The 60,625-nt window shown below is 60.3% G+C and overlaps 5 protein-coding genes and 1 non-coding gene across 6 annotated transcripts; 3 read left to right on the forward strand and 3 right to left on the reverse strand.

The window, feature by feature from the left end:
- Positions 1 to 288: 288 nt before the first annotated feature.
- Positions 289 to 20,258, forward strand: BESB_045150 (uncharacterized protein; the record flags this gene model as incomplete). Its single annotated transcript, XM_029362966.1, has 15 exons — positions 289 to 412; positions 1,038 to 1,105; positions 1,940 to 5,855; positions 6,122 to 13,887; positions 14,262 to 14,316; positions 14,844 to 14,985; positions 15,481 to 15,590; positions 16,006 to 16,211; positions 16,424 to 16,600; positions 16,938 to 17,284; positions 17,689 to 17,811; positions 18,216 to 18,418; positions 18,867 to 19,028; positions 19,311 to 19,406; positions 19,858 to 20,258. The coding sequence occupies 15 exons, from the start codon at positions 289 to 291 to the stop codon at positions 20,256 to 20,258; spliced, it is 13,896 nt and encodes a 4,631-aa protein (XP_029220332.1).
- A 2,216-nt stretch (positions 20,259 to 22,474) lies between these two features.
- BESB_045160 (uncharacterized protein) lies at positions 22,475 to 34,231 on the reverse strand (the record flags this gene model as incomplete). Its single annotated transcript, XM_029362967.1, has 8 exons — positions 22,475 to 22,637; positions 23,256 to 26,990; positions 27,059 to 28,488; positions 28,902 to 30,141; positions 30,731 to 30,978; positions 31,472 to 31,586; positions 32,121 to 32,257; positions 32,825 to 34,231. The coding sequence occupies 8 exons, from the start codon at positions 34,229 to 34,231 to the stop codon at positions 22,475 to 22,477; spliced, it is 8,475 nt and encodes a 2,824-aa protein (XP_029220333.1).
- Positions 34,232 to 38,973: 4,742 nt separating this feature from the next.
- Positions 38,974 to 40,047, forward strand: BESB_045170 (uncharacterized protein; the record flags this gene model as incomplete). Its single annotated transcript, XM_029362968.1, has 1 exon — positions 38,974 to 40,047. The coding sequence occupies one exon, from the start codon at positions 38,974 to 38,976 to the stop codon at positions 40,045 to 40,047; it is 1,074 nt and encodes a 357-aa protein (XP_029220334.1).
- A 2,228-nt stretch (positions 40,048 to 42,275) lies between these two features.
- Positions 42,276 to 51,877, reverse strand: BESB_045180 (uncharacterized protein; the record flags this gene model as incomplete). Its single annotated transcript, XM_029362969.1, has 7 exons — positions 42,276 to 43,989; positions 44,483 to 45,556; positions 46,044 to 46,134; positions 46,444 to 46,528; positions 46,799 to 48,964; positions 49,176 to 49,262; positions 49,427 to 51,877. 7 exons carry the CDS (start codon positions 51,875 to 51,877, stop codon positions 42,276 to 42,278), a joined length of 7,668 nt encoding a protein of 2,555 aa, XP_029220335.1.
- A 1,729-nt stretch (positions 51,878 to 53,606) lies between these two features.
- BESB_050730 lies at positions 53,607 to 53,678 on the forward strand. Its single transcript has one exon. It is a non-coding gene; the product is annotated as a tRNA-Gln (tRNA).
- Positions 53,679 to 54,937: 1,259 nt separating this feature from the next.
- BESB_045190 (glyoxalase family protein) lies at positions 54,938 to 60,146 on the reverse strand (the record flags this gene model as incomplete). Its single annotated transcript, XM_029362970.1, has 6 exons — positions 54,938 to 55,384; positions 55,763 to 56,098; positions 56,324 to 56,389; positions 56,720 to 57,343; positions 57,830 to 58,203; positions 58,634 to 60,146. The coding sequence occupies 6 exons, from the start codon at positions 60,144 to 60,146 to the stop codon at positions 54,938 to 54,940; spliced, it is 3,360 nt and encodes a 1,119-aa protein (XP_029220336.1).
- Positions 60,147 to 60,625: the final 479 nt, after the last annotated feature.

Raw genomic sequence — 60,625 nt, forward strand, 5'->3', positions numbered from 1 at the left:
CTCCCCTCAGTCCTAGTCGCGCAGCCATCGAGGCGTCTCGTTCTGCGTCCTCCACGTCATCTCCGTCTCTCGTTCTCCGCCAATTTCCTGTCGAATCGGCATGTATGTCTGGCTTTTCGCTGTTCTGTGCTTCGTCTCCTCTCCGTCAAGCTTGGGTTGCTGGGGGATGCTTATAGTGGCGGTGGCGGGAGTCGCGCGCGAGAACTGTCGTCTAGCAGAAGGCCGAGGGGGGGAATGGAGCGGGGCTGATAAGGCACTCTTCTAAAGCCCCTGAAGCAGCTCGCCAAGATGGCGCCAGGAACAGACGACAACACACAAAACGGGCGGCCAGCGATAGCCGTCATGGAGCGGGGCGAAGACGAGGAGCGAAACGCAGGCGATGCAGCGGAGAGTCCGGACGCAGTCTCTGAAGGTACGCCAGTTCTGAAAACGCGCCACAGAAACTGTGGGATGCGTGTCTTCTGAAGATGCTGGCGAAGGCACGGTGGCCACAGACGAGAAACGTAAACACACTACGGGGGATAGGCGCGGGACGACGAAATGGGCTTCACGCGTATAAACAAGAGCGGAAAAAGTCTGAAGGGGCCTTTCGCGGTTCATCTGTGTGCGCTGACAGTCTGTGCAAATAGCAGTTCAGCGGAGTCCATTGGGATTGATACGAGGCCTGACGCTAGTGCGGGCTATCCTTCCGCACACACAGCCATCATGCGGGCGGTTCGACCGGGCGAGCGTTGGGGAAGTCAGTATTCATTTGCGGATGTGCTGCGGGTGTGCCTGCTGAACTCGCTGCTGGGGTGGTTTTCTCACGACGTGTGGATTTCACCGCCAGCACGCAGAGGGGGAATCGGCTCTGTCAAAGCGAACTTGGAGCGAATCAGGGTGTTTGTTAGCTGCCTCGGATTGCGTGCATCTGTGGAGCAGTGGGAATGGGTGCACATCTGTGCTGTAGGTTCGACAGGGGGGGGGGGGGGGCGGTCCTGCATGGCAGACACTTCTGTGCCTCGTCGCCTCCTTGTCTGCGTGTGTTGCCCACGCAGATATGCTGCGCAGTGGAGGAACTGCAGCGCAACCTGAGACCAGAGAGACGCCTGAGCCTTTTGTCGTGGTAAGTCCCCTCATCCGGTGGCCTTCCCCTTGATGGCGGATAACTCTTTCGGTTACTGTGTCCGCATATCGCGCAATGTGCATGCCACAGTCGCCGAAGCCGGCGCACAGCCCCACAGTACGCGGGCCCCTGCATACTTCAGTCTGTCTTCCAGGAGCCTGTAGAGCGGCCATTTCAGTGGGACCCGCTTTCCCACTACTAGTATTACGCCTATTCGTGCTCTTGGAGTGAGACCGTTTACCCGCTAAAATGAACGATCCCTGGGACGGATGTGCGAGTTGTGACCTGTGGCGGCATTCGCACTCCGGAATCGAGCGAGGGATTTGAGAGTTTTTGACGAATCGTGTTACAGAGTCACCAGATGGGCAATTTTTGGCGCTTTGACGAGGCGTGGGTTGTGCAGCGTACAGTTGTGCGTAGGTGGAGTAACGTAATCATGCGGATGCATCCGTGATGGCTACACGTTCATGTATGCTTACAGCCTGTACCATTGCTTTCAGGAGCGTGCCGTTGATTTCGATGACCTTACGTGTTCACTCAAACTGAATAAACGCCTTCGTGATGTAAGCCTGTTCAGAATAATTAGGACTACTTCTTTTCATAATGACAGTGCATCTGCTAATGGGCGTTTCATCTTGACCGGTATACATTTCAGCCACATATTGCTGGAACCTCTAGTCGCCTGAGGATTTTCACTTGTGCCGGTGATATCGCTGGCGCTAGGGGGGCTCTACCTGACTCGGCTGCGCCGTGTGCTGCGGAGTGTCTGTATCGCGAAACAGAGAGAGCATCGCGCGTATGTGTGCGCTTCGCGCATACGTCGTTTGTCTTCAGGTCACCTCTTATCCTCGCAGTTCAGGGCCGAAGAGCGCTGCTTTGTCAATCGTCGAAGGAGGACCTCAGTCCTGCCAGCCGTTTTTTGCTTCCGCCGCTTCTCTGTCGTTTTCATTTCCGTCTTGGTCTCCTTCGCTAGCGCGGAGCGCGTCTCTCGGAGCCGACAGCAGGCGCGATACCCACGAAGACCGCGCAGTCCAAGCAGGCCCTCGATCCGTGTCCTCTCCCGACGGAAATGCGTGGGAGCCTCAAGCCGAGTATACGCCGGCGCGAACGAGCCGAGCGCGCCGCGCAGCGAGTCAAGAAGACGATCTGGAGGGCGTTCCTCCTTCCCCTGAGCGGCCTGTCTGCGCGGCCGCCGAGGCGCAGGCGCCTGGGCGGGGGTTTGCGCTGCCCCGGCGCCACGCTCCGGCTGCGCTTCCCTTCCACCGCCAAACACAGAATGACCTTCGCCTTTTCCCCCCGACTCCGCCTCTCTCCGTGGCGTCGCTCCCTCTGCCTCCCTCGATCCCCGTGGCTGCAGATCTAACGGACAGCGACGAGGAGGACGGCGCCCCACCGCCTGAGGCGCTAGGCGACGGTGTGCGGGACGCGGGAGACGAGGGCAGCGAGATGGCCAGCAACGGTGCGGTGTGTGTTGTCTCTGCTGCCTCTGAGGCCGGCGCCGCCTCGGCGTCGTGCGCCTCTAGTAGCCGAGGCGAGTGCGCTGCTGAAGAGGAGGAGATGCGCAGAGCTGAGGCAGACGCCCCACGGGTACGCGTGGAACACTCGGGCCGTGCAGAGGCCCCCGAAACGCACGCGAGGCGGCAGGGCAGCGAGAGAGAGGAGTATGGCGAGCCGCAAGACAGCGACGCAGACCAGAGTCGAGACGCGGGCGGCGACGCCGGCGTGTCACATTCTCCATCTTCAGAGGGCGTGCCTGAGGCCAGTCGCGAAGGCGGATGTGACGCAGCCAGAGGGACGGCGGCGGGTGCCGCGATTGCTTCAGAGGGCGAGAGTGAAATAGAGAGTAGAGAACTAGACGCCCAGGTTCAGAGCGATGGCGGGCTCCTGGGGGAGGACTGGCGGGATGCCGCGTTTGTCAGAACTATGGCACGCGACGGACAGGGCAAATGTAGTCTACGGGTACCGAGCGAGGAGGGAAGAGACAACGTGGAGAGAGCGCAATCAGCGCAATCGACAGAAGATGCAGATAGTGCAGACCGACAAGCCTCAAGTTGCGATACCAAGAAAGGAACCCTGAACTTCACTCTTTTTCGCAAGAGGCTGAGTTTGTCTGTAGAATGGAGAGGTGTCCCTGAGAAAGGAGAGGACGTAAGGGCAAGGAGCGAGCCCCATGATGCCGCCCGGTGTGCGTCGCCTCCCCATTCGTCTTCAGCCTCTTCCATTTTTTCGTTTTTCCCCTCTTCGCCGTTCAGGGGCAGGAGGCAACCCCCCGAAGGCAGTCCTTCGTCGCCTGCACTCCCCAGTGTAGCATCCTCCTCATTTTTTCCGCCTCTGTCGGTCTTGCCACACAAAAACTTTGGACGCGGCGAAAGCGACTCGTTGCCTGTTTCCCCGTCGCCTCCTCCGTCGTCTTCAGCTTCGTCCAGTTCGTCGTATTCGCTTTTCCCTCGTTTCTCTGCGTCGCACTTTCGATTCCTGAGTGGAGAAAGCGACGTCAGGTCTTCGCCGTTCGCTGCGTCGTCTGCGTTGTTTTCGCGCATCCCTTCGCCAAGCAAATGGAGAAAGGGCAGTGAGTCCAGTCCGTCTTCTCGTCAGGCAGCGGCGTTGGTTTCGCCGGCCGATTCTGCGCTGTCTTCGTCAATTTTCTCGTTTTCCGGCGAATTTAAAGGCAGGAAGCCTGGCGGGCAATACGGCAGCCCAGCAACTCCATCGCCTTCTTTGTTTTATACGTTCTTCACGGAGCCCGATTCGTGTGCGCTGCCTCGCAGAAAGCGCGGCAGAAAGCGGGTGGGGAGCGCGCCGCTGCCCGCCTCAGGATTCAAACTTCAAGTCAGTTCCCGCCGGCGGGCTTTGTCTTGCCCGTCGTTTTCCTCCTCCGCGTTTCAGCGGAAGACGAGAGAGCCAGAGGGCGGAGCATGCAGGCGGTGTCCGACTCGTCACACGGATGAGGCAGCACCGTACGGAGCTCAGGAACCCAGCATAGATCGCCTGACCGAAGAGCCGAGGAGCGTCGAAGCAGACTCAGGGGTAGCTGCGCAAGGCGGCTTTCAGGGGGCTGCTCCCGTGGAAAGGAGACCCTGTCGAAGTGCGTCCACGCCGTCACAGTTTTCTTCGCCTGGGCGCGGAGCAGAGAAGAGGAATCTGTCCATTTACGCCGGTGCAAAGATAGGTATGCGCGGCGCGCCTTCGTTCGGCCCCGTTGTCGCTACATCTCACCGCGGACCGGCCGTCGGCGCGTGGTGCACAGGTTCCGCGGAGAAGGCAAAGCTCGCTTCGCCGCAGAACGACGCCGACGGGCGTGCGAGGCCGGACGCGAGCATGTCTCGAGTCTGCCTGTCTGGCTGCGCGGCGGAGAAGGAACGCGAGCTCTGGAAGCTCGTGGAGGCCGTCAGCGTCCGCGAGAAAACGCGAGAGTACGAGAGGCTGAGCTCGCGCGCCCTCGCATCCAAGCAGGATAAGGCAGGCGCGCTGGCAGCGAAAGACGCCCAACGAGGAAAGAAGATCTCGGCGATCGTCGTCAAAAAGGCCGGCTCCTTGCCGCCGACCACCAAAGTCCTCTTCCCGATCCGAGCCAAACAGCAGGAACTCGCACACGCTAGAGGAGAGGCAGAGAGAAGAGGCGGACAGCACCGGGAAGGCGAGGCGCGGTCAACCGGCGGCAAGAAACCGGCTGTCGGAAGGCTCGAGAAAACCCTGGTGAAGAAAGCAGCAGCGAAAGAGCGGCGGCCGCTGCCGTTGCCGCCACTCAAGCTCTTCGCCCTGTACGCGAGGCAGGAGCTCTCAGCGTCGCCTAGTCGGCAGCCTGTGAGGCAGCTGGCTGCACACGGAGAGGGCGCGCAGACGACGGGCGAATGCGCTGGCCATCTGCGAGGCGAACACAAACGTGAAACCGAGGGCAGTGACGTCAGAGAGGAGCGAACGCTTCGGGCACACCCTGAGGACACCCGCACGCCGCGGCAAGCGCCCGAGAGCCGCGCCGTCCGCACCCTCGAAGCTCTCCAGCGGGGAGAGTGCGAGGCGAAAGCGGAAGCAGCAGCCTGCGCAGCTGCTGCGCAAGAGAGCGGACCGCGAGGCGAAGACAGACACGAGTCCCGCCCAGAGAGACGAGTCGCAGAATCGGAGGAGAGTTGCCAGGAGGACGAGCGAGAGCCCCGCCGGCCGGCGGAGGGACATGTGCCGGAGACCTCTGAGGAGCCAGCGCCGATGATGGACGGAGGAGGCCAGCAGGAGGTGGAAATGGAGACGAACGCAGGCGAGTTCGAGTTCGAAAATGGAACAAACAGGGAGGAAGAGCAGGTGTGCGGAGAAGCCGGAGCCTCAGAGTGCAGCAGCGACCAGCAGCACCAGGCGGAGGTGGAGGGGGATCCAGAGGTCGCGCGTGAGGCACTCGAAGGCTGTCTCAGCAACGGTGACCGCGCTGCGTTGACCGGGGAAGGGCTGACACAGCAGGAGGAAGACGGAGAAGCGAACAACGGGGACGCGACGATTCCTCGCGCGCCAACGCTGGACGAGGACTCAGGCCGAGATGAAGCCGGAGGCGATGCCGTCGATGAGGCGACGCCTTTGCTCACGGGGGTTGCGCCGACGCCTGCGGCAGAGCCTTTCCAGGAATCCAATGGAGAGGCCGAGGTCTCCTTAGGCGTGCGAGAATGTGACCCAACGAAGGAAGGCCCCGGATGCGAGCACGTCATGGGGGCGAAGCTGGGCGAGACTAGGGATGCGATGTTCCCCGGCACCAGCCAGCGAAAAGGTGAGGCATCGAAGAACGCCGCGAATGGACGAGGCTCAGTGCCGCGATAATGCAGACAGGAAGCGCTCAGCTGCAAGCGTACGGGACACAGTCGAGGCGTCTCTGGTTCTGAACGTGCCGGCGTTCTAGCGCTGCGAATGCCTAGTGAGCCTTACAATTATTCTCGCACATCATCTACTCAATACGCGCCTTCGCCGCGCACTCTTCACTCGTTCACCCATCTTCCGTGTGTTTGCTTTCCTTTTGTCTTTCCTGTCTGTCTCCAGACTCCCTGCCTCGTTTGGCTTCGCCCGCAACTGGCTCTGCGTCTTTCTCCGCGCCCGCTGCACTGTCCTTCGCCGCCGATTCGTCTTCCCCCTCTGTCGTTTCACCCGCGTCGTGGTCGTTGCTGTGTTTCGACGGCGACGTTGAGAGCGGGCACGAGGGGCGTGCAAGTCTGTGTTCGCCGTCGACCTCTCCGCTGCTCTCGCCTCTTTCCCTCGCGTCTTCCGCTGTCCGCTATCCCCCCAGCCGCGGCAGAGTCTGCCGTCGCGGGGCTGCGTCTTCGCGGCGCCGCAGAAAGACGGATGCGCGGAAGGGAGAGAAAGCGAGGACTTCCAGATCCGAGAAAACGAGGCCATCCGGCAATCCCCGGCGCTCTCGAGCCTCCAGCGACCCTGAGAGGGCCCAAGAGGGTGGAGACGAGAAGCCGCATGTGGGCGTCTCCGTTGAACACGTGAACGAGGCAGTCACAGAAGGCGCCCACCATGCCACGCCTTCTCTCCACGCCGCGGCCTGTCTCTCTTCGTGCCCTCTCTCCTTGTCTGGCCAGAGTTCCCCGTTGGCCTGTTCATTTTCCTCTTCCGCATCTGCTTCTTCGTCGGCGTCTGGGGCGTCTGCGCTCGCTGGCGCATCTTCGTCTGCCTGCCCCGCTGCCTTCGCTCCCGCGTCGCCTTCCTACGGTTCGATTTCTTCCGCGACACCGGCGGCTGCTTGTTCTTCCGCGTCGGCTTGGCCTCGCAGAGAGGCAGACGCGCTCGCGGTCTGCGGGCGTTCGCCGCGCTTCGTGCGCGTGGCTTCTTCGGCGGCGCCGATGCTGTCTGTGGAGCCTCTCGCGCCTGCCTCGCAGGACGGGAAGAGCGCTCCGGCGGCGGAGGAGGCGACGATTGACGATGCGGCGGAGGCTTGCGATGCAACTGGCAAGCAGCCAGCCGCGCGAGGAGAGGCAGAAGAAGCGAGCCGGCCTCCGTCGCCACAGATTGTCGTTGACGTCTCAGAAGACGAACGCGCGGACAGCGGGTCGCCGGGCTCTGGGGTCCTCTCTCCACCGCCTTCGCCTTTCGCGACGCAGGTCGTGGCTGTTCCGAGCGAAGAGTCGGAGGACGAGCGCGTAAGCTCGGTCCGCCTGGAGTGTGCATTTGCGTCGATTTCCTCAGGAGGGAGCGATGGAACGCCACAGCCAACCGCGTCGCCTTGCTCGCTTCCGGCACTCGACATAGAGGAGGGGGAAGGGGACGCAGAAAGCGGCGACAGGCTGTCCACGAATATCAACGTGGTCTCTTCGTCCGAGCGCGAGAGTGCAGACGAACGCTGGACGGGGCGCTGGGCCTCTACGATGCCCGATGCCGACGACCAGGAAGATGGGGAGACCGACGACGTCGAAGTCAGTCTCGAGTCTCTGCGGTCAGGCGCGGAGGAAGCCGGAGAGCGAAATGAGCCCTTCTCGGCGTCGCCCGGCGGGACGCCTGGACGCGGCCCGTCGCCCGCGGGCGACGGCGGGTCGGACGATGACGACGAAGTAATTCTGCTAACGGAAGATGCTTGCGAAGAGGAGGAACTAGAACTCCAAGAGCTGCTAGTGCCAGTGCAGACGTTCCGGGCGCGGACGCTCCTGGGTGAAGAGGAGGACTTATCCCTCCGAGCGAGCTTTGCGCTGTCGAAACTCGGCGACGACGGCCTCCATTTGCTGGTTCGGGATCTGCCTTCTTCCGCGGCCCTGCGGGCGCCGCTTCACAGCCCGCCGGCGGCAGCTGCTGCTACGCCGAGGAGATTCGCGCCCATGTCGAGGCGCCAGGAGGCGGGCAGCGCGAGCCAGCCGCAGGGCGCGGCGCAGAGCGGAGACCTCGCGAGAAGGCTTGCCGCTGTCGAAGACGGCGGCAGACAGGAAGCCGACGACGCAGAGGAGGTGGGGGAGGAGAACGAAGGAACTGACGAAGAGCGAGGAAGCGAAGTCGGCCTGGCGTTTCAAGTCGAAAGAGATCGCGGCCGCGAAGCAGCCTCGCAGGAGGACGAAGAAACGCTGGATCTCAGCGGTCGTGAGAATACAGAGGCCGAAGGGATGGAATATCGCAGGAACGCGTTCTTGCCGGAAGATCTCACTGGGGCGGAGAGGGGCTTGCGCCTGCGAGCAAACGACTTTGGCGTGGAGCGTGCGTCCAGCGACCGCGAAATGGATGCCCTGACTGAAGGCAATATTTCCGATGAAGAGGCAGGCTCTCACGATATGGACGAAGAGGAGGCCGTCCCAGCCTGGGGCAGCCTCCCGCCTCTTCCTCGCGCTTGCCCTTCCGCCGCGCGTCACTCCCTCGACTCCCTCCCGCGCACGCCCTCGTCGTCGGCTCCATCTTCTCGCGTGCGGCGTCGGCCCTCGTTGGCGCTGCCGCTTCCCGAGGCAGAGGGCGACGGAGACAGTTCCATGTTCATCACGCGGCAGGCGGAGACAGCTGAGGAGAGCTGGAAGCGACCAGCTGGCGGCACGGAGGCGCATGACGGCCTTCTCTCCTTCAGGGCTGTAGAGGACGCGTTGCGCGAGCCCACGTCTTCGGCAGCGATCCGTCCCGCTCCTGTCGCGCTGACGCCCCCGCCTGTGACCGCCTTGTCACAGGCCGCAGCGGTGAGTGCAGACTCGCCCCTCAGCTACGACTCAGGCCAGTCGAGGGGAGAGGACGAGGGCGGACACGTCCGCGAACTTACGCGTGAAACGGCGAGACGCGAGCGTCGAGAGAGCGCGAGAGAGCCGGGAGCAGCCAGACAGTGGAGGGACGAGGCAGGGATTTCATCGTTGGAAGGCGGGCAGATGGGAGGCGCTCGCCTCCGAGATCGAGAGAGGCAGTACGCGGACGCGCAGAGGGCGACGAGGGGGCTCTCGAGCCCGTTGCGGAGTCGCCACGCGCCGAGCAAGAAGACGATTTCGGGCGGGGTCTCTGGCGCGGAGGGGAGGGGCACCAGAAAGCGGGGAAAAGCCGAAGCAACGCGACGCAACTCGATTTCTCAGCGGGTGCCGCCGCAGTCGGTCTCGTCCGAGCTGAGAGATCGCGGCATGGAAGGGAGGGAGAGAGAAACAGAAAGAGATGAGCGCGGGCAGCGGTCTGCACGGCTGCTGCCCAGCTCGAGGCTGCGAAGCCTGGGCGGCGGACCAGGCGACGCAGAGGCGCTGCCGCCGCCGCGGCTCCGGTCGACGCTGACGATAACGGAGGAGACTGACGACGAGTTCCAGCGACGCGTGGGGATGGAGAGCGCCAGAAAAGCGTGGACTAATACACACGCGGATGGCGACGACCCCTTCTCGCTGCGGCGTCTGCTTCGCGGATCCCGCCTGCGAATTGAGACGGACGAAGACCGGTCCGACAGAGAGGCATCGAGTGCGTCCTCCCCTCCCGTCTTCGTCACTCCGACGGCGCACGGCTTCCATCCCTCATCTTCTTCTGGCTCTTCGCGCGCGTCCTCGTCAGCCTCCTCGTCTGGCAGGCCTCGTGCTTCCTTGGCGGAAGCCGGGAGCGAGCGGCGGTCTCCGCGCAGGACCAGAGTGGAGAAGCGAGAGGGCGCCTACGGCTTCTCGACCCGCCTCACAGTCGAAGTCAGCTCGGACGGGAGTGTGGCGGAGGACTTGCGCATTCTGCGGAAATTCGATCGCTGCGAAGCGAACAAACCGCGTTGGGCGCGAAGACAAACGTGCGGAGAGGCCGCGGCCGCGGCGGAACTGCCAAAAGGAGAGGAGTTCTGGTGCGCACGCGAAAAGACCGCCGAGGCAGACCGGAAGCGTACACTGAGTTTCTTGACGATTGCCACTGACGAAGACGAGGGCGAGGCAGCGCGAGGCCAGAAGAGCGCACAGAAGTCGCTGGGTCATATCACCGATGCAAGGCACTTCAGAGAAAGCGCGAACAGTCTCTCGGCAGCGCCTGGCCACGAGCTGCGAGGCGAAAAGGTAGCGAACAAACCCGGGGGGCCGCGCGGAAAATCCGCGACTGGAGGCACGAAGCGGCGTTTTGACGACGGACTAGCGTCGTCGCGGCCCGGATCGCGAAACCCCGAGACAGGCGCAGCGCACGAGCAGGAAGCACAGGAAAATGCGTTTTTGGAGGATCTCAAGATGCATTTGCCGGGCGGGGAAACGGAGACGGGAAACGGGCTGTGGACGCCGGGGCTCTCCACGCTGCCCACAGAGGAAGGCGACCAGGAGGGGGATTCTTTCGGTGACAAGAAGTTCGAAGAAATCGTGCACTGCGAGCGAGTTCAGGCAGCGGTGAGCCGCAGCGACAATGCCAGGCCGGGGCTGCGGACTCTGGCCTCTGGGACGGCGACGAAGGGCGCGGCTGGACAAGATGAACGCGCGCGCCGCAAGTTCAAACAGGCGCTGGTGGCGAAGACAAAGAGAGACGAACCCGGCCGGCGACGTCGCGAACGCGCGGATAGCGACGCAGACAGCGACGCGCTCAGCGACATCATCGCGGGCCTGAAGGCAGAGTTGACTCGGCGATCGACTTACTGGTGGAGAAGCGCCATGGATGCGTTCTTCCGCTCTGCTCTCCTAAGCAGCTACGAGCTCCTCGGCACGCAGGGCGCCGCCGGCGTCCTGAGGGGCGAGCTACCCGGCCCCAACGCCGTGTCTCTGTTGAGCAGCAACTGGCACGACCGGCTCCAGTGGAGCTTTCGGCAGGTTGTCGCGGAAGCGCGCAGCGCCGCGCCTGAAAGCCAGGAGCAGCTGGCGGACAAGGAGCTGCTTCTCTGCAAAGAGCTCGGCTACTTCACTGCGGCCGCGCGCGCGGCGGCCGTCGTGCTGTCTTACGCGTATCCGGCTGGCGACTTCAATTCTGCGTCGAATCAAGAGTACTTCGTGAGCGACGCTCCGGAGAGCCGACCGACGCGCAAACAGAAACTGAAGCAGGCCGCGCGGGAGGCAGAGAGCGACGACGACTGGGAACGCGACACGCGCGAGGTCCGACGCAGGCAAGAAGCCCAGCGCCGCAAACTTGGCGTCGCGGGATGCTTCGTGCAAGTCACGCCCCAGAACCTGCCTGCAGTGTGGAGAGTCTATAGACCCAAGTTCGACGACGACAAGGTCTTTGTGTTTGACAGCCTGGTGCTGACAGTGGTTCACGGCTCTCGCCGGCAGGGTGTCTCGACGCGCTCGGCTCGCAAGATCTACGCGAACGACTACAAGGGCCGGCAGGCGGCGGCGTCAGTGATTTACGAGATGAACACCACGGCAGATCTCTCGGCAGACGGCGGCACCGAGGAGTTCCTCATGTCCGACGTGCATCGGCGGCAGCTGCAGTTCGCGCGAGGCGCGGAAGACCCCGACTTCCAGCGAACGGACTACGCACTGCCCGTCTGCGCGCTCGTGGACTACTGCGGGCAGCGCATCATGGTTGAGCCGCTGATGCCGATCGCGCCGGAGCCGACAAACGTCGAGGAGGAGTTGGTGGAGTGCCTGCGGAAGGAGCTGCCGTTCTACGTGCAGCAGTGCAAAGTGCGAGGCTCGGAGTTCCTCGCGCTGGACGCGATCGACAAGATCGACCGCATGGTCAACCAGAAGTTCCGCTTCATCTCCAAGTCGCTGAACCTCCTGGGCTGCCCGTTCGCCTTTGGGCACTCGGACTTTGCGCAGTCGTGCCGTATGCCGCGCGCGCAGCTCTGGCGCTCACGCGTCGACCAGCTCTGCGTGCTGCGGAATCTGCACGAGTTTCTCCCGCCGACTGTCTCCAAGGGCGCTGTGCATCCGACGTGGAGACTGCGGGAGCGGTTCGTCCGCCAAATCTTTGACGCGCCGCTGCCCAGCACCGCCTCCGCGCCTTGGAGTGGCGCCGCGACCGAGGAGAAGGAGTTCTCAAAGTTCACGCGAATCGCCAAGCCCGGCAGCGGCATGGAGCTACTGGAGACTGCCCACGAGGCCCTGGAGGAGTGTGTGCAGGACGACTTGGTGCCTTCGATCGAAGCGCTATGCGTGAACTTTCTCGACAGCGCAGACGTCTCGCACGCGCTCCACGAGCAAGGCATCAACATGCGCTCGCTGGGCCTTGTTTACAACCAGTGCTCAGGCAGCGTGTTTCGCGACGCCGCCCTCCGCGAAATGCTGGCGAGGGCCGCCAAGCACCTCTTCTTGAAGCAGGTGGAGGTCCTCGTGGGCAAGAAAGTTTACAGGAAGGTGCTGTGGGGGGAGTTGCTTCAGAGCGCCGTCGTCGCATTGTTCAACGTTGTGCTGGGCACCACCGAGGAGACGCGGAGCTTCTGGCAGGAGCAACTCCTGCCGGAGGTGGCGGAGGTCTTCGGGGTCGACCTCGTCGGGAGTGTGAGCCCCAGAAACGTCTGCCTCCTCTCGCTCTTCAAGGCCATGGAGTTCCGCATGGGCGTCAAGTTCGAGGCCTCGGTGCTTCGAAAGACGCAGTCAGGCAAGGGCGAAGCGCTGGTGCTGCAGCTGCCGTTCACGACTGCCGATCTCTGCCCGTTCACCTCGTGTCGCGATTTGGCTCTCTTTCCACACGTCGATTTCATTCGCAGTCTCGTGACGCAGAGCGCAGACGCCTTCGCGAGCGCTGCAGAGTGCCGGCCAGAAGACTTGAGGGCGAAGGGGTCGCCCTCCTCGCTGGGGGCGGGCGTGGGCGGCCGCGAGGGCGCCGAGGACGCTGGGTCAGATGTCTATCCGCCGAGCTTCCTTGATCTGGAGAAGAAGAAAGAAAGGACCAAGGCGGTTCTCGCGGGCGTCTCTGGGCTCCGGGAGACCTTCTCGTCGTCCACTTTGTCGAGCGACGATGAGTCCGTCTGCCCGAAAGCCGAGGGAAGGGGCGACAAGCTCGCGAAAGACGAGCAAGAGGACGAAGAAGACCGGCAAATGATGAACCGGGAGAAGGAACTTGCGGCGCTCACGAAGCGGATGGCGGACTCTTCCGGCCGAGAAAGGCAGCTAAACACGCACGCGCAGACCCTCGCGGGGCTGCGGGCCGTCCGCGGCTTCTTCCCGCAGGTCCAAACAGTTCTTCCAGGCTCCCTGGGCATCATTCGCACCGCCCTTGGGCAGGCTGAGCGCTTCCCCTCGAACGCCGACGTGTCCATTGAGACGAAAATCCATCAAATGAAGGCAGGCTTGACCGTGGCGAATCGACTTCCGATGGTCTACGGGACTGCGGGCATGGCGTCGTACGGGCTTGACGGGGCTATCCGGGCCTCCATTCTGGGCGTCGCCTACCCGTGTCACCCGCACTGCATGAAGTCCTTTCCGGACGCCCCCACGATGCCGCCGCTTCTGGCGCAGGTGCGCGAGCGCGTGGAAACCAACACGGCGAAAAAGGATCGTCGCAGCGTGCTTGGGCATCGCGAAGAGAGGCATAAGAAGCAGAGCCAGGGTGGGAAATGCCTCGTCTTTGAGGGGTTCCGCGTCAGCCTCGCGCTCTACTTGACTGTCCACGCCATGGTGGCAAGCGACATCGTGACGATCGGAAAGATCGCCACGCAGCTGGCTTACGTTCTCCTGCAGCACGGCGAGACGAAGCAAGCCCTCGCTGCGGCGGACTACATCCAGTCCAAGTTGCCAGACATTGGCTTTCTCGACGGAGATGCGAGGCTCATTCAGCTCCAGTGTCAAGTCAAGAGCAGGAAGCTCCACAGCATGGTGCAGACCTACAAGGAGCTCGTCCCGGATTTCCTCTCCCTGGAAGGCCCGCTGTCCCTGCGCCTAATGCTCATGGAGCTCCTCCTCGCCGCAGTCGCGTTTCAACAGAAGCAGTACACCGCGGTGATTCCTTCAGGATTGAAGGTCTACCATGCCTCCGCTCTGGTACGTCTTCAAACGCTGCGTGTGTGTATCCGTCCTCGTGTCTCGCCCTCCTACAGTTTTTGCTGGTTGCCTTCGTCCTCCCTGTGTCTGCGTCCGCTGATCTGTCGACCCGTCTCCACAGAATTTCTGTGCTGGATCTCCCGGTTGTCACCATATACACGGTGGTATCTGATAAGGGACTCATGTGCCAAGGAGCATGTGCCGCATGCACTGCGTCTGAATCGTACAACTCGCTGATGCTGCAGCGTCGTAGGGGACTCTGCGCTAGGTATGTCAGTCCAGTCTCCTCGGCGAATCGCCCTGTTTCCCGCATGTCAGACTGCCGCCCTCTATTCGGATATCTGTTGCCGCTTCGCTCTCTGCCGCCTCTTCAGACCGTGAATCCCAACGGCTGCCACTGGACAGGCGTAGCGGCGCTTCGTCTCATCGGTAGGCGTGTTGTCCCAGCTCCCCTCGCTGGATGAATTTAAAGACTTGGGAGGTGTGCGGCGTTGAGGAGCATCAACACGTGACCCGAAGAGTAAAAGGCAAATGAAGAGTTTATAGAGTCAAGTGGTAGACGAGCGGAGAGGTTCTCGAAGAGCAGATGATTGTGCTGGGAGAAGGCAGACCAAGGCTGAGGCGCGACAGCAAGGCAGAAATGTTAAACCTGGCCGTAGAATGGGAGATAAATGAGTAGGAAGCCTGTATGTGGTCTAATATGGTGCTTGTATAAACAAATGTCTCTCAGGATGAATGACAGCCATCTCTACTCAGCACATGTCCTGTTGCTCCCCCTTCAGGGATTGCTCGGCTGTCTATTTGTATGTGGTAGCGGCGGCATTCAGTGTGCTCCCACTTCGGTTGCAACCATATGGGATGCCTCATAGCCAGTTTTTGTCTCTCCGCATACATGTGTATGTCTGGATGTCCGCCTGAATACTGGTTTTCGATTCGTTTTTGTGCATTTTTTTCAGGCAAAAGTCTGATGGAGCTCCAGTGTTACTCGGAGGCCATCACCGTTCTGGAGGACGCCGTCCGCGGAGGCCAGAGAGACGCTTCGCTCCCGTCCTTCGTCACTTGCATGAATCGCTACTGGCTGGCGGTCGCTCTCTCCAAGTAGGCTGCCTGGAGATAAAACTGATGAGAGAGAAGAGCGTTGTGATGCAGCATTGCCTGTACCCGCGATCGTGTTGGAACTGTGGATATTGTTGTGCGCATGCGGTGGTTTTGCTACGGTGGACAGCGTCCGCTCGCGCGCGGTGGAAGGCGTGTGTGGGCGCTCTGAGCCCCGGCGCAGGCTGCTGGGCCCTGGTCGACAGTGGTCTAGGCTTTACGGTTTAGTTTAGTATATATATTTAGGGTTTAGGGTTTGAGTGTAGTCTAGTATATACGTTTAGATTTAGATTTTAGGGCTTACTGTAGTATAATATACACGTTTGGGGGATAGATGGTTTAGTTTAGGGTAGTGTATACGCGGTAGACGAAGCGAGAAATGAGAGGCAGCGCGAAGAGAGGGAGAGAGGTGCAAGACAGGAGCTGAAAGCCAGCAAGGCTGTTGGTGTCGCATGCAACGATCTGCGAGAGTGAAGTGCGCCCGTTTTCGTTTTTCAGGGTCGGACGCTTCCAGGATGCCAAGGAGAAGGCGTCTGAAGCCTTGCACCAACTCGAAGACCAACTTGGCACAAACCATCCGGCTACGCTTTCAAGTCTCTTCCTCGTTGGTAAGCGTGCGGAAACCGCATGCAGCTTTTTGATCGATATCCGAAATAATACAGTGGGAAGGAACTCTTACGCGGTGTCTATGTGTTTGTCGTTTATATGGGCAGCTTCATATGTGTATCTGTGTTTTTTCCGTGTTTTGCGCTCCACTTGTGGTCGCCTCTGCGCTCGCGTGCGTCAGCGGCACCTGTCAGACCCAGCCTGCGGGCGGCTCCTTGGTCTGCGTGTGTTGGCCCTGGCGTCACGCGTAAGCCCTGGACGGGCGCATGGAAGAGGCGTCGTTTGCCGCCCCCTAAGCAGCAGCGTGACGTCGCCCAGTTTCCTCGGCTCGCGGGAGCTGTCTCTGTTCTTTGCGTAGCACAGAAGGGTAGCGGCGCGTTTCACTTCGTTTCGCTTGCTTGCGTCTTTCTCTCTTAGCCGAGTTAGATCAAACGCTCGGGTGCGAGGAGCTGGTCGCCCCGCCTCTGAGCATCATAGACGGCGAAGAAACGCTGATGAAGGAATTCGGCCGCGCGGCCTGCGAAGACGTCGGCGAGCTCATGCGATACCGTCCCATCGGCCCGCAGGACCTCGAAACAATCGAGAAGGTCGCTCACGATCGCGTGCGAGCTAAGTGCAGACAGGTAAAAAAGGCAGGCTGCACATGTATTCACGTGTATGTATGTACGTGTGTATGTATGTTTCCATATGTATATATATATATATATATGTAAATGTAGGTCGATGGGTATATATTGCGCATATGCAGATGGATGCCGCCGTGTTGAGGTCGGTAAACCTTAAACCCTGAACTCCACTGTCGCGTGTGCTGTTGTCGTGTGCCGTCTGCCCGCAGAACGCCGTCAAGCTCTTCACGTCTCTCTTTGGGCGGCTGTTCACCGGAGACCAGTATCTATACGTGACGGAGGAGCAGTACAGGGACAGCAAAATTCAACGGAAACAACGACTTCTCGCCGCCGTCAAACACACCCTCATGGTCAAAATGTGTGATCTCCCGCTGCCAACTCAAAGGGTACAGTGCTTGCGTATCAGTGTCTCTCTGCGCAGCGTAGATCTCGTGTCGCTCGTACTGGTTTAGAGAGTAGCGGGTGACGCGCACGAAGCGCAGAACACTGCTGCCTACGTGGAGCGAAACGGAGGTCTCTGCGAACTTGCACGGCCTCTCTTGAACGCATGCAGAGGTGCGGCCCTCACGCCGCCCGCACCCCTTCGCCTTGTGGGTGTCGTGGCTTATACGCGTCCGTGTGGGAACGCGAACGACCACAGAGAGAGTGAGAGAGTGGGCGCGTTGATGAGAGGTGGCGTCGCCGCCTGCACGCGGTGGCTGGGCATGCTGTGTGTGTGCTCAGATCCTGGCCTATCGTCTGTACGTCCTCTGCGTGAGTCAGAGCGGCTCCTCCTTTTTGAAGCGCCTCGTGGCGATGGATCGCGAGGGGCTGTTCCCGCGCGACGACCAAGAGGCCGAGAACGGGCCTCTGGGAAGTCCCTCAAGCAAAGCGCTCCGCGGCGCCGCGGCCCAAGACGGCGAGGGAGGCCAGCGGAGCCGGGAGTTTCGAGACAGGGACGACGCACTCCTCGACTTGGACGACTTCTTCATGTTCCACCGCGCGACCTCCACCTACGGCACGAACGTCGTGTCGCAACGCAACGTTCTCGCGGCCACAGTGAAAATCGACCCCAGCGAACTGCCGATCCGGTACGCAAGCCAGCACGCACGCGATTCTACAGCGGGCTCCGGAGACCCTGAGGCGTGACGATTTGGTGGCTGCGAAAGCGCGCGCCTAAACTCTACTACTGTGCACGTGTGTGCATGTGTGTGTTTTGACGTGCATGAAACATTGCGCGAGGAACGTGTTTTCAAGGCTCGCTGCACATGCCTGTAGATGTGTGTGTCGAGAGGGGGCACGTTCGCTGAGCGTATGCAGGTATATCAGTATGCTGATATATGCTGTGTTTCCTGTAGCTTGATAGAATTGGGTTCATGCATGTGTGTGCGTCTGCTCACTGCCAGATATCATGTATCGCCGTAGGTTTTCATACAAAGTGTGAGCCTGCAGACCTCGATGTGTGGAGTTGTTTTTTCTGATCTTCTGTTCGCAGCGAACACGGCATCCTGATGATGACGCTGCTGGTGTTTGCTCGGCCGTCGCCTGACATCTCGGAAGTTTTGGAGCAGTGCGTCGCCGACTGTCGGATGGAGTCGGGGCTTGTCCCTGCCGCCTGGTGAGACCTCTGTCTTCATTTTGTGCCTGCATTTCTCTTTTCTGTCTTCAGCAAACTCGTATATCTACTCACACATGCGGCAAAAATGTCGGCCCTACTTGTCAGTGCGCATGTCTATGAATATATACGTATATATATATATATATATATATATATATATATATATATATATATATATATTGCAATTAATAATGTATCCGCATGTTCGCACATCATTACGTGGGAGTACACATGCGACGCGGGTGACAGACTCTGGGGCCAAAAAAGCTTCTTGAAAGTCTAGATTGTCCGGGGGCTGTGGCTGTGTAGCTGGAAAAACAGAAAGTCGGCCTCTTTTAGGAAGTCGTAGACAAGGGACATTGCAGACATTCCATTCTTCTCGCCTGCCGTTCTTCGCGCGTCAGGTTCGATCGGTTGCTGGCGCGCATCATCGAGGAGAACGGGACGCCCGACGACTTGGTCTTTTTCGTCTCGATGCTTCGCACTTTCTACGCGCCCATCCAGAAACGCATTTTCCTGTTTTTCCTGCACGAAGAGTGTGGGAGGGCGGATGTCAATCCGGGGCTCCTCCACTCGCAGGCTGCCAAGCGCGAGCTCTACATCGACAGTAAGAAAGAAGCTGCGGCGTCGACCTGCTTCTCTAGGGGAACGCGCGCCGCTGGCGTAGCCAGGCACGAAGAGGCAGGCAGCTGCAGTTTCTGTTCGGTCTCTCCTTTGTATGGTTGCAAGGCGGAGGCAGTGTCTAGCTGTCAAAGATAGATAGACTGATAGGCCGGCACCTACGCATCGATATATATATATATATATATATGTATTAGTGTGTTCGTGCGTCTGGCTGCAGTCAGCGAGGCGTGCGGCACAGCATGCTAGGGTTCAGGGTTTTTGCCTGCGCCTCGGGCAGATTTTCGAAGCGCAGTATACCGGCATAAGGTGGCTGCTTGACACTGAAACGAGATTTTCGTTCTGCATGTATTCCAAACTCGATCGCGCCACTTCTCGCGCCACGGCTCTGTGTGACGCTACCGAAGCGAGTGTCTTTCGAATTTTTTTCGCAGCCGTCAAGAAACTGATTCAAGTTCGCATGAACAATGCACGCTTCCGCGAATACACCAAGCTGAAGAAGATCCGCGAGAAAAACAAGAGAGACAAGAAAATGCTAAAGAAGCGCGAGCTCGAGGATACCGCCCTGATCGACGGCACCGACGGAACTGATATCCGTGAGCAAGGCGAACGCGTCGATTCCGGAGATATAGATCTGCGTCTGCTGCATGCAAATGAAGAAACATGAGATCCAAATACACATCCTGACAGTTTGTCCTCTGCCGCGAGGGGCGAAATCGTGCATCCACACACAGTCACGATTGGGCGGGGGGTGACTCTTAACCCAGCAGGCCTGAGAGGATTGAGCTAAACGCTCACCTAGATATGCGTAAGCGTGCGCAATCTGGCAGGACAGAACAAACCATTCTCGCCCGACTGTCCGGTCTCTTTGTTCACAGGATTTCTCGAGTACACCATCGAGTCACCGGACGCTTCTGACAGCGAAGAGTTCTTGGATGACACCACAGGCCTCGTCAACAGCTGCGTATGGAATGGTAGGTGCCGCGCAATTTCCTTGACTAGCATATATATATATATATATATATATATTGCGTGTATTTATTTATGCATGCACGATGCTGGGCGCTCTGGCCGCTATGGCTGTTGCTGTGGTGTTCAACGGGGAAGGCGAGCCGTCTGCCGCAAGAGTGAGGGAGTGTTTGTTGTATACCGTCCATTCTGGAACTCGATTCACAGCAATTTTTCGCGTTCGCTTCTACATAGCTGAAAAGGTTTTACGTTATGAAGAGTCGAATTGGCGGCACGACGCGAGTGGCCCAAACTGTCTGCTTTCTTCGCGGTTTCGTTCCCCTCTGTCTTCTCTCTCGCTGCCAGGCGGGGGAGAGGGGGGGGGAGGGGGTGGGAGGGAGGGGAGGGTTTCGAAGGAGTTCCGGCGTGATGACGTGTGGCCCGTTTGCTCTTTGTGTGTGTGTGTGTGGCTTTCAGGGGTGTCTCTGCAGAATTTGAACGCGCGTTTGACGGAGCAGCTGCTTCACCAGGAGTTCCTCGAGAAGGAGCATGTGAGGGACATCGGCGCGCTAACGAGGGCTGCGCGGGCGGGCGCGAAGGACGAAGATTTGCGAGTGAACGTGGAGCGGCTCTCCGCAGCCGACCGCAGTCTCCTGGGCAGGGGTCTCATCTCTGGGCGGACGGCCGTCAGGCCCATGGGCCGCGCAGCCGAAATTTCGATTCAGAAATTCGGCACGGAGGGCGGCCTCGTGGTGAACTCCCTCCCTTCTGCCTCCCTCGCGTACAACTTGGACAAAATCGAACGCATTCCTGTGCAGGAACGAGAAGAAAACCAAGTCCTGCGCGGCGTCCACGTCGAAGGCGGGTTCGTCCCGTAAAACGAAAACGCACCCTGAAGCCGAAAGACGCGAGACCTCACAGAGTCTGTACCGACCCCTTCGCATTTCACGTTCTATCTACACTTTCACGTGTCTGCTCCACGCAACCCCGTTGCTCCCTCGTCCTTTGCCTTGTCGTCATGGAAGACCCACGCCGGTCCCGCGTGTGACGTGAAAAAAACATGCATATATATATATATATATGTTGTTGCTCAATGTTCTCCAGTTTCTTCGCTCCTGGCGGTGCTGCGGGTTGGCCAAGTATGTGCCCGTATTCCTCGTCGCTTTGGAGTGTGATTATCTCTTTTTCTCTTGACGTCGCAAGACGATCCAGTGAAAGTAGCCCGTATGCAGCTGTCCCATCGCATATAAACTCTGATGTGCCTGTATGGAACCAGTGGACGCAGCTTCACTGTGGAGGCAGCAAGCCTGTGAAACTACTGCTACAGATGACGCGAACTCCTTCTTCGTCTTTTGGCGCAGGCCGCGGAGGGGACAGTTGCAGCCGAAGCATGTCCGTTGCTGGCCTCAGACCCGGGCTTTAGAAGCGCCGGAAATGAAGCTCTCACGAAGAGTTATAGGTCACACTTAGAACTGAACGGCTGGGCGCATCAGCATATTTCTTTGCATTCACACGTCCTTGTCGTGCTGATATTTGCGCCTTGAAGCAATTAGTTGCGCATGCAGTGAAAATGAAGCTTCGCTGCCTCCCGCGTCTTGGGGCGAACCCACAAAGCAACGCGTCAGGCTGGATGCAGACAGCCCCGCCACGTGTGAACGGCTCGCCTGTCGGCCTACGCATGAGCACAACTACGTAGGTACATGTGTACCTGCTCCCTACGCATGCGTAATCGATCACCCATGCATATACAAATATATATATATATATATATATATATATATATATATATGCATTATCTATCTATACATCAATTCTGTATCTGCTATACGAGATAATATAAATATATTATATGCCGCCAGAAGGCACTGTGGCGGACAGTGGCGCCAAGGACTAACAAGCGAATTCCTGAGGCCTGTCTCAATCTAGATCGTACGCGGCGGCCTAAGGTCTGCATCAGGGCGTGTCCCTCCAAACTGGAGATTCCGTTTTCGTTGCCAGCCCAAAGATTTGCAGTTTCGCGAAGGCCAGGGCGACCCACTCGCCGCGCCTGCGCGTCTGGCTCACTGGAAAGAAGCGAAGTCGCTGTTAAGCAACACTCAGAGAGAGAGAGACGACACGCGACACTCGGGCGGCGAAAAGCGAGGCGCAGAGTTGCGCCGACTTCAGGGCGAGGAGAACTCGCCGCGGAGTCGAAGCGCAGAAAAGACGAGAGACCCCCCGGCCCGGTGGCTGGCGCACCGTAGGCGCGGCAGCTCTTCAGAGTCCGCGAATGCAGCACACGAAATCCTGAAGGCAGCGGTCGCAGAGCACAGCAGGAGCCTGACGGGCCAAGAGAGGAAGGAATGAAACGCCTGCTGGCGCTGCATCGAGACAAAGAGGAGAAGGACTGGAAGAGAGAGGGGAAACTCCAGGCACGAGAAGGACAGGTCGACAATCTCGAGGAACTACCGGCAACGTGCGCTCTCTGGTCTTTCGAGTTCCCTTCAGCGAGCGTTGTCGCTTGCTCTAGTCTGCGCCGCGCGGCTTTCCGCTTGTTTAACACAAGACGCAGCGTCTCGGCTCCCTGTGTTTCCCCTTGCTTTCCTCGGTCTCTCTTCCGTGCCCCCTCTCTCGTCCTCTGCGCAGCGCGGTCCTCTTCCCTTCGCGTCCTCACCTCGAAGGAAAACTCGCCGTCTCCATCGACGTCGCCCGCGCGGAGCAGCTCGGCGACCTGCTCGGCGCCTTCGCAGAAAGAAGACAGAGAAAGAGACACGCTGGCTGCCCGGACGTCCGCCCTCGCTTAGAGTACACGCCTGCGCGGCTGCTCGCGAAAACCACTCAGCCGCGCCTGCCGACCCGCCCCGCGAGGCAAGCAGGCCAACAAATCCGTATGCTTCAGCGAGAAAGACAGACACAGAGAGACGCAGCAGACACCGGGCGAGATGCGACCCATACCACTGCGCATACGAGCACAGCCAGTGGAGGGCGGTCCTCGCGGAGTAGCTGAAACTCTGGAGCTGCAGACAGAGAGCTACGGGAAGCCCACGTTTGTGTGCTTCACTGCTTGTCGCCGCTCAAAAGAGAGCGTGCGACATCACCCTATGCTTCTCGAGTTCTAGCCGAGGCTGGTCGGCTCGCCTTCCTCATCGTGGGCCTTACACTCAGGAGGGCAGTGCGGCGAAGAGGCGTCTTCGGTCTCACTCCATCCCAGCGCTTGCTGAACCTCGCTCACACTCAGGCGGCCGTCGCCGTTGCGATCCAGTTTGTGGAAGGCCGCTCTACGAAGAGACACTCAAGGAAGAAAACGCGGAAAAGCTAGAGTCAACCGAAGGCGAGAAAAAACAGCCAGAAACAGCCGAGCAGTTTCTAGTACCATTAGTGAACTCTTTTGGTCTGATCCTAAGTACGCAGTGAGCTAACTAGATACAAGGAACTTGACGGATCGCAGGGGGCGAAGCCGGCAAGACGCAACGAAGCATGAAGATGCGAATTGAAAAATTCGCTCAGACGGAGCCAAAGGTGCGCACAGGAGTGTCGTGCCAAGCCAAATACTGAAGTCAGAGACGAGCCCGATGGGACGCCGACCAGAGGCAAGGCATCACACTGCTGCGATGCGCAGCGGCGCGCGACAGACTCGTTCGGAGTCTCGCTCTCTCTCCCCGGCGGACGAAGGTCACTTCCTTCGCGGGCGAATCCGCTCCTGTCTCTGTTAGAAGCGGGGATGCCCCACCCGTCATAACGAAGCATCCTGGCAGAAAGCAGGCGAAACGGCCGTGCGTGAGTGTGCTGCAGTAACACCGCATCCCAGAATCCTCTCTTGCGTCTGTGGAGGACTCGGCGGCCCGTAGGGTGTGGGGTCGTGCCTCCAACAACTCCGAGGGCTGCGAGGCTCTCACTTGAGCACGTCCTGCCGGGCGAAGATCCGTTCATCTGCAGAGGCGGTGAGAAACTCGGAGAGATCCAGCACGCCGTCGTCGTTCGTGTCGCAGTCCCGTATGCACGCCTCCACGAAGGCCTTCGCGTCTCCTTCGTCGCGCCACACCGCCAGGAGAAGGCGGCGTCGCTGTCGCCTCCGCAGCTGCAGCGGCGAGGCGTCCACGAGGCCTTCGAGGCCCTCTGCCGAGCTGTCGGGCTGCTCAGAGTTTCTCTTCTGTGAGGGCCTCGGTCCACAGACTCTGTCCTGTTCTTCGCCCTCCCTCGCGTGCGCCTTCTGCACGCCTCCCGAGCCGCCGAGGCCTTCAGCGTCTCCGTCAGCGTCTCGGCCCGCCGCGCCTCCACTGCCGCTGCTACCGCCGCCCGCGGCTTGCGTCGTGGGGCATCGCGGCAAGGACGAAGTGGAAGAAGGGCCTGCCCTCTCTTCTGATTCCTCGGTTTTCCGCAAACACCGAGGCCCTCGCTGCCTCGAGTTGTTGTGTCGAAGCTGCGGCGCGGCGCGACTCTGCCCTTCGCATTCCTGGCTCGCGCCCAGAATCGAGACGCGCGTCTTGTGTGGAGCCTGGGCGCCGCCCGGCGGCGCGCTGCGGCAGACTACGAGGAACTCCCGCTGGCGCCGAATCACCGCCTCGGCCGCGCGAACATCGCGCGCCTCTTCTTCCAGGCGTTTGTCGCGGAGCTTCGTAAAATTTGTCGCCTCGCGCTTGCGCGCCCCGTCTATCCTCCACTTGAGACGCAGCAGAAGGGCCAGATGGCGCAGGCCCTGGAAGAGCTCTTCAGGCGTCAGCTGGCCGTCGCCGTCGCGGTCGAGAAGCATGAAGAGGCCCTCGAGTCTCTGCAGCTGCTCCAGTGCGCAGTCGCTCCTCTCGATCTCTTCGGCAGAGCATACCGACGCGCCGGGGCTGGCTCGCGACTTGATGGGGACTCTCCCTCCTGCTTCCCTGCCTGCCGTCTGGGGGCGAAGCGACTCTGCGGCCGCCGCCTCCGACGCGCCAGCGAGGGCGCCGGCAACCCCTGACGGGCTCGCGGGTCCGGCGCCTTGCGCTCCGCCAGCCAGGGAGCTGTGCGGAGCGGGTGGAGCCCTGCGGGCGCCGAGGCGCACGCCGGAGGCCGCAAGGGCGAGAGCCACTGGGCGCGAGGAGAGCGAAGAGGAGGCGGAGAGATGAAGCGCATTGTAGACGTTGGCGAACTCGCCCCGCGCGATTTGAATCACCGTGGAGGAGAACTTCTTCTGCAGCACAGTTTTTCGCGCGTAGGTCAGCCAGCGCTCCAGCAGAATCGGCGCGAGGGGGCAGAATGGGAAAAGCCGCACGTCGTATGGAGTCAGGAAGCAGATTTGGCCGCACTGGGGGGAGCTCGCGGACGATGGGGAGAGCACAGCAGCCGATGCAGAAAGGCGCGAAGACGACGCAAGTGGCGGAAGCCGGGCTGGCGAACACGAGGCGCGCGCGACAGCGGAGGAGGGGCCCAGTGCGGGGAAAGAGGCGTTGGAATGGGCAGCGCGAGAAGAAAGGAAATCAGAGGCGAGGACGCGCGGTGTGTGCTCGCGCGACTCGTGACCTGCGCCTTCAAGGCCCTCCGGCGCAGGGCGTCGGGTTGCGGCACACGCAAGATGGGGAGACGAAGGCGACGAGGGCGGAAGGTGGATATGGGGTATAGGCGAGCAGAGGAGGAAGTTCAGTTCGCGCTCCTCCTGTCGTCGCCTGAGGCGCTCTTCATCAATCCGTCGCGTCTCTGCCTCGCAGAGCGACCATCTCCGGTCTCCCTCCCGCCTCTCGGCTTCGCCCCTGACGATCGCGTCCCCTGCCCCGTCGGTCCCCGCCCGCGGAGACAGCGGCCCACACGTGGCGCAGTCTTGGGGCCGAGAGGAGACAGTAAAGCCGCGAGCGGAGAGCACAGACGCAAACGGATGCTCAGGTAAGCTTTCGCGTGTGGCCGTGGAAGCCATCGCGTCACGTTGAGACCCCTGCGTCTCTCGCCCCCCCCTCCCCGAAGCAGTCGGCGAAGACCCTGTCCCGGCGTCGGCTGGTTGCCAGCTGCTCTGATCCAGATACACGCCTCCGCCGAGGGCCATCAGGGTCGCCGCCGCGGCTTGGGCTCCAAGTCGCGCCGCGGGCGGATGGGGTCCCACGCACCCGCGGGCGCCCAGGGCTCCGTACGCCGGGCTGCAGGGGCCTTCCACGAACGTCACGTCTGGCTTTCTCCTCTCAGCTTCGCTCTCCGCGCCGGTCTCACCGGCGCCTTGGGCGCCTGTGGCCAAGTCCCCCGCCACGGCGACCGCGGCTGTCAGCAGGGGTCTTCGAGCCCCACCGGCCCGCGGGCCAGGCGCAGCCCCTCCGCGTTCGGCTCCAGGTCGGCCGTGGGGGGTGTCTCGCAGGCCTTCCCCTCGCACGCCTGCAGCGCCTCCTCCGATTGCATCCGGCGCGACGAAGGCTTGTTTCCCTGCAGCTTTCTGCGCAGCGATTGCAGCTGCTGTGCGCGTGCGCGGACTGTAGACCAGCGCCGTGTTGTGATGGCTGCTGGCGTCTTGGAGCGCCGGTGGCGCGTCGTGGGGGAGGAAAGAGGGCGGCGCCTGCATCTCGCCGAGAGGATAAAACGGTGCGGTCGGCTGAAGAAATGGAGCAGTTGTGACAGTCGGCAGGGGGGCTGTCGTGGCGCTCGAGGTGCTGCTGCAGCTGCTGGCGCTGTCGAAGCGAGCCCGTCTGTTCCCAGACGCCTTGGCGCCTTTTTCCTCCCTTATTGCGCTCGGAGACGGATTTGCGTCGCTGGTGCCGGCGGGCGCCAGCCTCTCCTCGCCGCCCCACGACGAGGCTGTCGAACACGCGGAGACAGAGGAGGCGTTGGAGGTCGTCGGGTGAAACACAGGCGGCACGGAGACAGCGGGAAAGGAGAAGACGGGGGACAGCGGCAGCGGCTGGCAAGAATCCCTGGCTTCTTCCTCGCCGTCGTCGCCGCCGTCTGAAGATGTCTTTGTCGCATCGCCTCCGTTCTCTTGTCCAGAGTCCGAACTGCTGTCGGAGCTGTCGCCGTCGTTCTCCTTTTCCAGCGTCTCATCACCGTCGTCGGCCGCGTTCTCGCTTAATCGGCGAAATCGGTTTTCCACTTCTTTCCTAGCTGCCTCCGCATCCGTGCGCTTCGTTTCAACGTCGGTTTCCTCCTCCCGGTGTGTTTTGAGTTCTTTCCTTCCCTCCTCTTCTTTGTGTGCCTCCCCCACTTCCCCGTCCCCCCTGTCTCTCTGTGCCGCCGCTGCTTCACCCCCGGCCGCCGCCTTCTCTTCGCGTTTGCGTCCAGCCTCCACCCCGCGATGGTCCTCTGACAGCTTCTCGCCGCTCGGCAGCTGCCGATGAAGCAACGCCCACTGCCGCTGCGCGGGTCCCCGACACCAGCAGACGTAGGCAGTCGTGAGGGCGACGCTGTCGCCACCGTCGCCCAGCTCGTTGGCGAGATCTTCCAGGACGAGTTGCCATTGGTGCTGAGCTAGATTGGCTTCCGCGACCTCGCGCACGCCGCCCACAAGCACGTGGCGCCCTCCGGCTACCCCCCGCGGCCGCCTCTGCACACGCTCCGCGGCGGACAGCGCGAGCGCAGGCGCCGAGGCGGCAGACGACCCCGGTAGGGGGGGCTGCGCCCGCAAGGCGACAGCTGAGGGAATGGAGGCTGAGAGCGGTCCTGCGGCGGAGACACGCAAGCCGATGAGGCTGCGGACGACGAGAAAAATAGAGGCAAGGTGCCTGCGGTGGAGGCGACGGACGCCTCGAGAGACAACCCCCTGGACGAAGACTGAAGCCGCCCCAAGCGCTCAAGGAGAGCTACAGCTTGCGTCGGGTTGATGTTGAGCTCCGCTCTCTTTTTCGACTTGCGCTTGGTCTTCCCGTGTCTGGCCTTGCCGCCGTTCTGAGTCTCTTGGGCTGCCGAAGAGCGGCGGGGCTCGCCTCTTTCTGCTTCTTTCTCTTGCGCTGAAGCGATCGAGTCCAGAAGATGCGCTGCTGACGCGCAGGGCGGAAGCGCCTGTCGATGTGCGTTGAAGGCCGCGACGGACGCAGATATGGGTTTTTTGTCGCCGTTTTCCTCAGAGTCCAGCCCAAGGCTCGCGTCGTCGCTGTCTCCTGGTCGGTGAGCCACGGCTGGCCTCGCCCTTCCTGCGTCGCCGAAGAACGAGCGATCTTCCCTCAGGCTCTCCTCCCCGCCCTGCCTCGACGCGCCGCCGCCGCGAACGCCTGTGGCGGAAGGCGAGGTCAGAGGCGACGCCGAGGGAAAGGACGAGGATTTGCTCTCCTGCGCCGGGACTTCGTCTTGATTCGATGGCGGGGGAGCCTCACGGAAGCAAGAGAAGTTTGAGGCGCAGAGCGCAGAGAGAGAGAGACTCCCCTCCAGCGGGGGCTGCAGAGCCCCTCCAGGGGTATAGGCGCCCGCAAGGCCCAGAGGCGAAGAGGCCGCAGCGCCTGTTTCCGGCGGGCTAACGGGCGCGAGCGACGAGGAGGCGGCGGCGCTGCCCTCTTTTCGGGAGAGGATCGCTGCGCCACGTGAGTCGCCGCAATAAGCGCCTCGGCTAGCCGCGCGAATCCACGTCGCTCTGCGGCTGCGTCGCGCGGCGCTGCAGTCCGCGCAAGAGGCGCGTACGTCTGTCTCAGACCGGCACCGCCGAAGCCACGCAGGGAACGCAGAGGACACAGACGCCGCACGCAGCGGAGGCTGCGCGAGGCCGCTGGCGACCGCGTCTGGCGCGGCCTCTGCAGGCCCAGGGCCGCATGCTGTCCGCGACGGCGAGCCGACCGCAGACGCGCCGCAGCCAGAGGAGCAGTCCGAGCCTGGCGTTTTGTCCGCTTGCACGCCAGAGTCGCCCCTGTCTCTGCCTGGGCGCTCGTCGGGCGCCAGGGACGGGAGCCCGCCGCCCCGCGGCAAGGCGAGAGTTCGCCAGGACGCCGAGCGGAGGAGGGGTGCAGAGGCCCACGAAGGCGCAGGCTCGAGGAAGAACGACGGCCGTCGCAGGTCCTGCCCCAGCAGGCTAGGGAACGCGTGGAGAGGCAGCGGAATCGTGTGGGGAAGGAAGACGTGAAAGAAGGGGTGTCGCAGCGCCTCCCCGGGAAGCAGCCGGCTCGTCGGAGGAACCGTGAGCAGGCGGCAGATCAAGTCCTTCGCGACCGACGAGATGGGTTTCCAAACGTTGCCTGCGAAGGACGGCGAGGAGTGAAGCATCTGCGCACGCGACAGGCGACACGCGGCACGCATGAGAGCAAACACCCCGCGCCCAGAGGACCAGAAACCCAGCGGAGTCGAAAAACCAAACAAAAAAAGAAACACGGGGACAGGACACGCAAGGCTAACCCAACAACGCATCGTAGGGGGCGCGCACAGAGACGGCGCTGCTGCGCCACGGATGCGTAGTTTGAGACGAGACAGAGCGCGACTCTGGGATGGATGGACGCAGCTGAAGGGATGGACGCAGCTGAAGGGATGGACGCAGCTGAGAGGAGTCTCTCTGGTGTATTATATACGTAGAGCTACAATTGCGAGTGCATGGACGCATCGCACGCTGATTCGATTGTCCTGTTGCAGTTTGCTCTTGCCTCCTGTTTTCCCTCGGCAAGCCCTAAGACGTGGATGCTCACTCGGTGAAGCACGTCGGCGTCAGATCGCCCATCGAACGGCAGGTCGCCGCTCAGGAGAAGGTAGAGCAGGACGCCACAGCTCCATGAATCCGCGAATCTTCCGTCGTATCCAAATTTGCAGTCCAGCGGCTTGGCGCCGGCCTGCCGCGTCCCATCAGCGCCCTCTGTCGATTTCTTTTCTCGTCTAGCGTCGCGCTCAGCACCTTCCCCCGCCGCCCCAGCTCCGACCGCGTCGCCGTCTCCGCCCTCTCTGCATGGCACTTCCGCGGCCGCCTCTTGAGAAGGCGCCCGAAGCAAGCGCGGCGGCGAATACATCGACAGGTCTCGCACAGACATCGAGAGAATCTCTGGCGCCGCAAAGTGCAGCGTGCCCACGATCGAGTGCAGCGGCCGCACGAGTCGATGGCGACTGCAGGACTTGCCTCTGCGGTCTTCTCTCTCGACGGCCTCGCTGCTTTGCGCGGGAGAAAACTGAGGAAGCGCGGAAGCGCAGGCGGAGCCGCAGGTCGGCGAAGGCGCGCTGTGCGAAGACGCGGCGCCGGAGGGAAGATGAGACGAAGAAGGCGCAGAGAAGGAAGAAGCAGAGCCGGGCGGAGGCGGTGCGTTGAGAGAGGAAGCTTCACGGAGGCTTGGAATCCGATGCTTTCTGCGCTCCTGGTTCAGTTGGAGGCAGCGGAGCGCCTCGCCGACGGATCTGCAGACCCATGGCGAGTGCATCTCTTCGCGGTCGTCGCCAGTCTGGCTGCGCCCCCTCGATTCAGCCTCTTTCTGCATCTCGCGTGCTTGCTCCTTTCTGCTAGATCCTCGTTCTGTGCTTTCCTCGCTTGCGCGCCCTCCTTGTTCGCGTCTATCTGCCGTGGCTGTCTCTGCGTGCCTCGTCTCCAGGCTCCGCTCTTCCGTCCCCCCGCTCTGTGCCCCCGAGATTCGCGCGGCATTGGAGAGCGACTCCATTTCAGGGTCTCCCTCGCCCGTCTCGAGCGCGTCCTGTCGAGTGCCTTCAGCAGCAGGCCTTGAGGCCGCCGCCGCGGAAGGCGACGGCGTGCAGAGGGCGGACGGAGGCCCGTGCCTCTCCCGACCGCGGTCGGAGGGGGCGCGGCGTTCCGCATCCCGGCGACGGCGTTGCGTCCGCGGCGGCAACTCGTCCGCGTCGTAGAGGAAACTCCTGGAGAGGCCAAAGTCAATCAACTTCAGTTTGAAAGAATTCGGATGCGTCAGCAGGAAGTTCTCAGGCTTGATGTCGCTAAACGAAAGGACACACAGGCCGCGAGGATCGCATGCAAGTCATTTGCCCGAGAACTACCCTCGCAGCCCTCCACGAGCTTCTGGCTGCGGCGGCTTCAGCCGCTTCGAGGCGCCTCCTCTACACAGACAACGCGCGTGAAGTTCGCAAGTGTTGGACGAAAGCGAGGACGAGACATCCGCCACCGTTGCGAAGCATCCGCGAAAAGTAACTTCCACTATCAACTGGCAAGTCTCCCTCGCACGTCTCTCACAGCACGCAGACGCGGTGGAACCTCAGAAGCGCAACTGCGGAGGACTGCACGCGCGGAGCATCCCCCGCAGCTCTCAGTGATTCGGTTTGAGTGAACACATCGGATCACTGACTTCAACGTTCCTTAGTGTTCGTGAAAGGGTATAGGCTGAAAACAGGGCCGGCTTCACTTGGACTGAGGAGTCAAGCAGGCACCACCCACGCCTGCGCCGGAGTCGCGCCCTCCTTCTCTGCGAGCCTCTCGAACGCGCGGCCGCGGGGCACGGCGAGTGGGTCGGATGGGCAGCGAGGCACAGACAAGTCCGACAGCGTCGAAGAGGTGGCTGGTGTTTCCTACCGGTGAGCAATCTCCTTGCAGTGACAGTAGTGAACGGCCGAGAAGATCTGGTGCATGAGGACGGCTGCGCCGAGCTCGTCGAAGGGCGCGCGCGGAGGCCGCCTGGGCGTCGGCGCCGCGCCTCCCCAAGCCGACGGGGGGGTCGCGGAATACGCAAACGGCGACGAGGTGGGCGCGGGGCCCCCCACCGCACTCATGCGCTGCAGAATCGCGTCATACAGGTCCCCACCTCGGCAGAGTTCCATGACCTGAAAGCGCGCCGGCAGAGCGTCGAAGACACGAAACGAACCCCGTGAGTCCGGCCTACGCAGGCACGTAACGAGACTCATGGAAAGTCCACTGAGCTGGCAACAACGCCGCTCGCAGGAGAGGCAAAAAAGAAGGGAGAGAAAAGAGAAGAGTGGAGAAGAGAGAAGGAACGAGGCAGGAGACCAGCGAGGAGGGAGTTGCGGGGCGGCGTGAGGTGGTCGGCGGAAGCAGAGACGCAGCCAAACATGATGGGCGGCATAGGCATGCATCGACTCCGACAGGGCGCGGACAGCCGGAGACGGTCCAGGGGGTGCAGTTCCCCCAGGCATGAGCACGCATGCAACAGGCACAAATACACACGTCTACACATGTGTTTGGCGAGTTCGCAAGCTGCCCAAACTATGGTGCATATACGGGCTTGGGGTCGCATTTGCGGTCAAACTCGCGTGGCGTAGACGCGCTAGCCGCACTTCACTGATCTCTAGAGCCTACAATGTAGACGTAGGAGTAGTCCTCAAAGCACTCGTAGACTTTGATGATGTTCGGATGGTCCAAGCGCTGCAGCAGCAACACCTCGTCTTCTGCGTGCTCCACAGCTTTTGCCGACCTGCGCCAGGACACAGACGAGGTCAGAGAAGGACCTGAGGGACGGAAACCGGCCGAGGCGGCAGCCAGGGCGCACAAGCGGACGCGACAGACGACCCTACGAGGCTGACGATGAAATCCGCGGAAACCAACACTGCCAAACTCTCCTTTCCGCGCAAACACAACAGACAGGCGTCAGCAAAAAGGGTAGTACACAATCAAGAAGACGCGCGGCTTCATCTCGTAGGAGGTGAGTGAGACCGCCGGAAAACCACGCCGAGCAGAATCTCCGAGGCCCGGTGCCTCTGTCGCAACTGTGACGCTTCCGCGTTCTTAGCGACGCAACGGGTGAGCCGCGGGTGCGCCAGCTGCGTCTTTAAAGGGGGGCGTCGAGGTAAACGGCACAGGAGGTTCAGAGAAGACGCGCATGGATGCTGCCGACCGAAAGCTAGAATCACCGAGAGAGGTCTGCGCGCTGTATAACGCCAAGTATGTTCACAGCTCCGGAGTAAGGAGCCGTGTCTGATAATCGGTCGGTGTCTCGGGGGTCGCTCACCTCTTGGAGATTCGTTTGACGGCGCGGTGGAGTCCCGACGCGCGTTCGACGGCGATGAACACGTCGCCCCAAGTCCCTGATCCAACCAGCTGCTTCATCACGTAGTGACTGAGGATGCTGACGCCGTGGCGAAGCACCTGTGGCACACATCGCACGCCGGAGGCCAGTCACAATCGGCTGTCTGCGTCAAGGCTCACATCGCCGGATGCCTCTTCTCACCGGCGTGCCGCTAAGGCCGTCGCATACTCACGGTTGTCCTCGCAGCGCTTTCTCTTCAGTTTTTGCCGCGCCCGCCGGCGAGCAGGCGCGGACGGAGTCGAGTGCCCTGCCGAGCGCTGTGTGGTGCTGGTGAGCTCACAGGCGTGGAGCCTGGAGCTCCAGCGCTAGTCTATGTCTCTAACAGATACTTTACCTACAACTGTACGAAACTAACAGACCTGCAGGCGAAAAAACCCGAGAGGGTATCCGCCCCCGTCCAGAACCTGACCGCACGCGAGCGGGTGTCTAAGCGCACCCGTTTGTGAACAGGCCTCTCGACCTCGGAGTCAGCAGATACGCTCCAGAGGCACTAAGAGATGCACTCGCATACACCCCTCCCCCCAGACTTATCCACAGGACTCCGTCCATGCGGACTCTGGCCCAAGGGTACGGAGGCGGCGCCGCTGCTGTCTTGGCTTCTCGTGTACGATCCGCGTTCAGCTCACCTCGTCTGCATGCTTGAAATGTGTGCGTCGCCACGTTGTGTTACTGCCAGAGACAGTAGAATCAGGTCTTTCTCGGCTGGAGGCGACCCCGGCGCGCATGCCACCGAGAGCGCCGTCAGCTCCTGTCCTGCTGAAAGCGCCCTTGCCCTCCTCGTGTCCTTCTTGTGTATGTGCCCGCGGAGCGCCGGTTCCATCTAAGCCCGGATGCGGAGTCGCCTCGTGTGCAGGAGCGTTTTCCGCAGACAGAGAGGGCGGATCCCCTGCGTTTTTTGGCCTCTCCTGGCCTTTGGGCTCAACGTCTCTGGCCTCGCCTGCGCGTTCTTCTTCCTCTGATTTGAGCTGGAGCCTATCAGACTGTCGACAGTCCACCCGCCTTTCCTCGCTTTCCTTCGCGTCTTCTCTCTCCGTTGCATCCGTCTCAGCCGCCCCAGCTGCGCACCCCTCCTCGCGCGCATTGCGCGTGGGCGTTTCTTCGCTATTCGTCTCCTCCACGCCTTCTTGCCGCAGAACGGCTTCGCCTGCGGTGACATCGCTTCTCGTCTCTCCTTCGGCGAGCGCTTCGCTCTGCCGAAGCGAAGCGGCCGGCGCCTGAGACACAGCGGGCGTCAGCTTCCGCCTCGGGGGCGCGGCTCCAAAAGCGCTGGGAGACAGTGTTCCAACGCGCGCGGGGCCTCGCCTAGTCTTTCCAGCGAGCAGAGGACGCGGCGACGGAGGCAGGGTGCCTTCTCTGAGCGCCGAGTTGAGCTGCGAATGGAGAAGACGGAGTTCCTCTTCGTGGTGAACCAGGTGCTGTCTCTGCCTCTTCAACTCGGCCGTTACGCGTTTTCTCTCGGCGTCGAGTTCCTCGTGGACCTGGCTAGCCAGTTCCTCTCTCAGTCTCTGCTTCTCCGCCAGAAGCTGCGCCACACACTCGTGAGTTCGCGGCTCCTCCAGCGTCTGTCCTTCAGCGCTCGGGGGGCGCAGGACCGGCCACGCGCTCGCTTGCGAAGCGTGGTGCGCAGTCTGCACATCTCTCGCGGGGGGCGCGCCGGCTGCAGAAGCGCTCACTGCGGGAGAGGACGCAGGACACGAGCGCGAAGAGGGAGACGATGCAGAAGGCGCCTGATAACACGGGCACTCGCGGTGGGCGCACATGCGGTTGATTAGAGACGCTGTGAGCGCTGCGGTGGCGACTGCTGCCTGGGCTTCACCTTTGGCCGTCTGCGTCGCCTGCAGCGCGGCGCTGTGGGAGGCGGCTAGTGCGTAGGAGAGCGCCGATGCATCATCGGCACTCCTCAAGCAGAGAGAGGCAGGCGCGGAGGAAGATTCAGGGCATGCGCCAGCGAAAGACGATGAAGCGTCCGTCGCGCATGCAGTCGGCGCGAGCCGAGATACCAGGGACGCGCCCTCCGCCTCGCGGCTCCTCATGGTTTACACTCACATCACTCGATGAACGGGCAAGCGCAACGGAGTCCACCTCGAAGTACGAAGCACGAGGAAGCACGACAAAGACATGAAAAATCTGTGACATGAGAAGGCGGCTGCCTGCGTGAAAGCGCCGTCGGAAAGCCACATGAAACCCCTTCCCGGGTGAGCAAAGTAGCACACGACGAGGCGGACGCTGCGGAAGAGTGCAGTCAGATTGAACAGTGTCAAAAGCGCCAAGTCGCAAAACTATCAGATACCGGACAGGAAGACAAAGTGAAAGAAGGCCCAGGCGGCTGTCGCAGCCAGACGGATGGCGCAGCCCACTGAGATCAGAAAGAGGCTTCTAATCTTAGTCTAGTTCGGAGTGAAATTGTGCCAAGCACCCAGCCCTGCGGCTTCCGCATCAGGTGTGAAAGTGAGCGGACGGAAAACGGCATCCAGGTCCAAAAACATGACCTGCTTGACTTCAGACGGCACACCGATCTGATTCCCCGGATTTTGTTTCTGCGGATAATTTCTCGTCACGGCGCATAAAAAGAGTCAGCAGCCCCTTTTTTATACCCCACCAGAGTGCGACGTCGGGGTGACTCAGGGAGGCCGCCGGAGAGCCCTGGTGGGCAGGTCACAGAGAGGACCGCAGAAAGGAGCTCCTGATTGAGAAGGGAGCTGCAAAAGTATGTGTACCATTCTGTCTTTGGCCAGAAGTGACGACGTTTGCACTGCGCACGTCGCAGTCTCTGAAACGCGTCGTCAGAGTGGCTCCTGTCGCTGGTTCTATTCACCGTGTGTTCAGAACGGAAAATTCCCTCTGAAGAAAATCCCGTAACTTCGTGGCAGGCTCCTCCTTTGCACCGCCATGTCCTCTCTCATGCGCCCGCTGTCCAGTATCTTTGCCGCATCCTCCTGCAGCAGTATCGCGGCGGACCCCGAGCGACATTTACCACAAGCACTTGCTCGGTAGGGACTTTTTCAGTCCTCGGTGGACAGAGGCGTTCGCGTCAATACGCACGTGACCCTCCCATCGACGGCGTCAGCAGAGAAATCGCCACGCGTGTCCTTCCAAGCGAACGCACACTTGATGGATGTGCTCGGGGAGCGCAGGTGCGACGAGGGAGCGCTTGCTGTAATTTTGAACAGCAGGAACGGCAAACGAGCGTGCCTAAGAAGAGCGAAAAGCCAAGGGCGGGTAGAAAGATGACAGGTTGTCGGTAAAATTAAAAAGTCCACGGTTTCCGCCGTCCAGCGGTGGTGTGGCAGTCCCGTCGAGCTGCCCGTCTTGGGTGTGTGTGGACGAGCAATGTCTCGAAGACGAGCTCTCATCGAGAGCTTGACAAGCTTTGTTGAGTCAAATGCAGGCTGTGCACTCAAAAGTCAAGGAAGGCAATTTCTCAGCCATAGTAAGATGTCCTGAACTGACACGAAATAAAAGTCGTCAAGTTAAAGAGGGCTGTGCATGCCGTGACCCCGGGCGCGCGACCCACGCCGCACCCAGCTCGTGACGGCTGCCACGGCATCGATGAAAGAAAGGGTGCAAGCCATGCGAGTTTTTGGGGTATTGTATCCTGTTTGCAAGATGTTCGCCCACATATATCATAGGGTAATGGGACGGGTGGAAACAGTAAAGACCAAGGAAATCCATAGAGTCGCGCAGAGCTGGCCTCCCGGCGTATGTCTTTTCTCCTGTCTGGCCGTTTGACCCGTCAAGAGTGGGGGGCCAGAAGCGGGGGCACCCATACCAATCAGAAGCGTGTGTGGCTTAGATGAAACGACACAGCTCCTCAGCTGGGAGACTTGGCGAACGTAAAGAGTCTTCTTGGTTCTCATGCCTGGTACATCACCTCATTCATCCCGCGCTCCGGCTCTGAAGACAATTGACCCCCGCATTCCGGACCAGCCGTCCACTGCATATGCGTTTTCTAGCGCAGGCTTTTTTCGCAGTCTGTACTTGGCAGCATTGTCTGTGTTCGCACGCGTACTGAAAAGTCCCAGGCACTTCCGCGTCAGTGGTAGTACCTGGGGAACGGTTCTAATTCCTGCGAACACTGGAGGCATACTGTTCACGCTGATGACCAACATCGCCTCATCGACGCACGATGAACACATTAAACACAAGGCGTACCTATCGCTTGTCAAGGCAAGAGTCGCACCTAATGCTGAACACAACGTGCGCACTTTAGTTTGAAATTGCAGTGAAAAGCCTAGCGGATCACGTAGTGTGTCCTCTGAAATGGAGTAAGCACCCGGAATAGCTGACGGTGGTGGATGAGAGGGGGAGGCCGAGTGGCTGACGTCACGGTCTTGGAACAGCAGAGATGACTGAAGCACATGTGATTATAGAGAGCTCTGGAAAGACGGTGGATCCTGCAATGGTTGTAGACAAATGGTGCCCATTTTCTAGAGCAGGACCTTACACTTTGCGTCGGCACGCAGCTATACACTCAACTATACAGCAACATGAAGACGTATGAGACTGCATGTGGGAGCTGCTTAGGCAGTTCCCACATGAACAACAACAGGCATATCGACCACACCCATTGATAAGAGACCAGGCCTCATAGCTGTGCAAATTCGTCCCCCATTGAAAATCAGAGCATGTCCGTTGAAGGCATTCCGAATGCGTGTCCACTGACCGCCTTTATGCGTTCGAGCTTCCTGGCGCACGACTAATGATTTGCGAGTGTAGTTGCAATACTCCTGACGTGTGATTCGACTCATGAAGAGAGTCCAGATCCATCAGCAGCATCCCACTGTCGAGAAAAGGGGCTTCTAATGTTGCCGTACGTATTTCCACGCACGCCGGCTAGGAATATGAAGCAGCCCTGCGTGAGCATACCGAAATGGTGTGTGCTGGGTGATAGAAGCAATACGTTCGTCCAGTTGTAGAGCGCACGACCAGTCGCCTTACATTTGCTGCGGGTGAAAGAGAGTTCATGGCACCTCCGGTTGCTGCATACCACTCGGGGCTTGCATGCTCGATCTACTTGGTTGGCATTAGATGGTCGACGTCGCCGCTCCCCCCACGTCGCAACCGCTGAGGGAAGCCCGCGATTCTGCTATTTACTATCACTTTCTGCGCGCCAGGCGCTAGCTTTCCTCAAGGCGTCTTGCAAAAGGAGTAGTGCAGTCGCGCACACCAACTGCCCCAGGGAAAGTAAGCGAGCGAGGCACACTGTTCCTTCAGCTGCGAATGCAACCCTGCTGTGGGAGAGGGCTTCGAACTCGATGGCGAGGTGGACGACAAGTAATTGGTCTGCTAGCTTGAGCAAGGAGAGTGTCAACAAATTTCCTGTTGACGGGTTGGCACTGGAGCAGGGCTCTGAAAATGGCAGAAGGTGCGCATCATACTTTAGACTCGCCTTACGCGGCAGCTGAAAACCCAGTCGGGCTACCCTGTTCACCGCGGTAGCTGCCCGAAGTCGCTGAGTCCACTACGCAAGTCTTTTGCGCAGGACACTGCTATACTGTCCAGCCGTCTTCGGCTTCGTACGAAGCGAAAGTCTTCAGCAGTCGCGCAAGCATGCACTCTCCTGTGCGCACCATGCGCATGCGTTACTCAATGTAGTGTGGCCAAGGGTCCACTACCATATACGCCTTCCGACGTTCTACGTGGGGATAAGCTTTCTGAGGATGTCTTACTGTCAGCTGCGACCCCTCTGCTTAGTGCCTGCGACGCCAAGCATGCCACACAACGGGCTCGCAACGCAACTGCAATAATCATACATACCCGTATGAGAGCTGTAGAGCTAGCAAAACACTAAGCACCACGGTTCCTACGCGCACACAGCCAGCATCCAAATCCAATGGTAGTCTGTGGTCCGTGCAGTGATTGCTTCGTCCATGCCCTTACTGTGCCGCCCGACGGTCACTTCATCCGCCTTGACGAACGCTGATACACACGTAGTGACCCTGACTAACGAAATGACGACAGACAGGTCCCCAGTAACTTGTGCACTGCTATCAAACTGGCGACAAAAACACCATCCTCAAATCAGAGCACGAGTTCAATAGTCTTGAGTCTTGACGCTGTCAGCCGTAGCGGGACTCTCCATGCAGGCCGCATGCATACGCAGAACCGTACATGGAATAGAACGTCAGCCAGCAAGTTGATCGCCATTCTCCGATTGATGAACAGCCGCTGCTGCTGCATGAGGCGGTGCGGGGCAAGACAACACGGTTCGATTTCGATGAGAAAACTTTTGTGGCGCCGTCACTTGTTTAGTTTCAGTCCGCCACGGCCTCCTGTGGCCCCCGTGCCAATGCCTCGCTTGTGGCATGCAATCCACGCGGTTCGCATGCGCTGCACAACGGTTCCTCTGCCTTTGTCGGATTTTCGGTCAACAGCTTTTGATACATTCCTGCTATTCAGTGGGCACACGCTTTTCCTGGTGACTCGGTCGAGCCTTCATCGGAGACTGCCGGCCCAATCACCTCCCTCCGCTGGCTGAGCGCTTGAACGCGCGATCGGGTAGGGGCATGCAGTCCCACCAGCAAAGCCGTCTGCGATGTGTTGTTTCCTGGAATGGTAAGGCGGCGCGCTCGTTTTATGTTCAGCTCTCTGTTTCGTTCCGAGCTTACAAACTCAGGTAATCGCCTTTCCAGTTTCGTGCCTCCCGGAACCGGCCGCCGGGTTAGTCCTTTGACTGCGGCGATCCCAAACACATGGTGCCACGCGGTGGTTTTTGGCCCTTTTTCCGTTAAGCTGTCTTTTCTTCTCAACAATCTTGATCCCTGCAGATGCGGCAATGAAGCCAAACTCAGGCGGCGAGGGCAGAGGCGGCAGGAAGCCGCGCGACGGCCAGAAGGGGCCTGTGCGTCAGCGGCAAGACGCGAGTGAAGGCGGCAAGAAGCGAAAGAAGCGGGTCTGGGTGAACTTAAGAGACAAGAGCCAACGGTGGAAGAAGTTCAAAAAGATCCAGGATGTAAAGGCGTCTGCAGCTCTGTGGAGAATGCGGCGCAGGGAAGAGCCCGAAGTCTCTTCGGCCGAGCGCGACTCTGGAGCCAAGCGGGCGGCCGCATCGCATGCTGAGGAAGACCCAGATGCCTTCCTCCAGCGCCTCCTCGACCCGTTGCATGCGACTCGGAAAAAACCTGAGGCCGCCGTCGCCGACTGCGTCGCTGGAGAGAGTCGGAGGGAGCACAGGGTGAAGGGGGACGGAAAAAACGCCAAAAGGAAGCACGGGCCAGACTCGGAAACACCCGCCGAGCGTCTCAAATCCGCGCGTGCAGCTAAGGAGGACGACAGCGACGCCGGAGGACTAGAGGTAGAATCCGAAAGCGACGTCGGAGGGAGATGTCGCCGAAAGAGGCGAGGAGGACCAGGAAGGCAGACAGAGGAAGACAGGGAACGGGCGAAAAGACAGAAACTGATGGAGCCTGCCTCGGAGCCTTCTGGCGACGAGCAAGACGAGGACGACGACGAAGACGAGGAGGGTGTCGAAGAACGCGAAGGTGCGGAAGACGAAGAAAAGGAAGAAGGTGCACAGACTGAGCCCGCAGAGGATGTTGGGAAAAAGGAGACCGGTAAATCTCGCGCGAGGCAAAACAGCTCTGCAGCGCCTTCTGGCTCCGCAGTCTTCTATCCGTTCAAAAAAGCTATGGAAGAGGCTGCGCGGCGCAAGGCTGAGCACGAAGTGCGCAGAAGGAAACAGGAAGAGGAGCGCGCGAGAAGAGAGGAAGAAAGAAAAGTCGCGGAGGCGCGAAGAAGGAAAGAGCGGAAGAAGCTGCAAGCGAGAACAGAGAGGGGACAGCCCGTCATGGGGAATGTCATGCAGGTCCTTCTAGGAAAGATCAAAAGAAGAGAGGGGATTTCTTCGTAGTGCGTCTGCATCTGGCTGACAGTCTCTGATGCCTTCTCTCTGTTGGTGTTCCTCATGTTTTTTACTCTCTTTTTCCTGCGTTCCAAGCCTTCCCGCGTTCCTGTCCATCTTGTCCCTTCTCTGCATCCCTTTCTCGTACGCAGGTGTCACATCTGTGGTTTTTTATCTCGTCGGGCTTTTTACTTCTTGGACGCCTTTTCCACGCTCGTCCATGTGGTGTCTTACTTTCGTGTGGACTCGATGAATGTCTTGGCGGCAAGTGGCCAAGAATGAGCGCGGAAGAATTGAGGATACACGAGAGATCCGCTGGTGTGCTGAAGGAGCGAGTCGCATCTCGCCCCTCGCGGACGTGTTAACCTGTCTCCTTTCCTGTTTAATTGTTGAAACCGCCAGCCTCACTATCTCAGCCCGCGTATGTCGTGGGCGCTGCCGCGGTGAAGGCACAACTCTCTCGTCTGCTAACTCGCACATTCCTCGCCGCTCTGGACGGCATGCTTGCCGCACAACTCTGCGATGGTCTCGCAGACAACATCACATAAAAATATCTAAATATGTGAGTGTATATGCACATATAGGTGCATAGATGCGTATCTATATGTCATTATGTGAGATGGGAGCGAACGAAGGGCGGTGTCACTGAGGCGCGCGTCAGGTAGATGCAGGGACGTGTCTGTCGCTCCTCTGCGCGGCGCTGCGCGCTGGCGCTACAGGAGCTGTTGTTCGGTTGATCGCGTCTTCTCTACGTCGGCCGGTTCTGAGGTTGCCGGCGGAGAGCGCGAGGTCTGCGTTCACTTACATGCTTGCATGCAACACGACTTTTTTGCAGCCTCAGCTCCAGGCAGCGCGATGCCGTTGTTGAGCAGGTCGACAGCGCGCGCCAGAGCCTGCCGCGAGGGCAGCAGCCGTGGAGATCGCAAGTCGTGCCTCTCTCCCACCGCAGGGGACTTCCAGTCCTTCCAAATGCTGGAGCTGGCGAACAGGACGCGAGACGCCTGTCGTTTGTCGAACAAAATGCAGCTCCAGAGAGACGGCGTCTGATGATGCGCTCGTTTAGAAAAGACAAACGTGGACAAGCGGGAGGGCGAGTTTCACGTTACGGGGAAACAAACAAGCCTGAGAAGGGGCGACGAAAAGGAGGCCAAGCGCCCTCCGACTACATGTAGGACAAGCGAAGGCGACAGCAAGCAGATTCGCAGAGAAGAAAAGGCACGGAAAGAACAGAGGAACGCAGCAAGGAGAGATGAAGGAGGTGGCGCGCGAAGGGGAGGGGGGGCGGGCGCGCCACTGCCGGAACAGCCCCTGCTAGGAGCCTCGTTTGCTTCGTTTCGGAATACATCGTGCCCGCTGCAGCAGGCGCGAGCGAGAGAAAACACCCAACCACAGACCAGCGCTCCGCGCGGCAAGCAATCGCAAGAAGGAGAGGAGGAGGGGCGGTAGCGAGTTGCGAATACCACTGCATTCTGCCTCCACAGAAACCTGTCTCGTGGGTTTTAAAAAGCGACAAGAGGGCATGAAAAACAATTCGCCGACGGACGCGTGCACCAGGTGTCTATTCCAACGCACACAACGCCAGCAAGCCTACGGCATGATATCTATACATACAGATGAATATATATATATATATATATATATGCGAGCTCACATTCTCGCATGGCCCTGTCTCGCTTCTCGTCAACGGAATGCAAGATGCGCCTCTCCACCCGACTCTGGTGCACGCAGAACAACTTCACATACATACACCTATTTATACAAGTATATATATGTATATATATATATTTATATATGTGGGGCGGCCAGCATTCATTTTTCTCGGCCTGCATTTTATGCATTTCTGTCGCCTGCAAAGACACTGGTAGTTCTGAGGGCGCAAAGCGCGCGCCTTAAAAGGAGGCGGAGAGAGACAGAACTACCGCGAAAGTCTGGGACCGGCATAGGTGCGGGCTCCTATCACGCGACGAGCGGACTCAAAAAAAGAGACGGCGAGGGGCGTTTTGGCAATCGCATGCGGCGCCAAGACAAGCGGAGGAAGATGCCGTGGAGGTCATGAGATTTCTTCGCCCTCCCTGTCTCTCCGCGAGAAACAAAAGCCCGAGGACGCAGAGGAGAAGACCGCAATCGATAGATTTTTTCTTTGCTACCTTGTGGCTAACCCTTTTTCAAAAGGCGAGTAAGCGCCGCGCGGGCCTCCGGAGGGGGGAAGCAGCGCGACGAGCGTCGGTTGTCCCCGCTCAAAGTGTTCGAGAGCTTTCTCTCTCTCCGCCGAGCTCCGCTGCGCCTCTCACGGGCGACGGCGCGAAGTCTCTGAAGCCAGGGTGGTGCACCGGCGACGTCGCCAGCAAAGAGCGGCCTGAGGACAAAGTCCCCATGCTGACGGGCGAGGGGAAGGCCAAGGGCGAAACGAATCGCGGGTCGTGCGAACAGTGTCGCGAAGCGAAGGGCGAGGGCGGCGCCCTGGTGGCAGCGGCTGACGCGGAGGCCGACCCGCGAATCGAGGGGAAGACAGGAGGAAGGGGCGACGGAGAGACGGAGGGCGCGGAGAAAGGAGACACGAAGGGCGACGAGGCTCGGGCGGGCGAGCCGGCGAAGACTGGCAAGCTGGCGAGTCTGCCCTCGAAGATCTCGCGTGCGCTGGGGCCTGCCCAGGCGGAAGCGGGCGGTTCTTCGCGTGGGTCGCGGCGGTACGGAGCCGCCGGCGGGGCGAAGGAGGAGAAGTACCTTTTCAGTTGTTCCTGCAAGTCCCCTTCGAACGGTAGCAGCGGACTTGGCGCGCACGACGAGCTGCTGCTGGCCTCCTCGCGTCGTCGATCTCCGCAGGGCGCCCGCAGAAACCGCTGCTCCTTCGTCTCGCGCGGCAGCTCGTCGCGCGCCTCGCCGTTCCACAGTTCGCCGGTCCTACCAACAAGCTGGGACACACCCCGAGGCGTCAGCGAGAAGACAAAGTCGGGCGCGTCTCGACGCACGCAGCGGTGCAGCAAGTGTCTCTCCGCTTCGTTGGTAAGGCCCTCAAAGCGCTCGGGCTGAGACCCCCTGCGAGTCTCCACGCGCCGCCCGACGCCCCGCTCGCCCACTCCGCGCGCGCTCTCTGCGACGACCTGCGCCGGGAACGACGCCGCGGAGCTTGACGACCAAAAAGAAGACGCGACAGAAAAGGCAGGTGAGGCGAAAGGAGCCTCAGAGGAGCGCGAGCCGTCAGCCGCCAGTCCGCGCGGCGCCTCGGGGGCTGCTGCCGGGAGGCTGGGCGCCTCCAACGGGAATGGCAGAGAGGCGAACGAGGTCGCGGGCGACGAGGTGAACGAGGTCGCGGGCGACGAGGCGAACGAGGTCTCGGACGACGAGGAGGAGACCGAAGAGGAAGATGCGCGCGAGCGAGGCGAGGAACACTCGGAGCAAGAGCTCTCCCCCGAAGGCACGTACTGGACGAAAGCCGAGAAAGAAATCCTCCCTCTCGCCTCTATCTTGGTTGGACGCCTGGCGTCCGCGTCGCTGCCGCTGCCACCTGTGTCTTCAATCCTGCGCTCGGCCTCGGTCTCTGTCCTCTCCCCCTCGCTCGCTGTCCTCTCCCCCTCGCTCGCTGTCCTCTCTGAAGCATGAGGTCCTTTTGTATCACCTCCTGTGTGCGCTCCGCTGGACTCGTCCACGGCTCCCGCGTTGCCTTCGGTGGCGCCTCGCTGCATCGCCGCGTTTCCTCTCGCTTCAAGCGTCTCCGCAGGTGCCCCCAAGTCTCCCGTATCCGTCAGCGCCTCCCTTCGGCCTTCTTCGCCCTGCCCCAGTTCTCCGCGTTCCCTCGCCGTCGCATCACCCGTTTTCGCCGCTTTCTGGAGTCTGTTCTCGACCTTCTTCTCGCCGTCCTCCTGCAGGCGGCTCCTCACTCCGCCCGCCCCCAGTCCAGGCGTGACGAAGTGCTGAAGCGACGGCGCCCGGCGGTAGACCTGCGCAATCCACCTGTGAGGAGAGAAGAAGACAGAAGACAAAACTCGATCGGAGCGGCGCGAGCATGGAGAGACACCCGCGCCGCGGCGCCCAGAGGGGACAGAGCTACAGCTAGGCCGCCAGACGATCACAAAGGGCGACTAAGGAGCGCGTCGGTCGCGCAAAAAAGACGAAAGAAGCAGGCGCATGCACACGCGAACCGCGAGGCACCACACCGCAGGCGGCCCTGCCCTGCGCGAGAAAGAACAACTGAGAGCGAATCGCGAAGGGCGCGCAGGAGAGAGCACAGCAACACAACAGAGGCGCCTTGAGGGAATCTCGCGCATCAACTGGGCGCCGAAGAGCACTTTACACCGGGCGCGACGGCAGTATCTCTGAGAGGTTTGCGCGTGGAGTGAAAAAACCCAAGCGCCGACGACGCTTGAAGGCCGCATCACGCCCGCAACGACATGGCCAAGAAGACAGTGAGACACTCCAGGGAGCAACGGAAAGGCGTGTTCCGTACTTTTTGAAGTGCTTGCGAGACGCCATGCCCTCGAGGAGCCAGGGATGGAGCAGCAGAGAGTCGGCGGAGGCGCGCTTTCCCGGTTTGACTCGCAGGCAGCTGAAGAGGAAGTCTCGAAACTCGTAGCTCCTTCGCCGCCTGTGTTGCGTACCGCGAAGGTGCGTCTGAAGCAGCGAAAGGATGTGGCTGTCGCGCAGGTCGCAGGGTAAGCCGTCGGGGAAGGGGTGCTGCATCGTGGCGAGCTCAAAGAGGAGAATGCCAACGCTCCAAATGTCCGACGGAAACGAATATGTCCCCGTGTGCTGCTCATCTTCCTCCATGGCCGCAAACAGCTCTCGCTTCTTGCTCCGCTCGACCTTCTTTCTCTTCTTCTCCTTCCCGTCCTGCTTGCCGCGGACGCGCCGGTCGCGGGGGCTCGAGCGCAGCTCGCCTTTCGCCTCCTCGCCGCCCCCAAAGGGCAGCGCAGGGCTCGCCAGAGTCTCGTTGGCCGCCAGAGACGAAGCCACACGCGGAGTTTCGGCTCGCGTCTGGTCTCGTGCAGACGCCCCCCCTGCGTCGTCTGGGGCGGCCTGTCTCTTCTCTTCGGTTCCTCGTCGCCCGCTGTCCCCCCTGGCGGGGGCGGACGCGCCCGCGATCCACGCGCTGGGGCTCGCCCTCGGGTTGTCTCCGTTTTCGCTTCTCCCCTTCGCATGCGCGTCGCTCTGGCAGCTTCCTCGCGGCGCTGCTTCAGCCTGTTCAGAGTCTTCCGCGCGGGCCGCGGAGGCTAGGACTCCTCCCTCAGACGCACGCGGGGGCCGCTGCACAGGGAGGAGAGGCAGCGATTCGCCTCTGGCCGCCCCAGAGTCTCCTCGGAGCGGCGGCGAGGCCTTCACGTCCGCCGGAAGGGCCTGCAGAACGGGCGCGGAGGAAGAGGCAGAAGACGCAGAGGCAGTGGGGGCGGCCGGGGGAGAAAACGAGTACAGCGGGTAGGGCGTAGAGGACGGCTGAAGACTGTGGGAGCTCTGGCCTCTCGCGCGCCGGCGAGACGACGACGCATGCGCAGACCCGAAATGCTGGTGAAGGCGCTCGGGGCTCCTGCAGCAGGACACAGAAACAAGAAAGAGAGTCGCGCCGCACCGTGGAGGCCCAGATAGAGACGACAGAAATATCCGTCAATTTATCAATGATAGAGTATAGGAAGGGAAAGTGACGAGACAGGGTGCGCAGAGTGGAATCAAGAAGCTGCCATGAAGAGCGGAAAGCGCGAACGCGCGATAAGCCGCAGCGCAGGTGCGCAAGTGAAATTCAAACGCAGAGAAAAAAGAAAGAAAGCGGAAGAGAAGAGACTTCCCTAGAAGACAGAAAACTCTCAGAAAACAAAAAAAAGTCGAGAAGAAAACATGAGAGCGCGAAAAAACACAGCTGTGGGAGAAGACCCGAGCGGCCTCTGCGGCTCTTCGTCGTAGAGCAGCTTAGAGGCTGAAATGACGCAGAAGACAACAGATCGAGAACGAAGTCGGGTGCGGCCTTAATCTGGGGAAGGGAGAGAATACGATAGATGAAAGCGGGGAAATGATCTTACATGTAAAGCTCCGTCCCAACAAACGTCAGAGCTTCCTGCTTCTCCAGGTCCACGAAGCGCGAAATGCCGAAGTCGCCGACCTTAACAATGCCTGAAGACGAAAAACCGGAGGGAAGAGGTTGCAGCGCAAGTTACAGCGCGTCTGCCCGCGAAACAAAGGTAAAAGGAACGCGGAAGGGAGGGAGAAGAGAGGCGCGGGACAGTGGACTGAAAAAAACGAGGAAAAAGACTCCGGGAGCGGGAGCGCAACGCAAGGAGGAGATGCAGGCGATAAAAAGGAAGACGGAAGGTCGACTGAAGAGTCTACGCGGTCCGCACCGTGCAAGAAAGCCGGCAGGCGGCCCTTCACTAAATGGAGGGCAGAAGCAGAGGCGACGAACAGAAATTTAGAATGACTCACCTTCCTTGTTCACCAAGATATTCTGCGGTTTGATGTCCCGATGCAGGCACCGATGCTGATGAAGGAACGCGAGGCCTTCGAGGATCTGATCACGGAGTAAGCAGGGCGCGAAAAACGAATTCGCAAACGAAAAGAAGGAAAGCACCTGACTACGACAAACACTTGGGTGGAAGGTTGCAGAGCGATTACAAAGGGCAAGAAGAAAGAAGGAAAGAAGATGTCCACGACAGAGGAGAGGAGACGGCGGCATAGGCGTCTGTCTCTCCTCCTCTTCCTCAAGGATGAGGTGTGAGACGGAACCCTCTCCTCTGCACGTGCAAAGCAAACACTCCTTCAGTCCGTTTGTTCAACTCACCTGGAAGGCGATGAGCTTCAGAATCGACTCCGGAACACCCGCGGAGTTCTCCTGCGCCGCGCGTCTCTCTGAAAACAAGAGATCTGTCCGTCGCTGCTTCTTTCGCTTCCTCTTCTCCCACTCCTTCTGTCGGGCTTCGCACCACTCGCGCGTCATCCACCGCGGGACGCACGCGTCTGCTTCGCCTTCCCTCTTCGCGGAGCCTCGCGGCCCGTCGCCGAGACTCTCTTCCGCTCCTGAGCCGTGGCGGCTGCTTTCCGCCTGCATGCCCTCGGCAGCGCGAGGACGAGCGGACGCGGAGGAGGGCGAAGGATGACACGGCGGAATCAAGAGAGCCATGCGCTCGTTCGCCTTGTGTTGCGCTGGTGCAGCGGCCGCTTGAGCTCGCTCGCCTTCTGCCCGCCTGGCGCATTCGCCCATCTCTCCCTGCACGTCCTGAGAGCCGCCGCTTTCCCTCCTCCTTCCCTGCAGCTCTCGCCCTGCCGCGCCGCCTCCAGCGACCGCGCCTGTGTCTTTTCGTTCTTGGTTTCTCTCTGTCTGGTGCATCGCCACTCTCACCGGAGCCCCCGCCACGCCACCTGCATCTCTCTGCGACTTTGCATGAGCGATCACGCTCTTCGGGGAGTCCGTCTCGCAGCCTTCGTCGTCCCGCGGCTCCTCTGGGCACCTTCGGCTATCCTCTCTCTTCTTTTCCTGAGCGGCGCGGTCCTCGTCCTTCTTCCTTCGCGCGTCCGCGCGGAACCCCGGGGCGAATCCCGCAAGCGCCCGGCGGCTGGTCTTGCCCGCCACGAAGGACTCGCGGAGGCGCTTGAGAGTCTTCAGCAAGTCACTCAGGGTGCCGTAGTCCATGTACTCGAGCGCCACGTGGACGCAGCCCCCTCGCTTGCTTTTCCACCGGTACGCGCCGAGGAACGGGAGAAGAAAGCATGGAAGCGCGCCCGATAGCGGTGAGGCCCTGGGCGCCGCCGCGGGCGAAGCGGAGCAGACAGGCAGCGCCGGCGAGAGCGACGGCGAGCGCGCCAGCGCCTCCTGGGCGGCGGCGGGGGGCAGGGCCTCGGAGTCGCGAGACGCGGAGGGCGAACAGGACGAACGCCAAGGAAGAACGGGAGCGCCGGGAATCTGCGCAGAGTGCGGCGGCGGCGCGGCCGCCTCGCTCTGCGAGCAGGGCGCACCGGGCGGCCTGGGCTGGGTCCCAGGAGGAAGCGAAGCACACGTGAGGGCGGGGGACTGAGGCGTCGGCGTGGAGACGGCAGCCGGCGCGTCGTCCCGCAGCCAGGAGGCGTCGCAGGCGCCCCCTGGCAGCGGCGGCGCGGAGGCCAAAAGGGGCGGCGCGGCGAGCGCGAAGGGCTGGACCGCGGAGGCCCGCTCCGTCGAGGCACTCTGGCGACGGCGCGCCGCCGCGGAGGACGCGAGCGTCGCGGGCGAGGCCGCCGAGCCAACGCCAACAGGCGAAGGAAACGCAGAAGGCGCCGCGGGAGCGGCGGCGGGCGCGGCGAGCGCGCCGCTGTGGGGGCTCGAGGAGACTGCGAAGGGCGAGGAGGAGGCATACGGAATTGAGGAGGATGCGGAGAACGAAGAGACGCCGGGCGACAGCGCGCCCACCTGCGTGCTCTGAAGCGGAGTGGGCGGCAGCAGGTGTGGACTGGGCATCGTCGAGGGCGTCAGCGGCAGGAGCGAGGACGAGAAGGAAGACGAAGAGAGCAGAGGCTTCGAGGGGTGACTCGGCGACAGCGAGTCCGAAGAAGGGAGGAAACAGAGCGACGACAGGCGGACGGGCGGCGAGATCCCCCCCGGCGCAGGCGGCGGGTCGCCTCCGCCGCCGGAGTACAGAGACGAGGGAGACGGCGAGGCCGCCGGAAGCGACTCCGGCGCAGAGGGAGCAGAAACGGGCGACGAGGCGGAGGAAGGCGGGCGAAGGGCCTCTTGTCGGGCGGGCGAAGCCAGAGGCTTGTCCGCGGGGCTCTCCGAAGACGGAGGAGGCGGCGTGCAGGCGCCCCCGGGCGTCGAGAGGGCGAGGCGACCGGGGTCGGCGGCCGAAGACGAGGAAGCGAGAGCCAGCGGCACAGCGAGGGCAGGGGACTCCAGCGGCGCAGACCGCGAAGGCGCCGACGGAGGGCGGAAGGCGAGCGCCGCCACGTCGGAGCAATACGAGATCAGGCGGTGGGCCTGCGCGCAGAAAAAGAGAAGCGAGGCGACGTGAAAGGAGAGGAAAGCCGCACACGAGGGCGAGGGAAAAGCCAGAAACACAGGCTGCCGCGGGAGGCAAGAGAGAGAAGACACCGAAGAGGAAAGAGGGGAGGCGCATCGACGCAGGACCAAATGCGACTGCCAAGGCACTTTCTCCTTGTCTGCGTATGCGCACAGCGCTTGCGCCTACCTTCACTTCGCAGGCCAGCTGATATCTGTTTCGCTTCGTGACTTCGTCCAGGCCCCGGTAGAGATCGAAGCAGCCGACGTGAACCTCCTGAGCGAAACGCGAGAGAGAAACAAGGCAGAAAAACATATGGACAAGACGCGATGTAAGCGGGAACGAAGAGAGAAGAGCGGCCCTCTTGAGGCCCAGCGAGGACAGAGTCCGAATACGGGGCGTTAGACGGCTGTGGCAGCACAGCGCGTGTTTTCTCATACCTTGACGGCGACGCGCGTGTCTGAGACTTTGTGCGGCACGACGTACACGTGGGCGCTGCGCCCTCTGCCGATGTCGCGGCTCCGCGACCAATCGAGGTCCTCGTGCGTCAAGCGGCGAGGCGGCAGGCAAGTCGGCTCGCGTCTGGCGCCCTGGGTGTCTCCATCAGCTCCCTTCTCGCGTCCCTCCTCGCCCAGAGAAGCTTCGGCCCCCATGCTCGCCTCCGGGTGCTCGCGGTGGCTGCCAGTTCCGCTCGCGCGCGTCGAGGATTCCGACTCCTCTGGTTCCTCTCTGCACTCGCTGAACTTGCCTCGCGCCCCCAAGTCGAACTGCTGGCTGTCTCCGCCTCGCTCCAGGTCTAGCCTCTCTCCCTCGTATCTCCTCGAGGGCTCCTTCCGCGGGTCGGGCGCGCCTGCGAGGGGGTCTCCGCCCCTCCTCTCGCGGCTGTCTGCGTCGGAGGCGGCTCCGGCCATCCGCGTTCCTTCTGCGACCAACCCTTCGGCGCGGCCGCAGTCGCACGCGCCGTGCCCGCGCTTCCTTTCTGCGTCTGCTCGCCTGGGCTGTCCCCCTCCGTCCTCGGGCGTATCCGCCCCCTGGCGCGGACTGCTCTCTGTGCGGAGGCGAGTAGAAGCGGAGAGCGAGGCGCAGGGCGACCGCGCAAACGCCTCTGGGACGCTCACCGAGCGATGGCGAAGAGGCTGGAAGCGCGCAGCCTTTCGCTCCCCGTCGTCGCCTTCCTCTTTCCGCGCCCCGCGACCATGGCCTTCTTCAGGCTGTGGCGGAGTGGCTCTCAGCGCACCCCTGTCGCCTGAAGAAAAGGCGTCGAAGCGCGAGTGTGTGACGCGTGACTGGCGTTCCGGCGGGGGGTCGAGCCCCGCAAATGAAAGCAGAGAAGGAGAGGAAAAAGAGGACGAAGCAGGGCGAGGCGCGGGCTGCTTCTCGGGGCAGGCTTGGGACTCGCGCGGATGGCTGTGGGAGCCCTCTTCGTCGCGGACATCGGACTGGGGGTTGAGCTGAACGCCGTCCAGGGCGACGGCGGAAAGGCGATACGAGGCTTTTTTGAACGCTCGGTGAGACATAAAGAAGGAAGAAGGCGGAGCGAGCGAACTCGCCTCCCCGCCGAGGAAGAGCGACGGCCTCGCACCGTCGGGCGACGCCTCCGGCGGGGGGAGCTGCCGGAAGTCAGGCAGCCCACGCCACAGCGAGAAAGCGGAAGGCACGCGCAACTGGGACGCGCGTCTTGGGCAGGACTCGGCGGCCGAGAAGAACGAGGGGGGGGGCTGTGAAGGCTGAGGCGAGCGCCGGCAGCTGACGCCTGGAGGACAGGTGGCGTGGGTCGGCCGAGACGTAGAGTTTCCATACAATTTGGTAAAAGCCTCTGAGCATGCGGGGGGGGAGAGCTCCGGGACTGAGGGGCTCCGCGACGGCGAAGCAGCGCACGGGGCCTCCGCTCTCTCCTCCAACGAAGACCTCCTCCTCAGCGAGGAGGCGTCCCGCGAAGGAGGCGACGACCCTGTGCGTGGACATGGGAGCGCCGGCGCGACCGGAGCGCAGCGAGGCTTTGCAACGCCTCCACTCTGCTCCACGGCGGAGGACGACAGCGCCGCGGCGTCGAGTGCAGACCGCAGGTCCGAAGGGGGGGAACAGAGGCCCGCAAACGGACCGCGAGGCGAGACGCGGGCGCCTTGGCTCTGTGCGACCTGGAGATCGTTCGGCGTCCTAAATTCTGCTGCACCAGCGGCGCCGCCGCCGGATCTCGCGTGCGCGTCCTCTCCCTCGAAACCGCACGAAAACTCACGCAGCGAGCCCCCCGTAACGAAGCCCGAAGCGCGCGGAGGCGTATCAGTCCGCACGCGTGGTAGCGACCCATGACTCGAAGATGTGAGCGCTCTGCGAGACGCTTCCTCGAGAGCGAAACTCGATTCACGCTCCTGGCTGCCGCGGGATCCTGGCGACTGGCGCGGACGCGGCGTGCGCTGCGAACTGCTGGTTGCGACAGCGAGCGAAGCAGCTGCCGTCCTCGAAGCCTGAGGATGCGTAGAGGGAAGCACTCGCGCCTCCCTGGCCTGCGCAGCGCCGCTCCCAGGGCCTTGCGTGGAGCTGGCGCCTGAGGCAGGCTGAAGCAGAGGAGCCGGCGAGGGGAGAGGCGAGAAGCTGAGGCGCGCCGCAGCAGTCGGCGTGGGGGCGCCAGGCCACTGAATGTTGTGGGTGGACGCGCCGCTCCATCCGGATGTCTCTGCGCTGTCAACCCCGCTGGACTGAGAGGTCTGCAGAGGATGCGGAGACGGATTGCTGCCGCTAGACTGGGCGAGGTCGCCAGCCGAAAACCCGCGGACGCCTGTCGGCGACGAGAACGAGGACGTCGTCCCACATCGGAAATCCTCGCTGCTGTACGGGCTGCTGCTCGTCGTGCCCGGGTGCATCACGAGAGGGGGCGGCCGGCATCGGTTCATCGTTGTGAGACAAAGGCGAGTTTCATCAGTCCGTCGAGGGTGTCGGCTACGGCTGCGACGCTGATTGGAGATCGATGACGAGGCGGACAGACTGCATGCGCGATGCGCAAAGGGCCCCGTTTGCGTTGCTGCGCACAAGCGACAGTGCCTTTGACATGAAACGCAGTTGTGAGGGGCTCGAGAAGGTGCATGGATATCACATAAAATACCCGCGCTCATACCCTGTGGAAACTGCGGGAATCGAGTGCTCCAAGACACCAAATACAGGTCGTGGAGCTGAAGGTCAACTCATCGCGGTCGCAAGACGTGAAGGCGAACTTTTTGGCGACTGTTTCCGAGAGATAATCTGCCGAGCAAAAGTGAACGTCAAACTTGACCACGTATGCTTTGCACCAGACCGTCACGAGTGAACAGGTGTTCTATCCTAACGTGGGACGTTCGAAGACGACAAGGATAAGATATAAACGTAGATACGCATTGAAAATTATGCAGACAAACAGCGACAACAGCGAGAGAAAGGGTAATTGCCGTTGGCGGCCAAAAAAGGGTGTGACCATGCGCGAAATCGCACCATCGAAGTACAGAGGAGCCTCTCTACAGTCTCTGCTACAAGCAAAGCAGTTCCCTACAACAGGATGCACGCAACCATTACTGTAAGCGTCAGCCAGGAAGAGTAGATTTATACCACTTGCTGTGAAGCAAAGGAAGAGAAAGGGGCCTGTCGTCATATGTCAGCAATCCTCACAGTTGTTGACGGCGGGCATGAACACGCACACGTGGCTTCCACCAGCAACACTAGGTTTCGGAACTTGTCTCAGCAACCAGGACTTGACAGTTAGGATAGCAAAGAGGCATTATTACGGGGCTGCCTGCTGTTACGAAAAGAATGAAGCCAGACGGGAGGCCGTGCAACCAGCCAGAAGCAACATTCCAGGACAAAACATGCTTCAGGCTGCAGGAAAGACCAACGAAAAAGCAGTTGCTGCACAGGATGTCAGTTCCATGCAGTCATGAGTTAAGGCGCAAATTGAACGAGACTCAGCGCCCTTGATGCAATTCGCATGGTTGTTACTAATGCCATAAGAAGCAGTGTTTCTTGTCTTGGATGTTGAGCGCATGTGTGTGCCGAGCACATGCGCACGCCCCTCCCACCCCCCATGGGAATGAGTCTCTGCCGTGACCAAGGGTGGGTGAGCTGGCAGACCACACACCTGTGGTAAACTCGGCAAAGTTTTGCCAGCCTGGCTTCTCAGACCGACCAACTTCGCAATGTGTTTGTCATCCTGGCTTCACAGACTGGCCGACTCCGAAATAATAAAACTGTTCCCTAACCGCGTATCACGTTCATGTTGTTGCTTCTGACGAAAGAGATGCTTGATTGTCTTACATCTTGGGTAGCCGCCAGTCCAGCGGCTGCCTGCATCCAGACATGCGAGCGAATATGAGTCAGTTGTCAGCGGAGCGCGAGCGGCCTCCAGCCTTGAAAGCCCCTTTCTTAACGGTCTCGGTGGACCCACCAGTTCTTTGGGAAAAAGTAGCCATATTGTCATGGGAATGGAATCTTGTGCTGTAGTCACACGACGAAGGATAGACCTGCTTCCAGTGCTCAGGTTTCCAGAGCTGGCCCGAACACGCCATGCCTCAAAATGGAAAAGTGCAGTCCTCAACGGTACTTTTTGAGATACGGCGTACAGCAGAATGCTTGCAGTCTTTAATTGCGCCAATTTGCGGTTCTATGGTGTAGTGGTTAGCACTGCGGACTCTGAATCCGCCGACCTGGGTTCAAATCCCAGTAGGACCTTATTTCATTTGACTGGCATCTTATTAGGCTATTTCGCGAGGCAGGATGTTCTTGATTACATTACTGTTTTCTTGTTGGCGTCTACATTCTCAGGTGTCTCCGGCGGCGGGTGAAGCTTCAACAGGGGAGCACCCAGGGCATCCCCAAGTGCGGCTGCATTGAGCGGAGCCTCACCGCTCTCATGGCTCGCGCACCAACACTTCATACACACAGAGAACGCAAGTATCCGGATTGTTTTTTGCTCGAAAACGCGATATATCCCTTTCATTGCTTGGGGCATTGTGCGCTGACTCCACAGAGCACCGAGACAGCCGCAGTAGCGGTACAGCGCATGAAGCTACTGAGAAACAATCGTCCTGTTACCAATCGAGCGGGATGGAGCTTATGCGGGCGCCGCCGGCCGCTGACGTCAAGTTTATAGCAGCTACAGTTCGACTCTCATTTGGAATGGAGCTCTATCACGCGGACTCGAGAGGTAGAATCAACGCGTCTCCCCCGCGCTGTTAATACTCGCTTCCCGGCACAACAACCAAAGCGGTTATTTGTTTCGCAGTTCGCTCAGAAAGAGGGAAGACGGGAAACTGACTGAATTGTGTGTCCTTTTTTGTCTGGGAGCGATGGCTCTGGGAAGCGTGACTGACGCGTCCGCGCGTGGGAAATTATGTGCAGGATCTTCACTCATGAAGTGTTTTCTGAGATAGACTTGCGTGCGGACTGCAGCCATTCGTCATTCACAAGAGGTCATGACATCGAACTGAGGAGGAAACATCCGAAACAGACCGCGGGCTCCAAGTATTCGCATGCGGCATCCATATACACAGGCGGCTTCTAGCTTCTCGATTGGTGGTATTGTTCGGCGTTTTCATCTCAATCAGAGTTCAAAGTATACAGATACCTGGACTTCCGACAGGTCGCAAGCGGATGAAAGAGCATTTCTTCAAGTGATTCACCAGAAAGGTTGAACTCTTGACCAACACGGGTATTGTGTTCCTACGCCATCGCGCCGTTACACCTCCGCCGCACCCCTGTCACCTGCTCGTACTGTCACAAACGCATCTCACGTTGACCGTCACTTCGATATTCGTGCATTGGCGTGAGCGCCAGGCTGCACGTTTCGAGCAGACTGGCAAGCAAACATCAGAGGGATCCGCGCTATGACGGAGCGGAGTATCAAGACATCCATTCGCCTGATATGTCTTTGTAGGTAAGTGCCCACTGGGGAGGTCAGCCTGACCGGTTGTCGAGCCAGCCGTCGGAGATCACTCTCTTCCGTTTGTACCTTTTTGAAGAACTTCCTGGTGCCGACGAAGATTCTCGTGTAAGTCTGCATAGTAACGCTGGGCGTACTCGTTGCTGACGAGCAAAATCGGGTAGCCGTCTCTGTCCTCAACCATGGCCCGATCCAGTGAAAAGCCCGCTGCTTTCAACTTGTTCCGGATGGCCGTCGCTGTCGCCTCTACCTGTTCGCCTGATACAGTTTCGCCTTGTGAAGAAGGCGCCGTCGTACTGCAGTCTCCTCCGGTGCTAGTGCGGCACGCTTCTGTGGTTGCTTCGTCATCGTCCTCATCATCACCGTCGTCGTCCTCGTCGTTTTTTCTCTTGTTCCTCTGTTTTCGCATACGAGCGTTGGCTTGAAGTGTCGCTACTGCACTCGAGACGTCGTCGACACCCACTGCCAGATAGCCGAAGCACGGATGAATGCGGATCTGCAGGACACAGTCGGACATCTCGGCGCACGTTTTCCCAGTGCTACGAGACGCTGCTTGCAGAAAAACGGAGCTGAAACCTCTAGAAACCTAGGTGCGAACAATGACTATTGCCCCTAGGTCCAATATATGCACTCTGCAGTAGCTGCGTGAAAGGCTTCAGCAAACACGTCGCTCCTGCGCCGCGCGTGTGGCCCTGTGGACGGGGAAGCAGTGCGCTTTTTCACCCGCCATTGCTGGGGCCTCCAGGCAACTTGTGTCGAGGGCGGCCTGCTGTTTGCTGTGAAGTGTTTCCTTGTGGGCTGAGTACCCACTACCGCCAACAGAGATACCGTGTGGTGAGGTGAGCCATCACGTCGTCTGAGCGCAACGCCTTACCAGATCCTCGTCGAAAGCATAAATGAGTTCGAGTTGGGGAACCTTTCGTTCGGCGACTTCCGTAGCATAAACCTTTCTTGCAGCTTTTGCAGGTTCCGTGGAACTCTCGCTTTCCCACTCGGCTGGGAGGGACATACTATCACCTCCTTGCGCGAACTTCTCCATGGACGCGAATTCTTCAATCCCCGCGTCCGCCGCCTGATCGGCCGCTGGGCTCTCCGCCGCTCGCTGAATCGCTGCGTCGAGGGCCATGGGGCATCCGAAAGTTTTGCTTACCCCCGCAAATCGAGACCAAGGGTAGAGCCGTTCGAAAAGGTGGCTTTTGTACCTGACAGCCTGAACGACGCAACGCACGCCGTACACGAATCGCGCCTCGCCGCATGAGAGTTCGATACACTGTGGCTCGGAAAACAGACTACGTTACTTCCCTACTACGTTACTTCCCTACCCAGCTGCTGTCCCATTCTCTGAAGCCATGACGCGCTTCTTGCTTCGAGAAAACCGAGACTACCCCGGCTTCGTTCTCTTGATGTCTCCGAAGCACCATCCACGGGCTCTTACCTTCATCTTCAATTGCTTGCAGTAGAACTGATCTGCAAATAATATGCGTGACGTGTAGGCTCGCACCTGCGGCGCCACAGAGACCCCGTCGACACAATTCACACATGTCTAGTTCCGCAGAAAAAAGTCGGTGGAAAGGCGATGAGGGGGGCCTGTGGTTCCACTTCCAACGCACTTCCCAGTGTGTGTCAATGTCCCAATCATCCGCACCCGCGCAAGAGACACAGGTAGCACATTAAATTCTGCATGGCGTTTTTATTTTGCATGATAAAACACATAGAGCCACTGCCCAAGCAATGCACTGCGGAGAGAGCGGGTCACTGAGAAGTGGGTAGAAAGTATGCTACGAAGGTAAAATCTTAGTGCAACAAGCACAGCGTGTGAACCACTACTTGCCTTTTGAAGAAAAGGGCCTCTGGAAGGCGGAAGCTGAACAAATGGTTGGCGAGGCCGTGTGGCTTCCTGTGCCTGCATGGCCTCCAGGGCGTCCTGCAGAATCTCCAGTTGCTCCTGCGGAGTCTTGGGAGCGCCCACGGACTTGATATTCAGTGCTTTCCGCAGTGCTTCCTCCTCCCCTTCAAGGGAATTGTCTTCTCCCTTAGCGGTTCCGCTGTTTGTCCCCCTGTCGCTGTCCTCTTGGGTGCCTGCCTCCGCCCCACGTTGCCGTTCGGATGCGTCCTCTGTTGCAGCGGCGGCGTCAGTGTCTGCTGCGCCGGTGCCTACTCTCCCTAGATCCTCGTCGCCCTTCCTGGGGACTCGGTAAGTCCCTGCTGGGTGTGACCTCTCCTGTTTCGCGATCCGCTCACTCAGCAAGTGAATTTGGCGCTTAACCTCTTGAATTCTCACATCTCTCTCTTGGTCATGCATGTATGCCTCCCAAGACTGGAGATGCTGGTGCTCGCGCATCACGGCGGCAGGATCAAGACCGACCGAGCTGTCTTCGCGAGCCTCAACCAGTTCAATGCCATTTCCTTCCGGATCGAGCAGATAGGCGCATCGCAGCCAAATGTCCTTCCGCGCCTGCACAGCAAAACACAACACATAATTCGTTTGCCGCATCCAGATCGTTTGCCTCCTCATCGATGTCTCGAAACGCTGGCGCGGACAGAGCCTATTCTCTGCCCACTACTGAATGGTAAGGCAATTACTCAGTCGAGAGAACTGCGGGAAAACGATGCCTAGCCCCTTCAGCTTGAGGGCTGAATCTCTACGGAGGGGATCGTCACAGCTTTTGCTTCCTCTGGAATGAAAGCAGCGCGATGCCTTACCGTCGTCTCGAGGTTACACACAGTAACTACTAAATTTTCACTTTCTCTATGAGAAATATAATTAGTTCTGATGAATCTAGAGGAACTGGTGTTGTGCAGCAGAGCGGCAACCCTCTTGGCAGGTTTGTTTATCCTGGCAACAAGGCCTAGCGTCGACTCCGGTTTGTCCCGTGCTCAACACATGCAGGCATCGGTATCAAAAAGTACTTTGCTGAAGCCTTTCATTGTCCTATCTTACGTGCTCGTCCGGAATCATTGAGGGCACGAGTTTCCGCTGGGCTGGAAGCTGGAATAGGCGGCCGCCGCGTGCCTCGACAGTTTCGTGTGTGATGTCATCGAGGGAGGGGAGGCACACGGTGACGCCCAGAAAACCGTGAAATCCTCGATCGTGGCGATTCCGGCGACGCTCGAACTCTCTGGCGCGATTGATTGTGGGAAGGTCCTTCGATAGCCCCATCATGTGCTGCTTGAGGATATGGAGGAATTTATTCGCTTCTGTCTCATCTTCCGACTGGACTTGGGAGTCGAGACGCTCCAAAAGATCTGCCACGAGCGGCACGTGGACGAGCTCGATCTTCAAAGTGTCGAGGTCGCAAGACGCGGACGAGGCGTCTGTATCACCGAGGGACAGCGGAAAAGCAAAACGAAGCGAAACAAGACTAGCGTGTTTCTATGAAACGCGAAATCTCTATCGAGTTTATACTAGCGGAGGAGGCACATGACCGCCAGACCATGTGATGGTCCCTCCTGCCTTCACAAAAAGGAACAGGCACCAGCAGGCCCCAGCAGCCCGTGAAAAATGGAAATACATGCCGTCAGCTCTGTCCCGTCGCCCACGGTGGAGGGGGATCCTCTAGGCAGAAAGAAGCCGGTCGCGGTTTACAGCCAATCTAATTCGAGGCCAACACGAAAAATACACAGCGAAACACCACGGCTGCGGCAGCAGTCCCTACACAGCGGCGACACTATGCGTTGCCGCTCTTCAGCGCTCCGGTGTTTGCCACAAACCAAACTTTGCTGCAAGGAGTGTGTGTCTGCTCACCGGACTCGGAAGGTGGATAGCCCAGCAACACAACGGTGACAGGGCCTGCGTTTTCAGCAGCTTCCGCGGCTCTTCGTAACGCAGCCGTGGTGGTCGCGCCTTTCCCGCCCTCCTGCTTCCCGATCGAAACGTGCGGAGGATGAAGTGACGTCTCCCTTCGGTGCTGCGCAATGAGATCCTCCACTGTCTCTCGCTGGACATCCTCATCCCGTATGTCGAGTGTAGCTGCGTTTGGATCTACAATTTTCGATTCCTTGGACAGGCAGGCATCTGAGAACTTTGCAGTGTTGCCGGTCAGAGAGCTCTCGCCTGAATCCGCCTGCGCCTCTCCGCCAGTCCCTTCGCTGTCATCAGGGCGCGGCGGAGACTGACGAAGCGAGGACTTGGCTGAAGCTGCGTCCGTCGCCGCAGCGCCAGCGTCATCGCTGTGTCCTGCCTCCCGATCGGCCGGTTTGTGACGCCCCACCGTTTGTTCCTGAGTTACGGGGCTCGTGCTCGCGGCCGCCGAGTCTTTCTGAGCTGCAGGCGTGAAGCCATAGCCCAGTACATGCATGCCCAGGACTTCAGTGTAGAACCTCAGCATTTTTTCCAGGTTTCGCACTCGGAGGCGGAAGTGGAGGAGACGGCGGCCTTCGGCCTGGCTTGAAACTTCCCCCGCAGGAGATACGGGGGGCGAACCGACACTTTCCACGCGTTCCTCTTCAGTCATTGATGGATTTTCCTCAGTTCCGGAGAGTTCGACGCCGCTGAGGCAAGGTTCACTGGCGTCGGGCTCTGTGTCTAGCGACTCAACGGGTTCGGATATCTCGGTACCCGCTTCCGCCGCGTCGCCGACTCTCTCCGAATCCGAGTGCGGCGGCGCTAGAAAACTCGAAAGCACTAAGCTCTCTCGCGGTCGCTCAGCAGCACGCCGGCGGCCTTGCGTCGAAAAAAACGTTCGTCTGCTGTTGGTCAGTGCGGACAGCGTTCGCCCCGCTGCCCGCGGGCTGCCATGGCACCTGCACATCCCAGACCTAGCCAGTGTGACGGTGCACGTGCCGCGAGTCACAATCGGCAAGAAACAAACTTGTCGCAGCCGGTCTCCGCCATCGCTGCGGAGTCGATCTAGTCCACCTAGAGGCAACGGATCTTTCCCGCACGCTGTCGTGCCCCCATTTACTCGGGACAGGGAGGCCAAAGAGAGATTCGCCCCCGGCTGATTCGAAAAGAGAGAAGGGCGCGTGCTCGCCTGGCTGCACCATGGTGGCGTATTGGCGCGCACCGGGCTGTGCCGCGGCGACGCGTCTGTCGCGGAATGCCGAGCCTCGCGGGAACCGTTACTCGGTGCCCAAGCGGCGTCAGTGATGACTGTCGGAAGAAGTCTAGAAGCATCAGCGTTGGAGAAGCCAAGACGCGAGACGAAGAAGCAGAGGAAGTGGAAGTGGGCGCAAAACACACCTGGCAGCCGAAGACGAGCGGACAACCGGCTGGACTGACGCGAAGTCGTCCTCGCGGTTGACGTCTCGTCTTTCATCTTCTGCGAGAAATTCGAATGCGTGTCACTACAGAACGTCACAGGCAGCTTGGTTTTTTCAGATTGGTGCATCCAATTTGTGGGCGGACTCGCACTGCGCAAATTGGAGCCTAGTAAAGGAACCGAGAATGCGTCACATTTCATGTTTGACGGTCTCAGCTTCCCCCATGCAGTCCGCGTAATACAGTCTCAGGCGGCATGAGGAAAGCCATAGCTGGTGCTCGACTCGGCTGAAGAGCAGATGTCTAGGTACAAGAAGGCGGAAAACAACTTCGTCGCGGCTGGGGACCGCCGCGCCGTCATTTTGACGCGCCTGCTAACAGACTTCCCTCAGAAAGGGTCTCGTCCGCAGAACATGGAAGGAACGTTTCTACGCATTACACTGAGAGTCGCTTACGTTTACCGGAGCTGTCAAATGGCCAATGCAGCCCTTAAAGATCCTGCGCGAAGTGCTGCTGACGATGCACCGCATGCGCAGC

The sequence above is a fragment of the Besnoitia besnoiti genome, chromosome III, assembly GCF_002563875.1.
Source record: "Besnoitia besnoiti strain Bb-Ger1 chromosome III, whole genome shotgun sequence".
NCBI lineage: Eukaryota > Apicomplexa > Conoidasida > Eucoccidiorida > Sarcocystidae > Besnoitia > Besnoitia besnoiti.